The sequence below is a fragment of the Mytilus edulis genome, chromosome 8 (genome assembly GCF_963676685.1).
Source record: "Mytilus edulis chromosome 8, xbMytEdul2.2, whole genome shotgun sequence".
In the NCBI taxonomy this organism is placed as follows: Eukaryota; Metazoa; Mollusca; class Bivalvia; order Mytilida; family Mytilidae; genus Mytilus; species Mytilus edulis.
This window is the reverse complement of record NC_092351.1, coordinates 86,891,995-86,960,431: the sequence shown is the minus strand read 5'-3', so window position 1 is coordinate 86,960,431 and position 68,437 is coordinate 86,891,995. Positions and strand designations below refer to the sequence as shown.

The window sequence follows — 68,437 nt, the reverse complement described above, 5'->3', positions numbered from 1 at the left end:
TTACCTATTAGAGCTTTCTTACAAAATGACGAAAGGTACGAACGAACGTAAAGGGAGCACGTATTTCATTTCCACGATAACAATTTAGAGTCTTTATTTTATCCGGTAAAACAGCGTTTTTTCCTGGATCAAATCTATCTTTCAAAAATAAGCATATCGCAAATAATACACGCTTTTAATATTAGAAAACAAAGAAAAATAGTGTCAAATACACTTACGTCCGATACGTTACTTACGTAAACCACGAGTACACAAATTTCCGCGGGAATATTTTAAGCACGAGTCCATGATTAAAATTTTAATGGCATTATTGAGGTACGTTAGTTTAAATTCAACGACAAGATTCACATTTGTTTTTATTTTTTATATTACACTTTCATCAAATTGTTAACGTGAAATATCGAGATTTGCAAAACAATAATGCTGCATTGTTTTGAAAAAGTAATGTGAAATGAATTGTGATCAATTTTTTTTTTCTATCTGAATCTATAACTTTAAGTTATGATTGCAAATTCAGTTAAATATGAACGTTACAAAGTCCACACTGTGAAACAAGTATAAAATGGGGGAAAAACAAGTTACGGGAGCAACCAACTTCAAAAGAGAAGGGGTAATGTTTTTTTTCTTTTCTTGGTTTTTCGACGCTATAAAGCAATTGATTTTTTTTCAAAATTTTAACACTATAGGGTAAAGGGAAAATCTGGATTCAGAATTTTTGTTTGTCTGCATAACCACAATATGTGTTTGTGATTAAATTATTTAAATTATTTGTTTTACAAATTTTAATTGAAGTTTGAATTTACATCCTCGATTCACAGGATCTTGATCATACTTGTGACAAATTTTAATCGGGAACGGTCCTGTCAAGGACGGCAGTAAAAATCGTGAATGTGTGACCCCAGCTTAAGGGTTTTTTTTGTTTTTTTTTTGGTTTTAGGGGCATTTTTTTCTTCTGAATTCCCTAAATTTAGGATATTTTATAGAGTTATCTCCTCCCACCTGGTGGTATTATATGTTAACCTATCGTACGTCCCGAAATCCTATATGTCCTATATATCGGAAAAAAAATGTCGATGCATGTAGGGTAATGGTCTGTCTGAGGTTCCATGACTATTATTTAGATATGTCAAAATAAAGGATCCCTAAAACGAGTCTTACGTATGATTCGTCATGCGTACGTACCTTTCGTCAATTTGTAAGAAAGCTCTACTATTACCTTATCTGGACGTTCCGCATCTGACAGGCGCACCACAAAACGGTGTATTTAAAGGATTTTTCTATATACACGGGTCATAATCACAGGATTGACACTACTAAATTTAAGCATTGTCAAATTGTTCCCTATTGTAGTATTTTAATCAGTAAGACTTTCTAAGATAACAATACGAATACTAAACATCACGGGTGTGTTCTAGTAGTATTTAGATTTGACTGGGGCATATAAATACAACCAACATATACAGATTTGTCTTTGGTTAATATACCCTGCTTAATATTTAACCATACAATAGAGTCTAAAATACAAGTTTTAATATCGATAACAGTAGGAAAACATGTTTTAATAAAAATAACACTACCTCCTCCCTGAATAGATTTAGACTTCAATCGAGGGAATAAATGACAATTATAATCAGGTAATTGAAATGAAAAATCTTTTTTCAAACCAACATTCCGTAAGAAAAACAAGATAATTATGTACATAAAAATTTTACAAATGCTTTATCATCAAGTTTTGTTTGTAAACCACCATTTATATTCCACGAGATTAATCCAGTACAAATGTTAGATAAAATACTAGTCCTATAATATAAGACGCTGCAGGTTCATATCATTTGCATTCAACATTTTTTATCAAGTTGAACATGGATAGTAAAATAAAATCCAATAAAAAACGTTGAATGTAAATGATATGAAACACGAATTATTTTTTTTACTATCATTGTTGATTCAATATTGATAATAAAAACAATCCGATAAAAAACGTTGAATGTAAATGATATGAACCACGAATTTTTTTTTTACTATCAATGTTGATTCAATATTGATAGTAAAAAAAAAATTCGTGGTTCACTATCAATGTTGATTCAACATTGGAAGTAAAAAAATAAATCCGATAAAAAATGTTGTATGTAAATGATATGAACCTGCAGCGTCTTATATTATAGGACTAGATAAAACACCAGTTGGAAGTCCTTCAACGCTATCCTAGTCTTCTTTTGCAGTCATACTGCTGTTGGGGTCCGGGTAATAAGATCTTTATAGTAGATCTTTAAAAGTATCTGTTGAATTGAATATTTTACAATCTGTACTTTCTGGAGCTTGAAATTGACAAATTGTACAAACAACTGCCATTTATTGAAGACAGTATCACTGGTGCCAACGTGATGATCGTCACTGCAATTACGATCATCCCAGTATGGTGCATTTGCTTTTCCTTAATTTTGGTGTCGTTTGGCTGCTGTATCATAGACATAAACATGTCTAACGCTAACTATGTCAGTTTGTGTTCAACTTGTGTGTATGAGTATGACCATAAATATGTTTTATAGTGATACACCTCTCAATTGTATGACAGTTGCAATCAGCACAGCAAACCAAAATCATAAGCACATCAGAGGCAATTGTAGATGTAAACAAAAATGTAAAATACCATGAATACATTTAAAAATATGATTCACACAAATACTAAAATATCATTTTAAGACTTTATCTTCCATTAATTCAATTAAGACCTGTGCAATATTTAGTACACTAGCTGTAAATGTATATCTAACGGGCTTGATCTGACAGTTGTGTTCGGATTTGTTTCTGCCATTTGTCATGAGAATTATAAAATACTTTAGATGAATAAATGGACCACCAAGACGAGATCTAAAAGAACGTCGAATATCCGAAATTGTCAGTCGACTACTAACAGGAATTTTTACTCTTAATAAAAAAAAAATGTTCTTTTTTTTTCTTTCCATTTTTGCCAAAAATATAGTTGATAGAGAGAAACTGTAAACAGTGAGAAGCAAATCACAATCGACAACTATGAAAGTCAACTAGCTAAGATGCACAGTAATACAGGTGAGTGACACATATCTAATTTAGAAAAGTTAATAATTCATGCATGCCTTTAATCTTTTGATAATATTTTTCAATGCATGTTTTCAATTTAAATTACATTTTACCTTATATCATATCAATGTTCACTTCAAAATTTGTGAAGTTTTATTTGTAACTTTAAATACCAAAAAACCTATTCTTCAGAGAACAATTGAAGGTCTTTCCACCTCAATAATAAGAATGACATTTCAAAAACAATGTTAGAAAATGTCACTCCTTGTTGATGTAAATTGATACTCATTACTGTACAACATCATTGGCCAAACATCCATGCAATATGTTGTAAAACAAAAAAGCATATCAGACGGCAGGAAAAAAAAAGAAAAGAAAAATTGTCAGAAGAAAAACTAACTTTTTTAGTCAAAGGTCTTTCCACAAAAAGTGGAAAGACCTAATTAAAATTCAATTCTTCTTGAATAATTAAGAGTTTTTTCCTTCCATATTGTTTAAATATACTGTCATAAATAAACTGTCATACATACTGATTGATTGGTTGGTTGGTTGGTTGGTTGGTTGGTTGGTTTATAACTTAAACACTTAGGATAGGGTCTCTTAAAACAAGTGGAAAAAAACCCGAAATGAGACCTTGGACTTCGTATCAAACACACGAGACGGAAACATGCATGTAATGATTGATAAGTTGGTTGATTGATTGAATGATTGGTTGGTTTGTTTATTGGTTGATTAAATGGTTGGTTGGTTGGTTGATCAATTAAACACGTGGGATAGGGTCTCTTCAAACAGGCGAAAAAGAAACAAATGCGATCTTGGACCCCGTATTAAACACACGAGACGGAAACATGCAATGATTGATTGATTGATTGGTTAATTGGTTGATTGGTTGATTGGTTGGTTAGTTGGTTGGCAAATTGATTGAGTAAACACGTTGGATATGGTCAATTGAAACAAGCAAAAAAGAAACAGATATTGGACCCTTTATTAAACACATGAGACGGAAACATGAATGAACTGATTGGTTGATTGATTGATCTATTGATTGATTGGTAGGTTGTTGGTTGGTCGGTTAAACACGTTAGATAGGGTCTTTTGAAACAGGCGAAAAAGAAACAGTGAAGATCTTGGGCCCCATATTAAACACATGAGACGGAAACTTGAATGGACTGGTGGATTAATAGTTTGATTGATTGGTTGGTTGGTTTGTTGGCATTCAAACACACATTAAACTCCTTAAATACCGGTATAGTGCTAAAATCACATAATTTGCCTCTTTGTACATGACCTTGACCTTTGACCTTGACCTTTGACCTTGACCTCAATTTCCTTCAAATGGACCAAGGACTTCATTTGAAAAGACTGTAGACCTCTACGACTTATAACATATGAATTGATCTAACATATCGCCTATCTTAAATTTTCAAAGGGAAATAACTCCCATAAGATGTCTTCATATCACTCCAGTCAAAATTAAACAATTCATACAAACAATTTGGTGAAAACAGTTTGTTAAAATCTTTAACGGTTTTAAAATAATCAGAAGAAAAACAAAAGGTCTTTCCACGAAAAGTGGAAAGACCTAATTACATGTACCAAAGAACATGAAGAAAAGCAAAATCTATTTATATATATCAATAGCTAGTTATATATATACATGTGACCATAGTGAGAGGATATTCATCAGCATATATATACACATGTTTTTAACAATTTACTTCCTATTTGAAGTTAGCTATCGTCTCTCACTTTGTCATATTTTGTAAGTCTAATTTAGTTTGCATCCAGGTCTAATTACATTTGAAATCATAGACTCCCCCTCATAGATAAAAGATGAAAAATGAACAAACTTAAATTTGAGTCATTTCATGTCGTGTTTCTTTAACATGCATGTCACATGGTCTTGTTTCGTGCTGTCGTTAGAATTTACAGATTTAATTTTGATTTTGTCCTTCGAGAGGCACACTATTTTAAAATAGATTTAAAGCAATTTTTCAAATATTCAACATTTACAAGCTTAAGAGTATGCTGAAATTGGTTTAAAGAAACTCTCTTTTGATGTAGAAAATATACTGGTTTGTCATCCCGCCAATAAAATAATGTGTATGTATGTGTATGCTTATTTTTCAGTGAGATCTCTTCTTTTTTGTTCAATTTCAGAAAATCATGGAAGCAACATTTGATTGGCAAATAGGAAAATCACTCTCAAGTCGAATGAAGTATATATGCTGAACAACCAACTGATGTGTGACGTCACTTTCAACGTCGGAACAGACAAGACCCCAATCAAGGCTCATGAATATATGCTGTCTAGTTTTAGTCCTGTATGCTACAGCATGTTTGAAGGACCACTGGCAGAGAAAGGAACTGTTGAAATAGTTGATATGGAACCGGAATATTTTAATATGATCTTGCAGTAAGTTACAATTATAGCGCTTTGTACAAGTCATTCCCTCTAAAGAGTCGTTCAAAAATTAAGCGTCAAATTGTTCACCTAGATAAAATGTGTATGTAATATATGATAAAATCTAAGATCCTACTATGATGCAATACAGATTACTGGAACCTAGTATGCATACTGTTATTCAGTAAGGGATAATGACATTCTCTATTTTATATTTTATATGATATTGAATAACAGAGATTTACGTACAGGAACTAGAATACATTCTTTTCTATTAAATAAAACGATAAAAGACAGAAGCGAAAGATAACAAAGACACAATAAAACTCATAGGTCGAACATAAACTGACCATGCAATGACATACAATAAGTATACAAAACACAATAGAAAAGGAAAGACTAATCGGCAACAACAAAAACGAGTATAACATTAATAACCGTTCAATTTCAGTCCTTACCAGTGAAAAGAGTCAACTAACTGTTTTTGATATGTTTATTCTGTGAACAAATTCCAAAGAGGTATATAATACATTAAAGACGTAGAACTAAATGTGGATATCATATTCAACATACAGATATCAAGATGAAGATACTTTATACGGATAATAACACAATTGATTACTGTATTCCTAGATAGATATGAAAAAGTAAAATCACAAAAATACTAAACTTAGAGGAAAATCAATTCGGAAAGTCCATAATCACATGGCAAAATCAAATAACAAAACGCATCAAAAACGAATGGACAAGAACTGTCATATTCCTGACTTGGTACAGGCATCTTCAAATGTAGAAAATGGTGGATTAAGCCTGGTTCTGTAAAATTATGTAAACATGGTAAAAGTATAACCACTGTCCCCTTTATTCTTTTCCCGCAGATTTATATATACAGAAAAGATAACTGTCGATTCTAATAATGTAAGGAACCTTTTATATGGATCAGAAAAGTATATGCTTCAGCTGTTATCAGAAGATTGTAATGCATTTTTATCTTCACATTTGAATGTGGATCATGCATGTCTTGTTCTACAAGCAGCACACGACTTCAAAATGGAAGACTTTAAAAAAACGAAAGTTTTGAATTTCATTTTCATCAAAGGAAGTGAAGTTCTTGATTCAAAATATTTTATTAATTTGTCAGCGGAATGTCTTAAACTATTACTTAGATCGGATAAGTTCCGTTGCGAAGAAGAACAAATTTGCCAAAAAATGCTACAGTGGGGGCAAATAAATGCCATAATAAAAGTTTACCAGCAACGGATGAGAATGTCAGAGAATGGCTTGGCGGTTTGTTATATCTCATACGTTTTCCAGTCATGGCACCTCAGTATTTTACAGAAGAAATTTCTTGCAAAAGTTTACTAACCGCGACCGAGATAGTAAAAGTTTATCAGCATTTTAATTATAAAACAACCGATATTTTCCCTTCAAACAAACGATTATCTAAATTCAAGGTTGGCATAGGCGTAGCTAAAAGGCTGAAATGTAAAACGGAACGGAAATTGACAACGGAACAGAAACAGAAAGCGGAACAGATACCGAATAAGGAAACGGAAACAAGTAGATTTGTTGTCTTGTTCTTACTGTTATTTTTGCTCATATGCATGTTGTATATAGACAATCTGAAGTTTACATATGAATAAATTTAAGAACAAAACTTTGGAAAAGTAAAATATTAAAATAAATTATGAAAGATGAAAAACCAAGTTATCTTATAATGGCATGCATATTGAGCATATTTTAATTGCGTAAACCACTAGCAATTGTGTCTTTAGTTCATATTCCCTTTTTGCATTTTTGACAGTGAACGTCGTACATGCGAGCGATTCACTAGTCCATTTGATTTTTCTGATATCCCCGACTAGTTAGGTGTGGAGTAAACAAATGTTTGGGGAGATGCTTTTTGTCATTTTTCTTTGAATCTTTTTTAATTGCTTTTTCAAAGTATTATATAAATATATATGTTTGGTGTCCTTTATACATGTTAGAATGTTACATTCACGAATGACTCATTATGTAGGAGCATTTTGTGTGGTCGAGCATCTTGCAGAGAAGTTAATATAAAAAGGAAAATATGATATGATTGATTGCAAATGAGACAACTCTCCACAAGTGACCAAATAACACAGACATTAATATTTATTGCACGGCCTTCAACGATGAGCAAAACTCATAAGTATACTTTATAGCAGTAGTTTACCGGTTTCGAATGACATATATCAGTGCGCTGCTGTTTATGCATCATGTATTGAGGTGGTGGAATTGTTGAAACGGGTGACTGATGATAGGTGCTAATTCATTTGATAATTGCTTAAGTACTTTAGTTGGGTTTTTTTCCGTCTCATCCACAAGCTTTTGGTGTATTTAATATTTTTTTCTCATCGTTACTCAAATAATTTTTATGTCTTTTAACTTGTATAAAATGTTTTTTTCAAGTGGTAAATCCTCCGTTCATGACGTCTATGAATAATTCTGCTCTGTCACAGCTGGTCAACTAGTTTTTGGAGCTTTTGCTCCTCAGTAAATTTGATCAGTTTTTGGTATTTTAAGCATTTATTGTGAAAAACACCTTTTCGATGCGCTTGAGATTAACATCCTCCCATTTTTAGTTAGGTTTTCTTGTTTTCTATATTGTGTTTTGTGGACTTTTCGGGTTTTTTTATCATGACAATACCGTTGTTAGTTTGTCTTCGACTTATACGGATGACTTCAAAAAAAAAGATATGTCGTTTAACTGTATTTGCAGTTGCATATATTTCGGTTAATCCAGATGTCCATCCGGAACCACTTCCAATAAAACAAAACTGACAAACACAAATAAAAGTAAAGTTCTTAGCTTTACATGTGTAAACCAATACGAGATTAGTATTTGTCTTTTTATTGTTAAGTAAAACAAAATCCTACTTAAGATAAAAACTCCAGTAAAGAAAGTTGAGTAAAATAAAGACTAGAGGAAAGAGTACCCGAGACACTCTGTCAATTTGGCTGACACTGTTTCTATGCTTTCGTCTTTTGAATTGTCTTCGGTTCTTTATACGTAAGCTGGATAACCATACACGGAGACGACTTTCACCTCGACAAAGGAACACTCGATTACTAGGAATATTTGTGTCTGGATGGAAAGATTGGTTGTGAGGTTTCCCATTCCTTGTGTGCTGAAATGGATAAAAAAAAAAACAAATACCAAATTAGTGAAGCGTTAGTAAATACAATAACATTTTCTGCCACTTCGTTTGGAATAATATATGGTAAATGACATACTTTTCATTTTCTTGTCCAATAACATTTTAGTTTTTGGTGAGGTTCGTGTTGTTCAGTCTTTAGTTTTCTATGTTGTGTATTGTGTACTATTGTTTGTTTATTGGTCTTTTATAAAGCCATGTCGTTGTCTGTTTATTTTTTAACATATAAGTTTGAATGTCCCTATCCTATCTTTCGCTCCTCTTAGTTTTCATTATATCACCCTTTGACCAAGGCGATGAGGAAGGAAGCAGATTGTGTCGAGGAGACATCATACTTGCTATTATTTTCAGTGTGAGTCGTGCAGTGTTTTTTATATCTACAATCTGTTCTGTTTTGTTAGCGTGTTTTGTTGATTGTTCTATTAATGTTGTTGTTTAGTATTAAATTGAAACGCAAACGATTACGGGAACACATCTTTGTTATCGGACATGACATTATGTATCGGTAGGAAGGATGACATTAAAAAAAATTCTAATTCCAGATTTCACTCTGTCAGATTCCACTATATGATATGTAAATGATATTATTCTTACTGCAGTTTCATCTTCAGATTCCTCGTCGTCTTCATCGTTATCAGTTGGTGATGGTTCCACATCTCCATGGCCATGTTTTGTGAAACGATGAACTATTGCAAACTGCACAATTGCACTCAGAATAAAAACAAAGCATAAGGCGATATACAAATCTAATGCTGTAGCATATTTTACACGAGGTAGATCACTCCGGCTGTCCAGCGCTAAGAAAGCCATGGTCAATACTGTCGTCGTACCTTAAAATGAAAAGAATAATTTTCTGGTTCTTTATTACCTTGATATTATATGGTTATCGCATTAATATTGGGGAATATTGTCCCGAGTAGAATTTTCTACGAGGGATATTATTCCCCAATATTCATGCAAGAAGCCTTTTATTGTAGCATAGCAATAAAATATTTTAAAGTAAAAATTGAATTTAACTAAGATTTTGTCGTTGATGACGTCATGAATTTTGAAGATTTATTGCACTAGTTCAATATTAGAATTTATTGCACACTAACGTTTGGTTACTTTCTGTAGGAAATATTATATTGCTATGCAATAATTTCATTTTAAGTAATATCATACATATGTTCACACTTTCGTCATTGTCTTCATAGTGTAGATTGCAAGGATTTGTATTTGTCCGTGTTTGAAATACTCTCCATTCAGTCTTATTTAACGATGCAATAAACATAATGTTCTTGTTCAACTTGTGGAAGCCAGAATCCGGTTCCGCTATCCTCGGACATTTCTTTATAATGAAGAAACACATTTGTGAAACTGGAACTGCGTTACTTCCATATGACGTTGGTTTCACCTCTGGTTTTTGTATTAAAGTGGATTCAAATGCTTGTTCAATAGTTTGCAGTGTTGTATGTAGTGGTAACATCATTTAAAAATGTCTGTTTTGGACTAGAATGTCATGTCTATCCTTTGTCATCAAACACATGTTTTTTTTTATTGTAAAATATTCATTTTCGTTTTTCATTCTGTGTTGTGAATTTTTCTCTCATGTTTTTTAAGTATTCAGAGGTCGGGGGGAAGAAACGTACAAATCGAAAAAAAGATAATATACGTATAATCAAAGTTGTAAAATCAAGTAAATATTCAATTGAAATCGGTCTGTACCAATAGTTTGTGATGTCATAGATATCCAGGTACGGATAAAAGCGCTTTATCATAAAATTGATATAAAACTAAATGTATATGATATTGGGATGCATTTTTAGTGTATATAATCAGATTTAATAACGTTTCTTGAGATGAACTCGTTGGATTATATTAGTGTCATGTATAATACTAGAGATACGGATGTGATGTTGAAAAGCAATATCAAGATTCTCCACCCTTTATTTGATATTACAAGTACATAGGACTGTTTAACGCGTTGCTAAGCCAAGTTTTATATGTATTATTCTGTGTTCTGTTCTATGTCATTTCTTCGTTTTTTTGTTTTGTTTTTTTCTATGAGGGGGAGGACAGGGGTAAGGGAGACAGGGAGAAAGGGGGTAGGAGAAAGGAGAAAGGGGTGGGAGAAAGGAGAAAGGGGGTAGGAGAAAGGAGAGGAAGGCTTGGAGAAAGGAGAAAAAGTTGGAGAAAGGAGAAAAAATAAAATATCTCTCCTTTTAAATTTTTTTCTAATATTTCAAGAAAAAATATCTCAAAAGGAGATGTTTTATTCTAATGGGAGAAAGGAGAACAGGGGTAGGAGAAAGGAGAAGAGGGGTGGGAAAAGGGAGAAGGGTACCCCCCTGTCCTCCCATTTTTCTATGGCATTGTCAGTTTGCTTTCGACATATGAGTTTTAATATCCGTTTGGATCTTTCTTTTACTACACTTACCTAAGGCTATTCTATCTGAGGTAGCTTCTCTATTTATCCAAAATGATACCCATGATAAAATAACAAGTAACATACAGGGTACAAATATATTTATCACAAAGTAACCCGTATGTCGTCTAAGGTTGAAATAAACTGTCAGCATGGATTGTCGGACTGAAATTAGATTCAATATAATAATCAAAATACTGATTAAAAAGTTTGAAATCACTGCATTCGATAAAAACGCGGATAATACGTACGTGTATATTTCCATAATTGCGAAAGTGTGTGATACGTGTCATAATTAAAATGTGCACATGATCACGATAAAAGTAAAACTCTGGTATCAAAAATTGCATTCAATCAGATAGTCTATTGGACATCTTTCGAGTTAGTTGCATTTCCTTCACAAGCTTTGGTTTTAGTGAACATCATTCGTACGTTTAGGGGCATCACCACCTCTGTTCCATGTTGAGCGATTGGTTGAAAAAACATTATGCTATATATACCACGAATTTTTCGACAAATTGAATTATTATAATTGCTCGTCAAGACTGCTGTTATTAGCGAATTGTGATTAAGTACCTATATAACAAACATTATTTCTAAAGTTTATACTTCTTAATGATGATCACCAGGACGTTTGGTGAAATGTAGTAGTGTAGGGATACAGGCGATTCCCTCTATCTGGAAAAGGATGTCATAAAGACGAATTTATCCGGTGAATGACGTAAATTGGAAAGGGTCTATTGGCCTAAATGATAACAATATCATTTTTTTTAAAGATTAGAAATGGTAACAATACAAATTGATAACAGTTTGATTTGCTTATAACAGTACAAATAATCGTTTGAAAGTGACGTAGCATGACTGCCAATTACGCAATATAACGTAACACATATGACAAAGATGTGAACATATAAAAGTAACAATACGGCCTTCAAAAATAAGAAAAACATACATTATAATAAGCAATGAAAAGGCTTTCTATCAAAAATGTTAAAGGTTTGCTCTGACGTAAACTTGCATTAAATGAATATAAACGACTTAATTGCCGATTATTATTGTATGCAAAAATCTTTGTGTTGATATAAATGTGTTTTTCATGTTGTATGAATATCTTATTTTATATATTTTACATTGTTTAAATACATATTCCTTAACTGCAACAAGTGTGTTACGATATTTCTCCACTCGAGACAGTTTTAAAAAATTTAATATTTAAAGCGCGAGGCTTGCCGAGCTTTTTCAATAATTTAAATTTAACTGTCGAGAGTGGAGAAATATCGTAATACACGGGTTATTGCGGTGGAATCTGTTTCTCTAATGATTTTAATCCATCTGTTTCAAAGATTTGAAGAAAGTTGTGTACTTTTTATGTGACGTCATCAGGCAAAGTTGCCTTTTTTCAGGACGTCACAATAGGAAAATTCAGAAGAAACAACGAAAAATTAACGTCACAATTAGAATTCGACAAATCATTTGCCGAGAGCAGATTTTTCACTAGTGAGGAGAAATATTTCTCTCACACCATCAAGAAATGTGAAAATAGCGCAAAACTTAGAGAAATGGTTTTATCTTTTATTGTTTAAATTGTTTTGTATGCAATAGAGTGTTTCTCTTTTGAATAAGTATAAAACTTTTGGAAAATTAATGCATTGCAAGTCGCCACTTCGTCTTATCTCTCAAAGATGAACGTTTGTAGAATTACACATTGCAGAATATTAAAATTGACAGACTGCGTATATGTAGACTAATAAAGTAATATTCATAGTGTATAAATCATGAAAGTATGATGAACTGAAAACACAATGTCCGACCCTGTTCATTTAATACCGAACCAACATTTTGAGTTTATATTTTTACAGAACATTGCCTTTGATTGACAGCTACCAATTTCATTACTAAAATATACAACGTTGTAACATATTGACTGCAATTCAAATTAAACGGATCGGTGTTAAAGAAATGCTTCGACTTTGCATCAAATTTTCTCGACACTATTTATTGATGGTAGTAATTTTATGGTTAACACTAGTAGATATATCACCAGCATGCTCGTCCATTCATCATCGAACTGACTAATCACTTAACTATCGGTTAGGCAGAGAGATTTCCTAATGGACACCAGATGACAGGCGCCTGTTATTGAATATATCAATACGCCAACAGTTCACAATTATTCAGAAATGATTTTTATGCATTGAATTATAAGACGATGATAAAAGTGTCTGACATTTTGTGAAATTAATAACAAGGCACTTTGTTTCTGTATTAGAGATAATATATCAATTTGACATCTTCTAGACATAATGAATAAATGATATAGTTTCTGTAATTAATACATCAATGGCATTTCAAATAACGTCTGTTTAGTACAGACTTTCTTTTTCTCATTGATAGAAATACAATCTTCCCAATGAATTAAACATTAGCAATGATCGTTTCGTCGTTCACAATTACCCAATTCTATAACATGTATAGAGCATTATTGTGTTGGTTAAAGTCGTTACGTTAAATAACAATTTCGTCAAGTTTTGTTTATTTTGGACTTGAAATTCATAGATGATTATAGAAGCTAAGCATCTAAGAATATCAGTTTTGCCAATTACAGCTACGGTAATCTATTCCTGAGGTAGAAAAACCTTAGTATATTATAATTCAAAAGTTTTGTAAACAGGTAATTTATAAATATACATGTAACCATAGCAATGATGATTCATGTCAGCACATAAGTACTGACTACTGGGCTGGTGATACCCTCGGGGAATAAAATTCCACCAGCAGTGGCACCTAGCTACAATAAAAACCAAACCGAAATTGGGAGAAACATAAATGTGATTCATTTCCTATTTCCGGATATGATCGGTTCCTGAAAAAGATTTAAAAACACGCAACCAACCGGAAAAGAAAATTGTGCGATTGAAATGCTCACCGTCTTTTCTGTATGTAAATGAAGTTTCTGCAGAGAAGTTAATGAGGTCAAACTGAGACATTGTCATGTCAGGCGCTCGAGCTACAGACGCATCTTTCCCAGAATTCCAAGTGTATTTCACATCGTCCTCGGAATAAGCAACTGCAAGTTAATAGAAACAACACGAATCACAAATATTTTCCAATATGAAAAAAAAGTGGTATACATCTATTAATAATAATAAAAAAAAAGCTACAACAAATTGCTAACAGATAACCTTGACCTATAATGGTTCACGTTTTATAAATTATTACTTGGATGGAGAGTTGTCTCAGTGGCACTGATATGAAATGTTCCTATTTCTAAGACAATAACGACTACGTGTTTCAAAGCGTGACAGGAACTTGAACGGTTATTACTTCATCTACTTCCTGTTTTGTTTGATAAGCTTTTCATTTTAATGTTAGCTTCAAATTCACAAATATTAATTATTCGGCCATCACTGAAGAGACATTGGTTGTTAGAATGAGCATCTGGTGTACAAAACAAATAGTAGTTGTTTATGTTATTACTTCTTTCAAAGCGTGGAGAAAATGACTAAGATGGTGAATAAGACACTTGTAAAATGACAGTCATGGCATAACGGGAATCTTTGTAATTAAGTTAAATGATTTATAAGACACTTACGACATTCAAAATTTAACGGGAATCTAGGTAACTGTAACGTTATGGTTGATAAGACACTTACGACATTCAAAATATAACGGGAATCTCGGTAACTGCAATCAGAACACGTTGGCGTGGTAGTAAGAGTAGATGTAGAGGCAGAGGGAGCTCTTATAGTAAAGAATCGGGATCCAGTAGAAATGTCGGACCGACCAAACTAACCTGAATCACAACCTATTGCTGGTCCATCAAGCTAAAATGATGGTGCTTTAGTGAACGATAGCATGGATGACACAGATGTCTCAAGCATGGCTGAGCCGTTGGAGAAAAAGGACAAGAAGTCGAAATTACATACAGACAAACAAAACATGGAGAGCTTTTATATACCGGTATTTCATGTGAAAATGACAATGAGCATGGTGGTCGTAGTATGAACGTAGCTAGGTCATAAGGATAGCGTGATGAGGATGGAATGGACGTGCTAGAATCGTACTATGGTCTTGAACAGCATGGGGTAAACGTGGTAGAGTCAAAGTGGAAGCGTAGATGGGTTGCGGTGAGAACGTTGTGGTCGTAGTGAGATCGTAGTAACGTCGCTGTGAGACCGTAGCGCAGTCTCTCTGAATAGAATCACGATTTCGCTACGCGCTCGCTACGATGGCACAGCGCCCTTTGCGATCTCACCACGACCTTACTACTCTTACTACGCTTCTACTACGACCTGATTTCGCCACGACCGCACCACGATTGTTTTGAACATGTTAAAAGTTAACAAACATTTGGGTAAACTTTCCACAAATGCAAAGATTCCCATCGCCAACATACATTCTTAAACCTCAAGACTTGACACCGTTTTTAGAGTCGTAATGACTAATTGCCTTTTTTACTAGAAATATATATATATATAATTAATAAACGGTTTGTCGGGATTTTTTAGCTAAGTTGTATTTTAGCAAGGGTCCCTTCTCAAAAGTCTCCCTATTTAAAAGTCTTGTTTTTGCTAGGTGTTCTTTTAAATTTTTACTGCGTTTATACGCAATGATAGGCATCTGTTTAAATATTGTTTTAGAATATTCATCTCTTTGCAAAATTTGTCAATGTTTCTTAATAGCTCTGTTAAGATTTATAACTGTAGGGTTATATTTAGTTACTAGTGTACGTGGAATTTCCCTTTGTCTAAAACTATCTGACAGAGTACTGCATCGTTTAATCTTGTATTTTACATCTTTTATGTTTTTTGTAGTTTCTAACTTATCATAGGCTCTATCTATAAGTTTATTCCCCAAAGTCAGAAGATGTTTGTTAAGATCAGTTTCGTTGCTATTGTTTCTTATATGACGAATTGTTTCACCTGTTATAATACTTCTAAAAGTATGTTTAGGATGTACACGTGTAAATGGGAGGTACTGATACGTTTCAGTTTGTTTGACATGTAACCTGATGTCAAGGACTCCACTCGATATAAAACGCTCCCCTCTGTACACCTCAGTATATAAGTACGTCACTTCTGTATTGGAAAAATTATATGTAAACTTAAGTAGAGGGTCAATGTTGTTTGCAATTGCAAAGAACTCATCTATTTGTGATTTGTTGCACTCTGTAATCATGAAACCATCGTCACGATATTGACAAATCATACTAATGCTATTTTTAAATTGAAATCTGTCTAAGATTTTTGTAAGTATTGTTGACAGATGCAGATCGGTGGCAATGGGTAATAATATTCCACCTTGTGGCGCCCATATAACTTGTTTATATAAAGTCCCATTAAATTGGAACTCATTGTTTTCCAATATATTTTTTGCAAAAGATATCAGATCTGATTTGTTTGTTACTTTAAACTTATACTTTGTTCGATCAATTTGATCTAAGAAATTCTTGGTTGTATCTAGTAAATTGTCAATGTTCATGTTTGTATACATTGAAGTTACATCATAGGCAATTAGTGTACAGCTACGTACACAGGTCTTTGATTCTATCCTATTGATAAAATCTTTTGTGTCTGGAATGTAAAACCCACCACGACGTATTACGACCTTACTGTATCTACACGATCGCACTACGATCGTAAAAATTTGCCTTATTGACAGATCTAGGTGTGATCGTGGCCTAGTGGGACTACGGGATTAGAGTTGCAAAACGTAACAGTTAGATAGTAAAAAATAATCTTTCGGTACTAGTTTTCAAATCAGTGCAAAGCATTGCTGGTATGAACCCATGATTTAACTTTCATAAAATTTTGGTATGATTTGTTTATATGAGAGCTCTTAAAAAGCATTCTCAATATACTTATATTTCTAAGGGACACAGCTCTGGGAAAATAGGCACTATTTTTTTTAATTCGTCCGTAACATTGCTAATATAAACTTATGATGTCAGTTTCATACAATTCTGACAAGAATTGTACATTTGAAAGTGCTAGCAGTGCAATTTAAATATAACTAATGCTTCCAAGGGGCATAACTCTTTAAAAAATAAATGATCGGCACCGACTTCCGAACAAGCCCAAATTATCACTATAAAACTATGATATAAGTTTCATAAATAATCCGACTAGAATTGTAAACGTGAGACCGGACGGACGAACGCAAAGATTGACGGACGGACGAAAGGACGGACACCCGATATTTCCATTGACCCCGTAATGCGTCACGCTGGACACAAACATATATAAATGTACGATTTGCCGTTTACGTCCACTTAATTTGATCAAAAGGCTTTTTCCCCTCTTTAGTCAACTAGTTAATCGTGTTACTTTAATTTTTCACAATCGCCTTCAAACAATCAATATTAAAGTGCCACACATATATATTTATTTGGATCTAAACCATGACAAATGTAATCAAAACCATGACGAAGTTCTAGAGTCTTAACTGAACCATGTCAATCGCTTAACCAAACCATACCAATTTGGATATTTTGGTTATCCTGCAATAATTTCTTAAAAATATAATTTCAATTTAGAAAGTTTGACTTACAATAAAGATTCAAACATTTAATTTGCTTTTTATCTGCCCATTTGTAAAGAACTGGGAAGTAACATAACTTATCCATTACCAACTTAACCAAACTATGACAAAATCACTGTACTAAACGCTCTTCGATATGACGACCTTACTACCCGTGATGGAATAAACACAATTACTGTCTTTTGTTTTGGTTGGTCTCAGTGAATATAAGTTTTTAAAAAGTAAATAAAACTACATATTTAACTCATCAAAAGACATTGTATAATACACTTTATTATTTGGTCAATATTTCCCTGTATGTTCTTTGCTTGTTATTCTCTTTTCTGTTAATCCCCATACACTCTATTACAACTGTAATATTTGACTAATTTTTTTTATTAATATAAAGACACTTACAACTTCCAAAGTATAACGGACATGTCTGGAAGTCTAGTGGATAATGGTGCAGTTCCATTTTGCATATTGCACGGACTGTCAATCTGCAAAATATCAAAAATAACCATGGACAAAAAACAAAATCGGGGTAACAAACTAAAACTGAAGGAAACGCATTAAATATAAGAGGAGAACAACGACACAACACAACAATGTAACACACACAGAAACGGACTAAGCATCAGACAAAATCCCACGAGAATAACAATTCTAATATGACGTTCTTCTTTAGCTTTGGGTACAAAGCCATGTTCTAATTCGAATAGAACATGGGCTGCACGTGATTGACGTCACAATTGAAATTGCAACGTCAGATGAATTTTGAACAACGCCAGAGATCTAAATAAACATTTTTGTTGATGCTGCTCGCTAGGAAATTAAATAAAAACATTATAAAAGTAAGTTAAAATGTTTCTGTTCTTTTTTTATCGATAAACTGTTGATTTTTCTAAAACGTTTTTGTTCATCAAATCAATATGGCGACATTTCGACCATCTACTGTAGGTCCGCTTCGAAGTACAAACGTTCAAAATATTCCTATTAGAATCGAATTAATTCTATCATGCCATGCTCTATGCTCATTTTAACATGGATAGGCATTATATTTGTAAACATTTAATACCTCGCTAACGCTCGGTATTAAGATATTAACAAATGTAATGCCTACCCATGTTAAAATGAGCATAGAGCATGGCATGAAAGAATTATTTCTTAAATATAACATCAAAACCAAATGCATGAATTTGGGATAGACAAGTACCGTGACAACTCTTATCACAATGTGAATTTACACTAAAAAATAAGAGAAAACAAACGACGCAACGTTAAAATGTAACACACACAGAAACGAACTATAATATAACATATTCCTGACTTGGTACAGGACATTTTTAAAGGAAAAAACCGTTATGTTATAGACATTTAATAATTTATAGATATTGAGGTTGCCGTATGGCATAAATTACGATAGACTGAAAAACTATCCAGAAATATTTATCTCAACGTATTGCAACTTTCACTGTTATAATTTTCGGTTTTTGTAAGTTTTACTTAAGACTGCTTCAAAAAATAACAACGGTATAGGTTAATATTTGTTCTCTATTTTGTTTTACTTTTGCGTGCCAATTGATCGTTTTTTCTCTAATTATAAGAACAACAGAAAGTGCGGATGATTTGAATTGTCTTTTCACAGTATAAGCGAACATCTCAAATTCAATTTAGAGAATAAAACTCGAGTACTAAATCTCGTAAATAACGTAAATGAAAATGTGTCCATGTTCAACCTCATTTATAGACAAAACTAACCGTTCTTCTATACATCAAACTCTTCTGGAATGCTAATTTACGAAAACTGTAAAAATTTAATTACATTAATAAATGATCGTTTTACTTTCACGTCTGACTGAAGTCTTATAGGTTCCCAGTTCGTGTTAGGACAAAAATTCAATATAAACAAATATCAGCAAGACAAAACTTGTCATACATAGAGAATAATACATGGCAAAATCCATATCATATGTCGTATCATCCCGAGACACCAATATCAGCCCAAGGGCCTTTAGGCCCGAGGAATGATATTGGTCGAGGGTGATACGGCATTTGATACGGATTTTGTCATGTTTTATACGCTTTATCATATATTTCAACAGGAGAGTATTATATTATATGAACTGTTTTCTGCTCCATAGCATTGGGTCACCTTCAGTTCTACTTTTCTCTTGTTTTAAAAGCCTTTGAAGAACTGCTCAATTACTTATCCGAACCACCTGGGTTATCTTACAATTTGCGTGCTGTTGTTTTAAAAATATTTTTTTTATTATTGTGTTTTTCTGTGTGTGTTTTTTTTATAGTTGCATATAGTGTGCCAAACAAAATGAAAACTTGTGACGTCACATACCACACAATGACGTCATTCAATTAATTGCGTCACGCCCGAATGACCGTTCTATATTGGACCTATTTTGAGGAAAAATATTTCTTAAGCTTACATAAATAAAAACTGACTTTATGTAAAAAAAAAAAAAAGTAAGTGTGTGATAAAGGGTGTAATAAAGGGTAGGGGTGTGATAAAGGGTATGCGATAAAGGGTGCGCATCAAAGTTGCGCGATATGGATTAGACAGCAGGATATTTATCAAATATGCAAAACTACTGTATTTACTACTAAACATATGATAAATACTAGTTTTCCCGTTTTAATGGATTACACTAGTCCATTTTAGGGCCATTTCTTGTTGCTGCTGGGTGAGAGCCAAGGCTCCGTATTGAAGACCGTCATTTGACCTTTAATGGTTTTTCTTTTACAAATTGTGACTTGGATAGAGAGTTGTCTCATTGGCTACATCTTCTTATATCTATAAACAGATAAAAGAAGAACAAAATTAAGGATGGAAAGGGTAGTTAGGTTGATGTCAATAAGGATGAGTCGGAGAAGGAAAGAAGAGTCAGTCCAAGAACACTGAAGTCGTTGCTAGGCAATTGAAAATGGTGGTGGTGTCATCGATTGCAGTGAAAGAGGAAACTGACTGTTGAATACTCGAATCTTACCGCTGTCAGAGTCCAACAAGAAAAGAAAAGTCTACAACGATTCGATACTTATACAATGTTATTCGGTATTTCAATATTTTCTCAAGAATAACTTCCGTAATTGAGATTTCGTGTTTTGGAATAATTGACCAAGTTTTGTAGAATTATTAACGCCCCACAAACTTTCGTATGATATCTCCTTGTTACATTAATTCCAGTTTTTTGTTAGAGGAGAGAAAGACATATAACGATATATATCTCTTTTCTTACTTAGTATATACTGAATAGAAGATTGGCAACCTACGATTTAACAAATGTATTTCGTCTGGTAAAAGTCATTTTTATATAAATAATTGCAAATGTCTGTTCTCATCAATGTTTGAAATGACAAGTGTGTAGCTCGCGATGAAATTACGGGCAGGCTAAGTGGATATCAAAAAGTAAAATAACAAAAATACCGAACTCCGAGGAAAATTCGAAGTGGAAAGTAACTAAGCAAATAATGAAATCAAAAGCTCAAACACATCATATTTTGATAAATGTTACCGTTGTGAGAAGTAAATAGATCCATTCCGACCAATGCGCACGAATCTGTTTGGTGTAGGAACCATATGTAAATATGATTTGCGTCCGTTGTAAAAAACAGTGTCCGGAAACCATATTTTTTCAAGAATTTTTATGCTGACAGAAATATTTTCTTTTTCTGTTGAAGAATTAGTTGCTAAGCGTTCGTCCATCCATCGTTGTCTGAAGTATATATCAATCGAATACACCTTAGAAAAAATAAATGGGAAATGATACGATACTATCAACTTGACAGAGATATTATTAATTGTTCAATATATATTGTATTGTTTTTTTTTGTTTACCTGGAGTGTGTTGCAATGCGTTTAAAAATACCATTTAAAAAAAGGGAGATGAAACGTTCTGAAAAAAACCGAATTCATGGGTATGGTTAAAGTTTATTTACAATTCTTGCATAATATGTGTGTGTTTGAGTTAATTATTTGTGTAATTGATTAAGTCGTTACAGGGAGTTGAATGTAAAGTAACTATACCAAAAGAAAACAAAACCAACACTATAAGTAAGAAGATGTAAAGCTGGAAATTTTCGCGATGAAATTTTCTTCGTTAATTGGATATAAAAACAAAAATCACTTCCGTAATATATTAATTCAAACTACTGGCTTCATAGCGGAAGTTTTAAAGAAATTAAATGAAGAGGTTCTTCGCACAAACAGTTTGAATGTGAAAATGATGAGCTCAATTGTTTGCGTATTTTCAACTAAACAGACAAGAAAATAAATGAAAATTGTATTTAATTTAAATGTTGTTGAGCATAGTTAAAAGTGTATTGTTATATCCGAAAGACGCAATGCTGTAAATGGTGTCAATAGACAACTATAAATTAGATTTTACCATATGATTGAAACTTACGACATCGTCTTCTTAAAAAATTATGAAAAATAAAAAAAAAGAGTGAAAAATCGCATGTGTTGTCTTGATGTTGTGAAGAACAAGGTATACTTTTTTTACGTTTTGCATGATGTCTACAGGAATTCACATTTACTTTCCTAAGGGTTAATAAACTAATATAAGCTTATCATAAAACGCTACTTATTTTGATTATATGTATTTTAAATTTGTTAGTAGAAAAGAAATACAACAGTACAAAAGAAAATATACTATATGTACCATATCTTTTTCTGAAATTGGGCCCATTGACCTCAGATATATGTCTGTCAACACCTCAACTGGATTTCCTATAAAAATATAAAACACATTTTAATGTTCAAGAGTGTCAGGTACAATTATATAGCCATTGATAACCATATGAAGGCTCACACTTATAGCATATTTATTCTTTCTTTGGTATAATTGGTTTGAATTATTTTCTCGTCGTCTCTTTCAGATGAAGAACAACAGTACAATATCGGTTCCTATGTATTGTATTTTGTCAACCATGTAGAAACTTTGTGACATGAATTTTCCACCATAATAACAAGTTTTAATTAGAATTCATTAAACAAATGGTTTCAAATTGTAAGACTTATATTCCGTATCATCAATTCATTGATATATATATATATTAAACAATATGTACATTTAGCACGTCTTTATAGAGAAAAACTGTAGGTGGATAATAATGCCGAGAATGGAATCAGAATGAATCAACAATATTGCAGAGAAAAAGATAAAGGGAGTCATATCATTGTCGTTAATGATAGTCTTGACAAGGCATAACATCTGAATGTCTCTGCCATATTTTTTAAGAATTATTAAACTTCAATTAATGTAGATCATAAGTATAGACTTTTTGAGACAGAATTTTCTTATAATTTGCCAAAATGAAGATTTTACTAATAATATGCTTTTTTCAAAAATATAATAAAAAGTATGGGTCACCGTGCTATTTTTCATGCTATGAGTCGTTGAAAATTGCATACATTTGGTAGGATTGTTCATGAAAAAACACATTTGTGTGCATAAAAAAAATCTATGAGATAGAATTTTGAATTAAATAGTGAGGAGATAGGTTATATTATATGTTTTAAGAAAATAAAAAGAAAAAATGGTGTCATTGAACTTGCTTTCTTGCTAAAAGTACAAATTAAAAAAAATACATATTAGTGGCTCATGAGTCTAAAAACAAAAATCAACTATTAAGTTGCAAATCCATCTTCAAATTTGCAGATTTGGGCAAATAACTAGATCGATTTTGTACTGCGATTTTGCAATCCAAGATGGCGGTATACCATGAATCTACTTAATATAGAGTTAATATAGAGTTGTAATAATATAGAGAAAAAAGTAAGGAAATACGGCAAATACGTATTTTGTTATAGCAAGGCCACGAACCGCTAAACAAGTTGTGAAGTTGTGGGAAATTTTTACAAACGATGATTTCACGTTTACCAATAATCATGAGACCAGACAAAATGTGATTGGCTTCATAATACAAGTTTTATACGCCAATCTTATATAAAAATTAGTAGATCTAAGATCTATATTTTTACTATTTGAATGATTGATAATGAATCAACTGATTACGAGACATTGAATTGTTTTAAAATACTTATTTTAGGATATTCTAGCAAAGCAATTGATTACCGTAGCTGTTTTTGGCAAAACCTTTTGGATTTTTTCGTTCTGATTATCAATGCTCTCCCACTTCCTAATTAATTGTCTCTATCTTATTTACATGATACGAGCCTAATTAATGATCGATTTTTTTTTGTAATCGAATCACTCGTCTGGCATACACAGTTTTAATCCTGGTACATGTATCTAAAATGAAATTATTTATTTGTGTTTTTCTCTGTGCTGAGTGTTTTTGTGTTTGTTTGTGCTGTATTTCAGTCACGTTGTGTTGTCGTTTTAGCAATATTTTTTAAATATTGCCTTATGAGCGGGAGGTTGGCTAGTCATACAACCAGATTCAACCCATCATGTTGTTCTTTAAATGTCCTGTACTAAGTCACAAATATTGTAATTGTTTTCAAATAGTTCGTTTCCAATTATGTATGTTGCATTTGCGTTTGTTTTTGTTGCACTTCAGTGTTTTTTTAGTGTTCTGTTTTTTTCCTCTTATAGATTAAATATTTCCGTCGGTTTTGCATGGCGTGTGACCCGGATTTGTTCTCTGTCAATCCATTTTTGACGTTTGAGCAGCAGTATACTACTAATGCCTTTATTTTAAAGTATGATACGCTGTATAAATTACCTCCAAAACCAGGTCTAAGATCTTTATCATACGTCGACAGTATTTCATCTAGAACTATGGAAACATTACTTTTATAGCTGTCTGTTCCCATACACACCACCAAGAGATAACTAAAAGTAAATATAAAAAGTACATGGTAGTGTTTTTTTTTCTTCATTAAATGTTTATCATTGTATATAAAGGACTGTATATACGAAAATGAAAACACTAAGTTTTACAGTGTTGTTTCATTGTGTTTTCCTGTTCATTTGTATTTTACTTAATTTAAACGTAAGGGGAAAGTGTATTATATATATATATATATATATATATATTGTATGTAGCATTATCACTTACAACAATTTCAGTGCTGGCGTCCTAATTATTTGTATGGTTTTAGTCAGTGATGTTGTATGCATATAAAACTGACCGATAAGTCAATATTAGATATCTATGGTTTAGAATAAAATAAATGATAACAGTATGCAACTATTATGACATTAATACCATGCTGTTCAGCCATGGGGAATATTTTGAATAAAACGTATAAGATTTGATTATTGGTGCCCATAAAAATATGTGATCCGCGCCTCATACAAAATGTACTCCGGGCAAACGCTTTAACTTGGTAATAAATTTACAAAAAGAAGCATTCAATTCATTAGGGCATATATCAAAAAGTAAAATCACAAAACTGCTTTTGACTATTTGCGTATTTTCCGCCCATATTCTTAGTTTCCCGAACTATAATATAAGATAATATGGTTTTATATTAGCTGGATGCTCTTGAACTACTTGTACTGTCTGGTTTCCGGTATCGATTACATAATAGGAAACTAGTATTTCGAATTACGCGTAGTTGTATCAGTTCAGTATCTTTTTTCAAGTCATTCTAAATTAACAATTTGTTCATATTGGGAAACAAATATAAATTTGTGCGATTGTTCTACCCAAAGGAAAATAATATCTCTGCCGGATATTAAGCACATGCATAACATGTACAATTAGATAATAGTTTATATCAGTGACAGATTCATGCGTATTGCGATTACCGGATTTTTACGAGATGGTCACGCTAAGGTTACTTCAATACAGAAAATATGTCAGAGAATTGCTTCCTTGAAGCAAGCAATTAAAAATTAAACTTCTTCTAATGTTGACAAATTAAAGACTTTTCTTTAGAATAACGTATATGCACATAAGTTTAATAATGAAAACTATCCATTTTGTTATAAAAACAGTTTAATAATGAAAACTATCCATTTTGTTATAAAAATATATGCACAATTTGTTTTATTTTGAGGTTTCATATGACTTTAATGTATAGTTAGTTATCAAATGTACCAGAATTATCATTTAATACGCCGGACGCGCGTTTCGTCTACATAAGACTCATCAGTGACGCTCAGATCAAAACTGTTCTAAAGCCAATTTCATTTGATGTTTATTTCGTGCTGAAGATTTATAATTACAAGATTAACAAGGTTATACTGAGAATAGTGGTAGACCAACAATTTCGAAAATGATAATAATACTCTTAATTGTAAATGGTTATCAAAAGTACAAGGATTTTAATTTAGTACGCCAGACGAGCGTTTCGTCTACATAAGACTCGTCAGTGACTCGTCAGTGACGCAAAATAGTTATCAAGCCAAACAAATACAAAGTTGAAGAGCATTGAGGATCCAAAATTCATAAAAGTTATAATCATGTACAAGTCATTCAATTGTAAATGGTGTCAGTAAAATTCTACAACGTTACCAAGGAACTATATCAAGCTCATAGGCTATTCAAAGCTCTGAATTGTTTTAAATATATACACATAATCTGGTTCTTTCGGGACAAAACTGTTGAAGAAATTTGAAATTCCGAGGCAAGGTATAGAGAGTGTTGAAAAATGCATTTAAAACAATTTAGAAATCAATTAAAATAAGATTCAATGAATTTGACTATCTATTAATTGTCAGTTATCAAAGACTGCAATTAGAAAGTATGTTAAGAGAAAAACAAACTTACATTAAAATGAGAAGAAATTCCATCAGAAGCTCTCGAATGTAATCACCTACTCTATAATATGATTTTAAGAATACGAAATCATATAATAACGACGAACGATTGTTCATAATGAAGCACTAGATATCCCTTTTATAAACTTCATTTTATATTCTAATTGAAGCTTATGGTATTCGACATTTACAAAACAAATTAAGTGGTTTTCCCAGTACCAAATAGTTTATTCCTCTACAATTTGCTTCAATAAATCCCAACAAATTAATCTTGAAAGAGATTATCTTAGAACTTGGGAACAAACTAAAACAATGTCAGCAAGCCATTTGTTTATGTCAACGTTAAACAAATCAACGTCCCCTTAGTACGTTAAAACAAGTTTTCAAGCAGAAAGCTCTTCAGAAATTACGCATAATTGGAACACTAAAACGCAATCGTGTAGAAAGATTGAACATATTTGATATAGTTAGTAAAATGGCATGGGAATTGTAAAAGAACTGAGTGATGACTCTTTTTCGCAGTAGAGGACCATTTTGATAGTTTTATAGGAAATAACAACACACCAAAATTCTCCAAGAAGTCATAAAGAATCCTCTACGATAGTTTAGATCACAATTTGAATGACAGGGAAACAACTTGTAATTATTATTATAATTTGAACTAATATCATTTTACAAATGTACTGAAAAAGAATACTATTCATTACAGATCTAAATGTGCTTAGCAATGCATTTACAATTTCATTTTGCGTGAGGCAATATAAGTCGGTAGGTTATTGTAACCAAAATCAAATACATAAATACGTACATCAATACAATATATGAAGAAAACAAGTGACAAGTCACAAATTCCTCCCTAATTCAGCCGGTCAGCATTGTAACGTCGTGATAGGATTTTTCGATTGATTCTACTAATGCACACGACGGATGGTTCATCACAATACGTTAAAAAGTCTATAATAGCAATAAAAGTCAATAATAGCAATAAAAGACCAGGAGGTTAAATACTAAATTTGGAGAGATCAAACGTCAATTATAGTCAATTTTAATGTCCTGGTTCAATCACATACTCCTTTAGCTAACCCTTAAATAAATGATAAAAAACGTATAAAGAAAATGTGAAGTTTTTTCTATGAACAGAATATTTTAATATTTTAAAATAAATCATTTTGTAGACAATATAAACGTGACGAAGACACACGTGACAAAGTTGATAGATTTCGAATCCATTTTCTTGTAGCAGACTAGTCAAAATGTAGGAAACTTATGGATTCAATGTAAAGTGCATACAGGTATAAAATTACTTAAAAAGGAAGAACATGTATGTTAAATACATTTAAATGCGTAAAGTTGTGTAAAAAGAAGACAGTTTGATGTAAATTATATGGCACAGTATACAAATGTATGTAGCAGTGAAAAAAAGCACTAACTGCAATTAGACGGGATGATTTACAACACAATAAATAGATAATACTGTTCAGTTTTGGACTGTTTTTGATGCAAAATTGGTTGGTAAGAAGTGGTTAACAAGAAATGACACAAAACCATTGACAGAAACCATAAAAATGCAATACATTATTGTCCTATGATAATCCAGTTTTCAGACATATTTTGCTAATAGTTTGAAATCAAATGTAGATATCTCAACTTATATTATGATGATACCACAAAGGCAAAAATACGGCAAAAAAACCTCTAATTAATAAATTAAGATATGGAACAAATACAAAATATAATATTAAGGACATTATTTAGTAACATATATTATTATTAGTGTACGTCCATGCATGGATGGTCATAAGTCATATGGTCTTCAATCCACTCAAACTTCGTATTAAATAAAATTTCGATTAACAACTGATTTCTATCCATCGTAACTTTAATGTTTTTTAATGGCATAACAAATTTTTGAAAAACTACATTATTTTTTAGTATCCCCTTTTCTCAATTGTGACCTACCGAATTAGAATTATACCTAGTTGTGTACTAACATATCTAACACGACGGTTGTCACATGTTATAATTAAGTAGGATCGGTTTACCCTTCAGGAGCAACTGGGATCATTCCCAGGTTTTTATAGGGTTTGTGTTGCTAAGTCTTTAGTTTTCTATGTTGTTTTGTGTACTATCTAATTGTTTGTCTATTTGTTCTTTTAGTTTTTAGCCATGGCGTTGTCCGTTTATTTTTTACTTTTAAGTTCGGAGTTCCCTCAGGTATATGGTTCGCCTGTCTTTATATAAAGAAATTGAACGTAACATATAGACACAATTTTGTTCCAAAGTGTTTATGGTTTGTTTTTTGTCTCTTTTTGTATTTCATAAATGTCGAACAGAGTTATTCTCTGTGTTTCAATTATCATCTTGGTTTGTTTCCCTTATTAAGGCTATATAGAAAACACGGGCAATAATCATAATAATTATTTACCAAAATACGTTTATCTATGTTATAACCAAATCATCATAAATAAAAGAAAAGCATAAAATAAATCTAACGACATAGACAGATTGTGTTCGGTGAAACATTGTTAACAGACAACAGAATAGCTATCATCGGGATAACGTATTCTGCACAGAGAGATAAATATCATTGTTAATATCGCAGGACATTAACAACATTTAATTACTTTTTTTGGCATGAGTGGTAAGATGGTAAATTTATTTATTCCCAGCAATCTCTTTGAGTGTCACTTATATAGGTATAATGGATAAACATTGATAACAGAATGCAGAGCAGTCTAAATTCATCCAAAGTGAACGAATTTATAACTAAGATACCACTGTTATAATGTAGTGGATATATATAGCTTGACAATCATACTACATCTCCTTTTTTTATATTGTAATACTAGATTTTCTTGGAGAGTTTGAACTTAAAATTATAACATGAATAGACAAAAAAAATAAGCACAAAATGACACAGAAATTATAATGAAACGTCTTTTCTTGTAGTAACCTGATAATAACTTGAATTTTATTGAGAATTATTATAAAAAAATAGAGATTTTTTTTATTCTTACTGCTATGACAAGTGGTACCTATTTTTACAGATATTTTATTTTAATTTTGATTATTATGTAATCTCGTGTATGATATGTACCGGAATTTAAAAAAAAACATTTCTAGTTGTTAAAAAGGACGAAGTTTAGTATTTTACAAAACATTTCTAAAATGTAAAATGTATGTATGAAAGTGTATAGCATTATGACAACTTATTCGTCTCTTAAGACAATAGTTAGGAACTTAGCAGAATAACATCATTCATTTTTATCGATGACATCATAAACAGAAGACACTTAAATTGGTCCATTTGCTTTCCGCAAAGTACGACCTTCACACCTAACAGCTTTAAAAAGTATCAAAATGACTAGTGTAAAACCGTTCAAAGAAGAAAACCAACAGTCTCATCAATACAAAAAAACAACAGGTTCTTGACATAGGACATGTGCAAACAAATGCAGCGAATGTATATGTTTTAATTTGCGTAAACCCTCACACTAACGTGAAACATGCAGTAATTTAACATTACAACATCGATCGAAATGACTAAACTATATCAATTGAATTGGCTAAATTCTATTACCATGATTACATGCAGAGAAATATAAACAATACAAATAAACAAACACTGAACAAATAAATAGTATCTATGATACAATATAAAAACAATATGTAATACAATGTCAAAAACAAATATAACCTTGGACAAAATGGTGTTAAATACAATAAGACACACAGATAGCTATCGATAATATAATTGTGTTGTGTGAGTACTGAAATACTTTTAAAAAAAGGTTTTCACAGTACGAGAACAGAAGTAAAATAAATATCTGGAATACAAACAATTATAAACGGTGGTACATATAAAAACAATAAAGTGAGACGAAATATAAAACAAAAAACAACCGTTAATTAACAAAAATGAATTACAAATTGTTTCAACACAACAACAAAAAATAACCGTTAATTAACGAAAATGAATTACAAAGTGGGTCAACAGTTCAAATAAAAAATACTCGCAGTTACTGAAAGCTACTTAAAACAACTTATGATAAAAAAAAATCATGCATCAGTGTCCAATCAATCAAAACACATATTTAGTGTTAAACGCAATATTTTATTCGAGCGTCACTGATGAGTCTTTTGTAGACGAAACGACCGTCTGGAGCAGATACACAATTTCAATCTTGGTATCTATGATGAGTTTATTTACCGTAGCCGTATTTGGCACAACTTTTTGGATTTTGTATCCTCAAATGCTCTTCAACTTTTTACTTGTTTGAATTTATAACTATTTTGATCTGAGAATCACTGATGAGTCTTATGTAGACGAAACGCGCGTCTGGTGTATTAAACTATAAACCTTTGATAACTATTATTTGCACGGATCACATAGTGATTTGAGCGATTTTAGTACATTTTAACCGGATGTAAAATGCCGTTTTTATTGTCTAGTTTATTAGGTACACTTGTTTTACACTACATATTCTACGTACTGCCACTTTGAGATGTATCTTTTATTGAAGTACAATACTTTGTCAGAGAATTTCGATTCCAATGTCTGTTAATGTAGTAAGTATGGCTCAGGGGAAGAAGTTCAATTAAATCATTTGATTAAACTCATTTTAAGAAAAATGAACTAGACAGAAGAACTTGTCTGGTGCGACCCATGGGATGCGTCTTTCCTTTAAAACTAGGTCAAGATTTTCTTTTTTACACGATCTCTCAAATATATTGACATGATTGATGTAAATGATTTTTTTATAGTATCATATAATAGATAACATTTAATAAAATTGTCATTTATTTATTTTGAACAGTATGTAAAGTCGGTTGAGAAAACTTGCATTAGTATAGAATATCATGTTTAAAACATTAACTTTACAGCTCAGTTGCCAGAGGAATTGTTAGTGATACAGAAAATCACGATTTTGAATTTACATTTTATTACAATCATAGAAAAACTTGCATTGATTTAACAGATACGCTGATATTCTTTTTTTTACGTATTGACTTCGTGATTTTTAGGCAATAATGCTGTTTCGCTATATTTCTTATGAGAAAGGCGCACATTTCTCTTTAATAAAAATATTTCCTATAAAAGTCTTATAACAGATATTTTGAAACTTTTAATAAAATATATCTAAAATTTTCGCCATTGTTTCGTACAAATATGTAGACTACGATGATACTTTTAATGAAACAAATACATAATCCTTGTTTCTATGATGAGATAAAAGACACATTCTGAATGAATAGTAACCTAATTGACACTGGTTAAAATCACATATTCTGCCACATTTTTTGAAATGGTTGGCCATCTACTAGTATACTGATTCAATCATGTAGAGATTATATTAACTAAGATTTCAAGTAGAGAACAGAATAAAACTATATGTGTTGGTAGCTCGTGTGATTGTAAAATGGTCAGTTAGCTTTTAAGGAAAAGATAAGACTTCAAATCTATTTCGACGCTGTCAGGATAAATTTGATGTACTTATAATTTCATCATTTGATAAAGTACTTTTAGTTTCAAATTTTCCTTGGAGTTTGTCATTTTTGGTATTCTACTCTACACATTCCTTTATAAAGAAGAACTTTGAAACATAAATTAAAATAATGCAATGTACGTAGTTAAAAGAGACTTTTCTTAAATGATAAATCTTCAAAGTTATAAAACAAAAATTCTATTTTCTCATTTGAATTTTTTTCTTGTTGACAATCATTCCATAACGTGTGAGTAAAATATCATTGGTGTGTAATAACATTTTAAATTGTTGCTTATCAATTATGAGATGGCAAAGGTGTGGTGACCGTTATTGAATCACGACTGGCAATTTTTAACACTGGAAGCCATTTCAAAACAACGGTATCTCTGATAATGGTTCGTTTCGAAAGTGTTGTTAAAAAGCACAATACTTGAAATCATGAAAAGTGGAAGCTTAAGCATAAAAGTCTAAAAGTCGCATATACTTCCTAAGCATATGCCTAGCCTTTTTCATGGGCAAGCTACTTGTAAGCAAACGGAATGGTATCAACAAATGTCCACGATACTCATCAGTGACCTCCGAATGTAGAAATACAGTGGGTAACTTTTACAGCAATAGCAAGACTGAGGATCAAGTTGAACTCGATAGATACATAAGGGATATTAGTTTCCAGACACTTTATGCCTATGAAGCTATTTGTTTAGGTTGTAAACTGCATATCAAAATAGGTGATTTGTTTTTCATTTATATTCTTTCTTTGTGTTTTTTTTTTTCAATTATTCGGTACAACTATTAGATTGCAACATTTCCTAAACATTACAAGTTTTTGAATATCACAATATAAAGGGATTGTGAATCATCCTTTGCGATTAATGCATTCCGAAAACGATTTTTACGCCATAAATTCTAACAATAGCTATCGAATTTGATAGACAACAATAACTTAAACGGCAAAATGCGCTATTTAAAGTGACAGTAAATCTCACATGGGTGACAGCTGCAAAGCAGGTTTATGCACATTTCAAAAGTATCATTTACATTTCTTGTATATGTGGGTGTCCCAAGTCAGGAACAACGTCGATGGTTTTATTTTGATAAATCTTAATAGAATTGTCATATCGAAATCAAATTTAGAATCTTTTATTTCTGCTATATTAATTTACAATTTCCAGTATTTGAGAACGAGTTATCGCTGATAAATTGCACATATATATTGTTGACGAATTTATTAAATCTGTATTTGTTTTGTTTTGTTTCGCATGATAAAAAAAAATCGGAACTATTAAATTTGAACAGGAATACAAATGTTTGTTTTGCTGTTTTTAAGATTGAAAACAGACTGAGTTAATGTTAAAATCTGTAAATTAAGTACACAATATATCAATTAAATACCATTAATATTTTGTCAATAGGTCTATGTATATAATTTGTAAGATTTTTCATCCAAATGAAGACAATTATGTTTTGCGTCATGACATCTTCGCCTAATTTTTAGAAATGCAGAATATTGTTTTACTCAGATTTTTCTTAACTTTGCATATAAAGGTAGATTATTAAGATAAAGAAAGTGTTATAAAGAAATGTATTATGCATTTTCTGTTATTGTTTTTTAGCGCAAAAACTCCAAAAAAAAATTTTTCTAAAATATCTTGTTAAGAGCTATCTTCTCATATCATATCTTTAGATTCAATCATATTTTTTTTTCCAAATTCTCGCTTAATAGGTGTTTACATTTATTGTGGTTATTTTTTGTATTATTTGTCTTTCATTTTTTTTCATGTGCTTTGTCTATATATAGATATCAGAAGATATGGTATGAGTGCCATCCAGGTCAGAATTTTTTAAAAGTTAACCATTAAAGATCGAAGTACAGCCTTCAACACAATATGCCATTTTGATTTTATGTTATTAAGATTATAACACAATTTTGATTATTATACTGACATTTACTTTTTATGTCTGTTTGTTTGTTCACACATTGTCAATCTAAAGGAATTTGTACGTGACTGTCTCCCGAGTGAGGGTTTCGCTAGCTATAAAATCAGGTTCAACCCACCATTTTCCCAAAAAAATAGAAAGCCTGGTCCAAGTCAGGAATATGTCAAATGGAAAACAACTGTCACATTTCCTTGTGTTTGAAATGGGGAATTGGACTCGGTTTTATAGCAAACTTAACCTGTCACTTGTATGACAGTCTTACATAATTCAAATATTATAATAATTTGATGTATACTTTGACGGTATCGAATTTGTTTTTGCAATGGTTATTATTTATTTCATGATATTAATATGATCATAATTGTATGTAATATATCTTTATTAATATTAGACGGACTGAAGCATTTGAACCATCCATTTTAGTACAAGATGTATGTGGATTTTTATGAACTCTGAAAATGAATGAACAAATTATGTAATGTATCTGTTGGTATTGCTTCGATTGTATTTGTTTATTAAAAATCATAGCTTCAGACCTGTATATTAAAACAAAAGTAATGCATCATGGAACATTAATGATAAATATATTTATGAATTGTTTGGCCTTTTACAGACAGGGGAAACAGTATAATGAAGTGAACATATTTCGTAGTGAAAGCATTAAAATTAGGAAGTAATACATGTCTTTACTTATGAGATGAAACATACTTTGAACTGTCTATAAAATATCATAACAAATAGATAGTGAATTAATCAAGTATATTTTTATGAAGTTTGCATTGATAAGAAGAAAAAAAAACAATATATCAGTTTTTTTAAATTTGTGCTTAAATAAATTACTCATAGAAACTAGGATTGAAATTTTATAGTTGCGCCAGACGCGCGTTTGACTAATAATTTATTGTTGATATGTGAATGCACATTCTTATAAGTAGGCAAATGTAGAGTATGTTTGAAAGAACTTGTGAATATAATGTGCTTTTCACAAAACGCTTAGTTAAATACATACATAAATAGATAGATACATAAATAAATAAATAAACACAAACACTTACCTAATAGAACATCCATAAAGAAGCCACATTTTTATTAAAATTTAGACATAAATGTTATCAACAGTTATGTTTGCGTTTAATACGACAATTCCTTGGTGTAATGCTTCAAATGTAAATGTCAACTGCGCATCAATATATATTAATTGTAAAATCTCTATAACAACATTTCTGTAAAGGATATTTCGTATATGAGAGCTTCACAGCCCTAATCTCTATGCTTATATAATTCTGATCATTTATTGAAAATGTCTAATACATCAATTTAGTTTAGATCAAGATAGATAGTTAAAAGAGCTTTCCAATTCTGTAACGGACAGAACGTCAACGTTGTAGGTTGAGTTGTAAAACAGATGACTAGCTTACTGAAGTGGCATATCACTACATAATATTGATTCAATTTATATTACTGTGGACTTTGCACAAGGATGAACTCGGGTGCATTTTCAAACATTAAATTTGTCAAGAAATTAAATCGCCGTAAATTTTCCATGGATTCGACGTTGAAGACAAACATCACGGGAATTGTCATCAATCTTTGTTCAACGATATGTTTGTTTAAGGAAAGAATTTAATAGATATAGGAAGATGTGGTGTGAATGCCAACGGAAAGAATTTAAGCCTTGTTTGAATGCTTTATACCTGATTTGTTTAATTTTTCTGAAAGAGAAATGCCATGAGAGTAAAGATTATTTCAATTCACTTATATAAATTAAACAAAAGTCGCAAAAGAAACAATTCCTATCTTTTCCCAAATACTTTAATTGCCATGTCATATGTTATTCAAAATGTGAAGATAGCTGCGTTTGTGGACTGATCGGCTGACAACAGTATATTTTTTCAAACTCGACACAGAGACGATGAAATAATGATAGGTGCTATATTTGCAGTGTAAACAATCGAATGTGAATATGATTGCAACTCTACAATAATGCAACCCATTCGTCTCAACTCGGCCGATTCCGTACCCTCATCTAACGGATAGAAGGAGAGTAGCGGATTCTACCGAGGATTGCCGAATGTAATGCAACCTTAAGAAAATCATAACTTTAATATTATCCTGAATGGAATTTGTAAATCAAGATAGATATACTAAGTAAATCATGAGTCATAGACAAAAGGGTTACATATGACAAATGTAAAAAGAAACAGACCCACACACTCAATAAAGAAATTTCTACATTGAGAAAAACAAACCCTACATGTATATAATCCGGGAATGAATTCAAATAATCTTAGACTGTCGCATTATAACTTAGTCTAGCTCACCCGGAACCATGCCATGTTACGCCATTCTGGTAGAGTTCGTCGGTGTTTAAAACCCCAGAGTTTGCCATCATACAGTAAGGCTTTGATAAAATCCTCATCACAAAGTTATCACTAAAATGTTAAAACATTGGTCATGTTATTTTATAACACTAAAACGGCCAATTTTTACAATGAAAATAAAGTATATTCTAGATTATAGACGAGACTGTATTTGTATCGAATATTAATTGTCAAAAAAAGTCTGCAAAATTATATAACTTGTATCTGATTTTGACATGAAAAGTCGAAAATTATCACATAAAGCAAATCAATTTCAATTTTTGAATAATTTGCTATATTTTTTTGTTACATCTGGTTTACTTAGTATTTGTCAATACTTTTTTTTCTATAAGTGACAATAACCAATAGTTTTCTGTTAAATTGTTTCTGTTTAGCACAATCATGTCATTTATTTACTAAATGGATATTGTTAACTGCAGTGTAATTATTTGGTTTCGATTAAATGATCGTTATCCAGTATCTATGCTCTATTATTGGTGTCAGCTTAAACTCTTATTAAATTCGATTCTAAGAAAGTAAAATTGATTTTTCTACGACGTTGTTTTACTGTATGTTGTACTTATTTTAAGAATTTGTACATGTTGCATACATATATATATAATCTAAATAAGACCTTTAAATAAACTCATGAAAGTTACCAGGATTGGAATTTTGTATTTCACCAGACGCGCGTTTCGTCAAAAAAAAAAGAGAGGCATCAGTGACGTCGAATCAAAAGAAGTCAATAAATGGACAAAATAGCACGAACTTAACGTTTCTTTTTTTCTCGAATGCGACCATATTTAGACGTATCCCCAAATGTGTACGTACATAAACATTGCGATGTGTTCCACGGTTTATCCATCTGGAGCACCTGAAATAGCCCTAGGTTTTTGGTGTGCATCTTGTTGCTCAGTCTTACTTTTTTATGTTGTGTTTTGTATAGACTGCGGTTGGCTTTTGGTCGTTGTTGTCTTTTATACAAGACATTGTCAGTACGTTTTCGAATTCTTTGTTTGTAATTGACAATCGTTTTTGGTATCTTCAGCAATTTTTGTAGTTGTTAAAGGACACAGCACTTTCGTTCAAACATTATGTCAGTTGATTATGCCTAAACGCGATGAGTGTTTATATTTGTTGACTGGATTGGTTCTAACGGTAAGAAGAAATAATATCATATTCTTAGCTGTCACACCACTCCAGGACTACTATGAGGGAGAGTTTAGCAAGGCGTGTTCACCATTGAAATTTTACTATATGGTATAACCGTGTAACTGAGTTGAATCGATGGTAAAACGTACTTGCAGATAGAAATTTACACATTCACATACAATAATGAATATGCGCTCTGCAATATTCATGAACGGCTTCTTTATAATTATTCCGACACACAAAATATTTAATTATCAAATCATTATAGGTCAAAGTTCAGCCTTCAGCACGGAACATTGGCTCACACCGAAAAGCAAACTATTAAGGGACCAAAATGACTAGTGTAAAACTATTCAAACAAGAAAACCAACGGTATAACCTGCATAAAACTCCGTATTGAACATCCGATTCCTGACTTAGGACAGGTGCAAACTAATGCAGCGGGTAAATTCATTAAGTGGATCATCAACTGCTACATGTATGTTAACCGAATGTTTAACATAGAAAAAAATATTCGTTAGTTATATATAGTTATAAAAGCTATAGTTAAAAGACAAGAAACCCCCTCTAAAGAGACAACGTGACAAGACAAGACCCGAAGATAACTATAACAGATGAACATACATGTGAAAAAAACAATTCTGTTTTTTTTGGACAGTCTAGCAAAATAAACTGTCAGGGTGTTTTGAATAAATATACTTCATGAAAATGCAAAATAAAATCCCTTCGATCCTGGTTCCTCCATAAGCCTGGAAATATATAGTGAAACATACTATACACGTGTTACATGACCGATGCATTAATCGTACTATAACATAGTTTATATTTATTGTATTATCTTATTGTTCTTTTACAGACTGCATCCTACTACCTATTAAACTCAATCCTTACAATGTCTATATTACATTAAGAAAAGCGCTTAAACAATCTACGAGGTTTTGCTCTCAGAATTTCAGTTATTTGTCTGCATAACCTTTTTAAGTGAGATATAAACTTCGGCATACAATTATCATATGGAGACAGAGACATGTATTGACTAAGAGGTTTTAAGAAACGGTATTTTTGCTACGATTTAGTCATGTTAGTGGTATGCAATGTTTTTAGTTTTATTTACATCAATTAGACAGCAGCCAAGGAAAACGAGTAAACAATATAATATAGACAGGAAAAGGTATGTTCTGCCCCTTAAATTCCGTAGCTGTGGCTGGGGATCTGCTAGATATAGAGTTAATTAGTTGTTAGTAGCTTTGAACTAGCTGGCAGTAAATGCGAGTACTCTTACGCCTGTATACTTATTATCTTTTTTTGGGGGGGATGTACAAGTACCCGGTCACGTCCACTCTGTGTATTTGTTAGATGTATTTCTATTTGTATCCATATGATGAGTTAAGCCTTTTTCAACTGATTTTTATAGTTCGTTCTTATGTTGTACTGTTCCAACACTGTCCCAGGTTAGAAGAGGGTTGGGATCCCGTCTATATGTTTAACCCAGTCACATTCTGTATGTATGTGCCTGTCACTAGTCAGGACCCTGTAATTCAATGGTTGTCATTTTTTACTGTATTTGTCTTTCTTTCATTTTTTGTAAATGAATCAGGTTGTTATTTTTCTCGTTTGAATTGTTTTACATTTGTCATTCCTCGGGGCCTTTTGTACATGTAGCTAGTTGATTATACGGTATTGGCCTTGAGGCTATTTTCCAGAGTCGACGTATTTTGTTTCGTAAGGACAAATCACTAATGACCACGAGAGCCTCTATCTACGCATCAACAGAGACATATAATTGTATTATATGTCTCTGGCATCAATAAAGAAGTGGGGCCAGAATTTATCTTCTGAATTTACTTCACACGAAGCCTGTTTAAAAAAGTCTTTCAATCTTCTTTAAATCGTTGCAAACACTGTTATTCACAAGAACATTGAAGTCAACAAATTTAATATAAACCAAATTAAATTCTTGCAATCAAATCTGATATAAACAGAATCACGGCTTCTTGTTTGAGGCAACATCATGTATTTCTGAAAATGTGACAATGATTATAAATATAAGAGATGAGTAAAAATAAAAAATTAAAATCGTTTAGCAAAAATTGAGTATTAGAAATACATAAAAACTAATGAATACGAAAACACATTCAGTACTAAAAATCGAGAAATATTCAAATTACAGCTATGTAATGGTCTCTTGATTTGTCCTGAATATGCCTGAAATATTTGCTACTGGACATTGGTCGACATTAATCATATAATATGCTGCAAGTCTTGATAAGGCTGTCCTTCACGCCAGAAGTATATATATAGAATATGCCATATTCAGAATTCCATAAACATCAAAGTTGTATACCGCTGAATTGCATATCGGTGGCTCCTTGGCAATGTGGTAAGAAAAACACGTAAAATGTATACCTAAAACTAATTGAAATTCAATTCCTTCTTGGTTTTACTCAACTTATGAATGAACATTATTAAAAAAAATGTATGATGACGATGACGACTATGATGATGATGATTTGATGTTATAAACAGTAGCAATAATACCAATCGTATAAAATCTGCTTTAAAGTACAATACAAATTCTTAAAAAATAACAGCCTTAATTACAATTGTGTATGCCAGACAGTTATCTTCAAAAATACCTCAGCAAAGCTCGAATAATAAAATTATATGAACATAAGAACACACGTTGAATCAACCTAAAAACCAGCATGATATATAGTATGCATAATAGTATATATAAACCAAAATTAAGTTGGCCGTGTTTGCACTTTTTAAAAACGTCCCAGACTACCAATTTTGAACAGTGCAATGGACACACGTTTAAATCGTACGGTTTTAAGTTACCGTCATGGCCATTTGATATTAAAGTTAGGTTGACAATCGGTATTAAAACAATCAAAATATAACGTTAGTAACTTACAGAATAACACAATTCTACATGTATTATTCTGAAACCGGGAATTGCCTATAAAACACTTCTGAAGTGTCATTTCTTAGGAATTCCGTCCCACAGTGACATTATTGTCCTTTAGAATCCTGTCGGGAATTTATCAAAAAATGGTTGATTATGTTTGAGACGTGTGAATGGAGAGTCTAGGTTGTTCTGTTTGTTTTATGGTGAGTGAATTAAATTTGACAATATTATATACACCATCGCGGGCGGAAATAACTTAGATTTGAAAAAGAATAATCGTCATGCTTTATATCTGTCAATGTTTGTGTGGACCGTGACTAAAACTAAAAAATGATATCAACATGTCGAGGTATACATATATGTACTTATTAAGGATTTGTATGTTACTTTACAAATCCTTGTCCGATTATGAATACATGCCAAGAAATCCTCGCTAAGAATTCCGGTCGACTCCTACCGTGCACCCATTAGTAGTTAAAGATTTGATCTTATTCAACAAATTGATTTATGACCTTCATCATGTTCATGTACGTGTCGTTTAGAATACGGCAATTATGATATACCAAATGGTCAATATCAATCATCCATGTAATTTGCTCCATGGGTATTTGCAGAATTTCAACGGAGGCAATTTATTGGCATGGGAGAACGGGATAAAGACTATTCCCAATTTGTCTTACATTTGATTTTCTCTCTTTTAATTTGATAAAAAAAATCTTTCAAATGAGGAATTCATAAGATAAAATTATTCCCTTTGGACCACCGGTACCTCTACCCCCCCCCTTTTTTTTTTAGTTTTGTGCTGTCTATTTTCAACCCTAAAATTAAGGTTTCCGATATAATTAAAACCTTGCTGTCTAACCGATCTATTCATGTACGTGACAGGCAACTTTCTTTATTAAATAAGAACATCTACAATGCCTTTATACACATGCATGCATGCTGTTTGCTGGGGGTCCCCGCCCGTAAAGAAAGAATTAATAGCTTAACTTCAAGATACTATATTCCTGCATCACGTGATGTTTACCACGCGGAGCTTATAGATGAGAATAAATACCTAATATGGAAAGTGAAACTACACTTCATAACATAAAGTCCGAAAGCATGATATATATGACAAGAAAATGAAAGTTTTTTGTTTGGCAAAGGATGCCGGAGTAATCTTCTCTGTGTTGGAAATATACATGAAATATTTGCCAATGCCCCTTTTTCTCTTCTATGAATTCTAACCCTGAGTTTTCTATCTGTTACATGCCAAGAAATCCTCGCTTAAAATTCCGATCCTCACCTACGGCACCCATTATAGTAGTTAAAGATTTGATTTCATTCAACAAATTTATTTATGACCTTCATGTACGTGTCGTGTCATCCATGTAATTTACTCCATGGGTATTTTCAGAATTTCAATGGAGGCAATTTCTTGGCATGAATATAACACTGTATAAAGCCGTTATACTTGTCACAGTTTCCTTTTTTTTTTTTTTTTTTTTAATATTTCCGTTTCGATCAATCATGTTTTGATTTCTTTATTTAATTTCTTGTTTTATATTCTCAAATTATTAGGATAAAAGATTCTATTCGTATTTTATTCTATCAATTCATTTTAACATGTTACAATACAAACGCTGCAAATTAAGTTAAGTCCGTGTGTGTTGTTGTCGTTAGAGTACTTTGGTAATTAGATCGATTCTTGTTTGTCCAACGTTACCTCCCTTGGTAGCAACTTCCTTTTCCGTTTATTAACACATTGAAAGTGGGTTTTATTTTATTCAAGTTATAATCTGTAGTCATCTGAACAAAATGTTCACCATCCAAGTACTGTCTACAAATAAAACAAAGCATAGACACAATATTTTTCAAAATATACTTTCTTTGTTGCCTGTTCAAATGGTGTAAACATCGAAAACCTGACATTCAAAGGCAACCTTTCACTGTTTACTACTCGGTACTGACGGCAAATATACTAACTTTTTTTTAACTGAAGAGGATTCATTTTATATAACAACAATTGAATTGGCCTGTGAAGGAATAATGAATATCAGCCGATGTACAATTTATGCAATGATATTCATCGTAATTCGTGAAATTACACTTTAAACGATGAAAGTTTGACTTTCAAAAGTTAACTTCAATGAGTATTGCACCCCACCCGAAACATCCTACATTGTATGAAATCTATGTCGTATGATTTTGAAGTCAACAATGTTCCATTTTCAAATTCTTGGATGTCTATTTGTTCTGAACGGTCCCAAAGTTGATACATGTACGTCCCAAGTTGGTCTGTCCCCAAGTTTAAACGTCCGAAGTTGATCCGACCCCAGGACAGAAGAGTAAAATAAAGTTGAAGACTTTACATACTCAGAAGACTTGATGACATATTTGTATCTGTGTAAAATTGTAAAAAAAATAGCAATGAGAAAATTAGCTTGATACATATATGTACTGTTTGTAAGGTCAGAATTGTAAACGGAGAGAATGTCCCAGGATAAAAAGTCTTGAGAACAGAGTCAGAGAGTCGCAAATTTGAAAGGACTAAAAGTCTTTCTGCAGAGATTTTTTTCTTCAACTCCAAACTTCTCAGGTTATTTGTAAAGGCGTTTTCAACTTAACCCTTCCAAAGCTAAACACGGCATATGCCGCGATGGCATATACCGTTCCCCATTGCTATTTGCGGCATATACCGCTATGACAAAGGATTTTTCATAAGGACTTTTAAACCATTCAGTTTTCATTTGGGTTCTCTCTAATTTTTCCTTGTTTGAATCGAGGATATACAAGTTCTTATTTGCACTTGAATTCCCGGCAATTTTTATTGTAAAATCATGCAGTAGAAGGAAAATAAAAACTACATGTATTTTGACAAATGCAAATGGCGGAAATCGGAAATGAAGCTGTAGATATGGAAATATTTCAGCATTTCTATGGCTAAACTAACAACGAGGATTAGTTAAAAGGTTTCTTGTTATCTCAATGTGTTTATTACATTTAATTCGTGTGGGAAATATGATTTGATCGATCATTACGAGACGTAGAAAATGGGGACAAAACAGTTTTTGACTGAATTTTTTTATGACGGAGCCATTTATTTGTGCAACGATTACATAAAACATTGTGTATGGTGCAATACGCTACGGAATCGAGCAACTGGTGTCTTCTTTATTATATGGCAGATAAAACGACAAAATAAATGAAGACTAAAAGAAGTTTTTATTCAAAATTCAATACAAATGTAATTACATTACACCTTTTACCTGTTAATTACCTGAAAATGCAGGTAACCTGATAAAAAATTCATTAAAATAATTGCCTAACATTACAGTTCATGCTCTCCTGAGCATTTTTCATGCAATAACTTTCTCTGTATCTCATATAATAAAAAAGATACAGCAGTCTGAAAAAAAATATACTGTTCTAATGAATGAACACAAAAAAAATGCAGCAGCAGCAGCAATTTTTCTATTTTTTTTTTGTGTAGCATTGAAAGGGTTAATAATGTTTTACCCGGTACAACCCCCTGTTTCAATTTCAGCCTAAATGAGATCAACTCGTGATCATTTATTCTTTATTTACATTGAGTGGTTTTTATTGCAAGCACATGGTCGAGCCTCGTTTTCATTGGTAATTAAAAATGTAAATATATTGCAGTGAAGACTGGTTCCCTTTGAGTATAAAGGCAAAATCCATACATAATCAAACAGGATGAGAACAAGGTTGGCGACAAGTTGTACTTTTTTCGCATAAATCCAATGAAAAACTGGTTACAATTTAGCCACAATTTCAGATGTTCACTTGACGGATCGGGCAATCACTAGTCACAAGTCTGATGCGACTTTAAATAGACAGGGGCTTGGACTATCGCTTAATGTTGCAGACTGAAGGGGGCCAACTTTTTTACAGATCTACCCTTTATTTTATTATAAATTTCATTAAAATTTGAATTACAATTCATACATATCTTTGGTCCTATTCCTTATCAATATTATTTTTACAATGAGGCAGGATAGACCATCTGAAGTCTATCTATCCCTGGTCTATCCTGCCTCATTGTAAAAATAATATTGATATACTTGGGGGCTGATTGACTTGCATTTCTTTGAAGTTATTATGGAAAACCTTTATTGTCTGAATAGTTATACACACATATAATATCTCAACTGCTTGCTGCTGATTATAATTGTTTTCGGCAAGTAGGGTCGTGCTGATATTTGGAAATTTACCTGTCCCAAGTTGAGAGCTTGGAATTCAGTGGTTCTTGTTTTAACTACTAGTATTGTTTAGTAAATAAGGCTGTAAGTTCCTTTTTTGAATTTTTAAAAGACTTAGTTCAAGGCCTTTACATATCAATTACTATTGGATGTTGGCTTTGCTTGTATTATGACCTATAGTTGTAAACTTTCACATCATATGTATTTTTTGAGTGGAAAGTTGTCTCATTTGCAATCATACTACATTATTTTTGTATAAGCAGATAAATGAGTCCATTCATGTATCATTAATTAGTTGACTAATATATTTATATTTTGTAGAAATGGCTCCCAGAAAAGGTGCTGGCAAGGGTGAGAAAAAGAAGAAGGTGACAAACGAAGTCATCACAAAAGAATGCACCATTAACATACACAAGAGAATCCATGGAATGTAAGTTGTCAAGTTGTATAATTTGCTGTTTCAAAAATTAAAGGACTATGGGTAATAAATATCATGTCACTTTTTTGTGTGTACATCCAAAATGAAAACAAATTTGTTACTTAATATAGAAAAGAAGATGTGGTATGCTTGCAAATGAGACAACTCTCCACAGGAGGCCAAAATGGCAAATGACACAGAAATTAACAACTATAGCAGTGTTCTAGGATTTTTTGGCACCTTGACTTACCACGGGTAAGATCAATAAAAAAATTACTTACCCACATCTAAAAGTTAAATCCGCCAACCAATGCGGACGGCGCAAAGCTGTAAGTTTATTTTCCTCCGATGACAAGAAAAAAAATCGTTTATGTCCCGATTTAAGCACCAGTTATCAATCCGGATTTTCCGATTTTACCGACACCGTGACCGACTTTTAGAATGATAGGAGAAGAATGTGGTCTCTTTTGCGCTTGATTACACCTAGTAAACGAGTGCTTGAATAAAAGCGCCGATAGACATCGACAAAATCTTCGATCTTTTATCAAAGTTTTTTCTCGTGATTTAATAAAAATAAAAAGCAGATATGGGAAAATTGAAGAGGACCGGGAAATTTCAAGAGTTTTTCGGCTTCCCCGAACTTGAAAATTGACTTACCACCGGGTGACAAAGGCTAAAAAATGACTTACCCGTTGTCCTAATCCACTTACCCCGGGTTACGGGTAATGGGAATCCTAGAACACTGACTATAGGTCATACCGCATATATAGTAAAAGGCCCTGAAATGACAAATGTAAAACAATTCGAACGTGAAAACCAACGTTCTAATTTATGTCCATTTTTTTTTTAAACGAATATGTAACGTAATTAACACATCAACAAACCAGTCGACAATCACTTATTTGCGACAGGCACAAACATACAGAATGTGGCTGGTTACAACATGCTACATGTAGCTGGATCCCAATCCTCCCTCTGACATGGAACATTGGTATAACAGTACTTTGTTGCTGAGGATTTTGTTAGAAAATCGGACTGCTTCATTGTTATTTCCCATAAAGCATTAGATTCTGAAATGGTGTGTTAGGAAATGTGTTTGTCTTATATAAATGTAGAAATAGATAAGCAAGATATACAGTTTTCTTTTCACTTTCTTGACCGCTTAAACTTATAATTTACTCAAATGTTCAGTCAGTTTCATTACTTGTGAATTCTCTGAAAAGTTTTACTATTGTAGGTTATTGTACTCTAGTTATGTATTTTCAAACTGATATTCAAAGCATAAATTAACTTAATCATGATGAAAAAAGTAGTTGTGTTGTGGTATTGTTGCTCATGAGTCAACTACCCAACAAATTATTATTCACCATTAATATTCAGTCTTGAACAATAAGAAAAACTCTTTTTTTTGGGGGGTCAGTTATAAAAGCTTTGATATGACAAAATGGGAAACAACATCTCATGGGGTGCCAGGCATATCAGACTGTTAGCAGAATTAAAGTAGTATCTCAGGGATCTCCATGGATGAAAATTGAACCATGGAGGAACTTTCATCATTACAAACCGTGTCTACGCTGTACAGTGTAGCGCAATCGGAAGTATTTTATCCCTCCATACAAGGAATGGTGAACATGCTAATTCATTGCTTATTTAAATTATATTTATTTTAATTTTCATTATAGAATTAGAAGTATCAATATTTTCATTTATTGCCGTTTTTAACCATTCAAATGCCAAGTCTTCATGGTCCCCCTTTAGTCGAGAATGACCAAAAGCTGTCATGAAGGTCCCCATGTAGATTTCTTGTATTTTTGGTAATTGTTATGGGGGTTAAAAATCATATGATGTGGAGCTTATTTTTCATGGACACCGTCAAATTCAGAACCCATTACCGGTATGGCTGATTTGCAGCAACAACAAAACGATTCGTACGGGTTATGTTAAAGGTGAAAGAGATTTGTAAAGCAAACGTTGACAAATGAAAAGGTTTTTAATGACTTTATCTGGCAAATTGATGCTGTGCAACATGCATCTTTCGAGTCTGAATAGAAACCGGAAACGCGGATGTATCAATTTGATTGTAATATACGAAATGAATTCGGAATTACGATACGATATTTTTTTTACAGGAAATATTTAAGTTTTTACTTTTAAACTTTTAAAGTAATTCTAAATTATCGTTACAGCAGTACTCAAGTTATTTGCGATGACATAATATTTACTGTTTTGCGTCTTGTACTTCTTAAGAAAAGGGGGATGCTGATTGCGTAAGTCAAAATAAAGCACGTGTTCTAGTTAAACTGTTTTCTTTGTAACTGGATTATTAATTTATTTATTTAACCTAAATTATCATAATCATTTGCTGAAACTTAGTTGATTAATTCGACAAATGGATCGTCTATCCTCATATAGTATTCTCCTGTCTGGTTTGTTAATCTACCTGTATACAAGCTCAGGTACAAGTGATTAGTGATCTTAATCCGGATATCCCTCAGGCGTTAGAACTGTATTGATAATAACATAAAAAGCCCAAGGGTTATGCAATTACATGCATTTGATTATAATTGATAAAAAAAATGGCGTCGGCTACAAAAAACGATGAAGTTTTGAACGATGGCGGAAGACAATTTAACGATGGCGCAAGACAATTTAACGATGGCGCAAGTCATTTGACGATGGCGCAAGACATTTGAACGATGGCGGGGCGCCATCGTTAAACAGGCCATGGAGATCCCTGGTATCTGGAAGGCTGATAATATAAAATATAGAAATATATTTTTATATAAATATTTATATTAATTATTTATTTTCAGTGGATTTAAAAAGAGGGCCCCCAGAGCCATCAAAGCTGTCAGACAATTCGCAGAGAAGATGATGGGAACCCCTGATATCAGAATTGACACAAGACTGAACAAACACTTGTGGTCTAAGGGAGTAAGGTATGCATAGGCCAAAACAATCTTTTACATAGAACAGTCAGGGGTACTACTTAAACAAGTGATTTCAGAATCACTTCTTGAAGTGATTTTGGCTGTGAAATATTAAAAAAAAAATCTATAAATAGACACAGGCTTTTTGGGATACGATTGCTTTCAAGCAATCTGTAGACTTATACCAGTGGCTCAGGACAATTCCCTCACGTCAACCGTTTTATTCTAAACATTAAGGACCATCTCAGATTCTTATGATTGTCTTGGTTTAAAAGGTAAAAACAAACAAAGGGATTGAACTTAAACAACTTTCCTATAATGTTCTTTTCATAATCATCATGTTGATATTTCCCTTGACTTATATGCGTGTTTTTAACAACACGGAAAATCAGAATCAATCAGTATTTATTTTTAGTGTTTTCATAAATTTAGAAACACGTCAGAGGGAATTCCCCAGTTGTGATAAAAATGCGAGAGTTCTCTGAATTCCGATAAATCTATTTCTGTCATATAAGAACTGAAGTGGAGTTTTACTTATATGTGACCGTTATTAAACTGATATTTGATATTGTACTTCCATAAAAATAGAGAACCATTTAGGTTTAATATACTTCTTACTACAGGGTTTGTTTAGGTACAAATGTAATTATGCGTATAGTTTTCTTGACTTCAAGGGGTACTAGGTTAAATGGTTGCTCTGGATTCCCCACTCAATTGATTAATTTATAACTCATAGGATCCTTTCTATGTATGTCTGCTATTGAGGGTCATTGTTGTTGCATAATTTTAAATCATATGCATTATTTAAATTAAAAGAAATGTAGTCCGTTACTTTCAACACCCCTTCAGGGGAAATGGAGTCTTCCATATTCTCGTTTCGAGTTGTCTCCCTTCCGGAAGTCTCTTCCATGAATTCTGAATCAAAACATGTACAACACGTTAAGAAAAATTAACTCGTTCTATCGATAAACGTCGTATTATATTAAAAACGATCGCAATTTAAACCGAGGAATGTGTACGAAAAGGAGTCATGATCACTGACCCAAAGGAAATTAAATATTTAAAGAGTTAGGAATGGGGTTCCTCCTAGAATTAACGTAGGAAAATAGGTGATAAGATACGAAGTGAAATACTTCTTTCACTCTGAGTCTCACAGTGACTGCTGTGGAAAGTAAACTTGGAATTGATAGTACAAAAATAAAACACAATAGGCCTAAGTACATTGTTCATACACTTTTAACTGGGATTGGCTTTTTTGTAACTATTCAGATTACGTAAATTACATTTTACATCAGTTGAATTAGTTTTAAAAATAATATTATCCAGCTACATGTATACATGTGTCAATGAAAACAATGGCAATCGTATCCCTCAGAGCAATCTGCTCTTTGATTAAAATCACCGAAACAAGTAATTTGAGAAGATCACCTCAATAAGTGTTTATAACTTTTCTTGATATTTTTCTTACAAGCTTGATTTTTTTATTGGTAAAAAGACAATAATTCCATTGAAAAAAACAACTATGTACATCTAGAAACTGTCTTTTGCTTAATAAGCCTGTCAGTTTTTACAATTTATTTAAAATATGCATTTTCTGGAATAATTTGTAGATCAGGACATAACCTTGAAGTATATCATTCTAACTCTAAAGAAAACCAATCAGGTTACCTAATATTGTTGACCTTTGTCTGATAGTTAGAGTAGTTAATGTATATTTGATAACAGAACAATGCCCAAGGGTACTTTTAAAAGCTTTAGCGCGCTAACTTCCTGCCCAAGCGCACTGGTGAAATTAATATCCATAGAAAAAGGGATAATTGATCTAGGTAGGAAAATTATAGAAAAGTTTGTGTAAATATTGAAAATCAAAGGAAAGACCAAAATCACTTAAATAGGTGATAACTGAATTTATCAAATCACTGAAATAGGTGATAATGAAATCACTTGTGTAAGTAGCATGTAGAACACTTTTAATTGGAAAAGTAAAAATATTGATTTTTATGCCCCAACTTGGAACAGTGTGTTTTAAATAGTTGCACGTCTTTTCAACTGAGTGTCAATCTTTTGGTTTCCCAAAGATATTCAAAGTACCACTTCACATATCTAATAGGATTTTAACACAATTTCATGATCCTTAAATACAGGTTAATTTTGATGGTTGATGCCTTTTGCAAAAATCCTCCCTTCAAGTGTGATCTTTAAAATTGAGATTTGATATTTAGATGATTAATGAAGTATCCTTGACTTTAATTTTAATCTTTATATATTAAGCAAAATGTCACGAATTTGTGAAAACAGATCAAGTAGTTCTAACATGTCATTAACAACAATATGTTATACGTTACATTTTTTGGCCAAATTCATTTTTACAACCTCAAAAGATCATACAGAAATTATTCAGACATTGAAAAATAAACCCATTTAAATCTGACTATGTTTTCTTGTACATTACAAGTGAATATTACATTACATTGTGTATCTACATCTTCTAGTTATATTAAAAATACCTAGTGTAAAATGTGTAACCCTGACAGATACATGTATGTGATCATGGGCAACAATCTTAAGACAAATAATTTCAGTTGATTTTTGTTTTTCAGGAGCGTCCCCTTCAGAGTAAGAGTACGTCTGGCTAGAAAGAGAAACGACGATGAAGATTCTGTTCACAGACTGTACACACTCGTCACATTTGTACCTTGTGCATCATTTAAAGGTATGAATTGTATGGTTTCCATAATGTGTACTGTACACCCATGTTGGTCAATTTAAAAGTCACTTTTTACTCTTGAGAAACTATGATACAAGGTAATTGCAGATTATTGTAAGTGATAACCTTAGATTGTTGCATACATCTACGAGATTCCTGTATTGTGGTCTGATATCACAATGAGTACTGCTTGGTATATCTTCTTACTGCAGACAATAAATATGTGTTTTTGTTTAATTTTTATTAAAAGAAATATGTCTGGAGTCACTAAAAAAAGTAATATCAACAACAATCAATTTATTTTACGACGGAAGATATTGTATGGAATTTTTAACTTGTTTATTAAAATTAAAGTCAAAAGAAACGAGTGACGGGTGAAAATAATGTTCTTCCAATTCTTGAACCAATGCATACAAACATCATAAACTTAGTCTTCTGTTCAAGAATTTTTCATTTTTTTCGCATAAATTTCGTATAATCGTCAATTTTTTTTCAATCAGTCAGTGTTGTTTTGAAAATATGACAGGTAATTAAAGGGAGGGAATTGCTTCCTAAAAGGAAGCAATTAAAATAAAGTAAACTTCTTCTAAATATGAATAAATTAAAGAACTTTCTTCAGAAAAAAGTATATGTACATAAGTTTTATAATGAAAACTATCCATTGAGTTAAAAAATAAGGTTTCTTGTGACTTTAATATTGGATTTTATTGTACAAGAGTGAATGTGAAAAAAACTACATTAACAAACAAATTTGACAGTACATAAATATTTTAGCATTGATTTCCAAAAATATTTAAGTACTACTATTACAATAAAAGTGAACAAAATTTAAACATACACATGGAGAGTTATCTCATTGGCACTTATACCAACAATCATCATAATGATACAAAACAGTTACCTTGAGGTATTACAATTGTAATAGTAAATGTATGTTTCAATGTGTGGAGAAATTTGTTTGTTTTACTTATGTCTTTTCTTTCTTTGTAGGAACACATACATTGAATGTGGACAGTGAATAGACTGCAATAAAGAAAAAATGAAAAAAAAATGTAGTTTAATTTATGTTTTTGTACTAGCAATTTTCTTTCCAAAACAACAAAAAGCCTAAAGGGAGACAACACAATACTCTATGACCGTTATTTGTCATTTGATATTTTTAGACCATCTAAGGTTGATTCGTTTATTTTCATGTGTTCTAATCCTGGATGATTCAGTCCCTCCCCGTTCATATTTCATTCCTGACTTTTAAATGGTTCAATGGTTTGATTTAATTGATTATCCACAGTTCTCTCAGCATTTTCAAATGACTTGAATATTGTATTGTTTCGATCTACAGTAATCACCCATCACTTTGATTTGCAGACAGACATGTTATTTAAAATATTTCTCTATTTTGTAAAAGAAAATTTAAACAGTTACTGTAAGTAGTTTTGTTTTCTACTTTCTATTCAGATTTTTTTCTCCATTTTAAGGATTGATAGATCATTGGTGTTAAATTTCAAAAAGGCGGAGATATAATATGATTTCTAAAGGGGAAATCTCCACCAGAGACCTAAAAACATAAGTTACACCTATCAGTCAATTGTAGCACTATTTGGTATATATTTGTTAAGTTGTAACGTTTGAGGAAGCAGAAGTTCCAATAAAGAATCACTTCTTAGATATCAAGGCATCACATAAGACATGTAAGAGACATTGTTGCATTTTACCCGATTATTTCTTAGTTCAATTGATAGGTGAGGACTAGTTGACCTAACATGTATATTTGAGGGAAATCTTAAAATGCTATGTGCAGTTTTTAAAATGACAAATAAATGAGTCGAGTTTTGACATAGAGATTGCTTTTTGCTAAAGAGAGGTAGTGAAAAGACCAATTTCATTAAAAAAGCATACTAAAAAAAAGACTACAAGACAAAACCCTGATCAGGTGCTCAGAAAATAATGTGCACCTACTGCACATAGAAGTCATAATATAGGATAACTGGAATTTAATTTAAAATTTTTATACGACAGCAAAAATTGAAAAAAAAATTTTGGTCGTATATTATTGGTATCACGTCGTAGTCTGAAGACATTTGGTTTTCGCACTATAACTTTAGTATAAGTAAATACCGGGTAGAAATCTATGAAATTTTGACACAAGCTTTATGACCACAAAAAGAAGGTTGGGATTGATTTTGGGAGTTTTGGTTCCAACGGTTAATGAATTAGGGGCCAAAAAGGGCCCAAATAAGCATTATTCTTGGTTTTTGCACAATAACTTTAGTTTAAGTTAATAGAAATCAATGAAATTTAAACACAAGGTTTATGACCACAAAAGGAAGGTTGGGATTGATTTTAGGCGTTGAGGTCCCAACAGTTTATGAATTTGGGGCCAAAAAGGGCACAAATAAGCATTTGCATCGGAACTAAACACATTTATTTCTAAAAAAACAGTTGTTGGCATGACACGGGTTATGTTCTTCTCATATATTTTATGATAGTATGATACTAAACCCCTAACGGGAGGGATAGTACCTGATATTCATATGATGAAGACATAATCTTTCAATCAGTTTAATTGAGGTCTGGAGCTGGCATGTCAGTTAACTGCTAGTAGTCTGTTGTTATTTATGTATTATTGTCATTTTATTTATTTTCTTTTGTTACATCTTTTGACATCAGACTCGGACTTCTCTTGAACTGAATTTTAATGTGCGTATTGTTATTGTTTTACTTTTCTACATTGACTAGAGGTATAGGGGGAGGGTTGAGATCTCATAAACATGTTTAACCCCGCCGCAATTTTGCGCCTGTCCCAAGTCAGGAGCCTCTGGCCTTTGTTAGTCTTGTATGATTTTAAATTTTAGTTTCTTGTGTATAATTCGGAGTTTAGTATGACGTCCATTATCACTGTACTATTATGCATATTTTAGGGGCCAGCTGAAGGACACCTACGGGTGCGGGAATTCTCGCTACATTGAAGACCCATTGGTTGCCTTCGGCTGTTGTTAGCTCTATGGTCGGGTGGTTGTCGCTTTGACATATTCACCATTTCCTTTCTCAATTTTATTATTCTTGGTTTTCGCACAATAACTTTAGTATAAGTAAATAGAAATCAATGAAATTTAAACACAAGGTTTATGACCACAAAAGGAAGGTTGGGAGTTGAGGTCCCAACAGTTTAGGATATAGGGGCCAAAAAGCAGCCCAAATAAGCATTTTTCTTGGGTTTTCGCACCATAACTTTAGTATAAGTAAATAGAAATCTATGAAATTTAAACACAAGGTTTATGACCATAAAAGGAAAGTTGGGATTGATTTTTGGAGTTTTGGTCTCAACAGTTTAGGAATAAGGGGCCCAAAGGGTCCAAAATTAAACTTTGTTTGATTTCATAAAAAATTAAATAATTGGGGTTCTTTGATATGCCGAATTTAACTGTGTATGTAAATTCTTAATTTTTGGTCCTGTTTTCAAATTGGTCTGCATTAAGGTCCAAAGGGTCAAAAATGAAACTTTGTTTGATTTCAACAAAAATTGAATATATTGGGTTTTTCAATATGCTGAATCTAACCATGTATTTAGATTTTTAATATTTGGTTTTATTTGTTACTATCTTCCAGAAGCTGTGAGTACTATCAGATCTGTCCTCGTATTTTGTTGGATGTTTTTTAGTCCCCTTGGCCTACCAATGAAGTCGAAGTCACATTTCCACTTTTTTCATGCTTGAAGATATTGATTTTAAATTTGGTATATGAGTTGCAGATCAAGTTCGAATTTAGTTCTGTCTGATAATTTTGTGCAGAGTTATGGTCCTTTGACTTAAAAAATTCACTTATCTTAAACAAAGACATATAATACAGTACTACAGGCGCAGATCCAGCCATTTAAAAAAAAGGGGGGGTTCCAATCCCCAGAACTCCCCCTCCCCTGGATCGGCCACTGTACTATATGTTTCTGTCTTAAATAATCAGTTTCCAGCATTTGTGTTGTCATAGATATATTTTAAAATTTAATTAAGAAATAATTCATCGAGGCTTGAATATATCGTGATTTTACCACATGCAGGTTGGCCCTTTATGACAAATATTTTACCCTTCGGCAATGGCGATATTTCTAATTCTAATGTCGATTCTAATAGGACAAATACGTCAATTCTTTTGGATCGATGCGCTCTAGATTGAGGGAAATGTTTGCCGCTCCCATAAATGAACTATTAACTCGGTACCACGATTCTTCTAGTGGCAAAAATTGCTCGCATATTAAAGCAATAATGTCAGCAAATTCTATCGCAAAGCTAAGGCACTTGCGACGAAAACACAGACCACAGTAAACACATGCAGCGGAGCCAAACATTAATGATTAAAGAAAATTAAGAAATTAGTTGTGTCAACAACGGCAGTCTATTTAATTCTTCGTATTTGGCTTAGTTTAGCAATTTATATAGGTAGTTCTTCGAGTTGCTGTTTAAAAATTGCGGTTGCATATGTTTCGTTTAATCTAATTTATTTGCTGTTTTACACATCAATTGATAGATCAGATACTGTACTTCGAAAAAAATGCCTTGCAGCAACGCCATAAACAGTACAAGAGGACATATTTGAAGGTCTAGATTGGTATCCTACAATTCTGTTCTCTTTCATATTATAAGCATTTTCAATATTCCTTTATAGATTTTGCCCATGTCCTCTCCTATATTTATATATTCTTTCTTTAAGCTTAATTTAGCCATTCATTCTGCAAGTTTTGCCTATTATTCCGTTCTATAAAGTTGTCATATCCGTGTGTTTTGCAAAGCAATGCAATTACTAAAATACACAACCCTGCATGTCGTAATAGTCCTACTGTGAAAGAATTTTATGAAACACTGGTAGAATTTTTTTTAGGTTAAGATATTCATATATATAAATACGAAGTTGTTTTGGCAGACGAATTCATATTTGTTTTTCCGAACTTTTTACCTAATCCAACATTTGAATTTCATGTAACATTGTAACACTTTCAATGACTTAATTGTTTTAATACTTCCTTAATAAATATGTTTAAACTTAACTAGTTTTGTCCATCTGATGAGTAAAGCCTTTTTCAACTGAATTTTGGAAAGATTAGAACTTGTTCTAAATTTTTACTTAGGCACCGGCCTCCCTAACAACAGGACAGGTTAGCTACTGTTACTAAATGTATTCACACTGAAATATAGTTCCCTATGGTTCTGATGTATGTGCACATAATACACATATTAACTGAACAAAACTGGGTATATTATTGGAGCAGTTCATTCAAAAATGTATGTCATTAAGGTGTGTTGATGTGCAGGCTTTTTAAAAAACATTTTGATTAGGTAACTGGGTATTGATTCAATTGGTATGATTGACAACTGTCATTATCACTAAACAATCAGAGACAAGGTGGACCTTTAATTACAATGCCCCACCTCCTAAACTGCCAATCAAATTGACCACATTACCTATCAACCTCAGTCTTACATAATTATACAGACCACTCAATATAATTCTTAATACACAAGTATTTGACCTCATAATTGATTACATAAATGTGTATATTAGATGTTTGATATTTATAAGGATGATAGATTTATTTATTGCCAACTACTTTTGATCTCATTACATAAAGTGATTCTGTAAATTATATCTAAAAGATAAATGATTAATGGATTAACAAGACCTTAAAAAAAATGAAATATGAATATAAATATGAATAAATAAAAGGTATTTAAGTAAGGCCTATAATTTACTTGATAAATTTCCAATATCTGTAATTAATCAACAATTAAAATAGTACACTTTTTTTTATTATCAGGAATTGGCTTGAAACAGTTTAAAAAATTTAAAACTTTTATTTATAACAAACCATTGTTTATTAGTTTATTTCCCATCAATCATTAAGTCTATTTTAGTCATTTGAATTTTTTTAGAAGTGAATATATATATTTTTGCAATCAAGAAAGAATCCACATTTCAATAAGATAAGTTTTTTAATTGGTTTACGTTGAAAAAGTACATTTGCAATGCCCTGTGTTGAAAAATACTTAAAAAATTTATCAAAAGGCACTCTAAAACTTTTAATCTTCAATGCCATTTATAACCTCTGTTTCAACTTTCAAAATGCCCCAAAACAACATTTTTCAATTTTTTGTTGTTGTGTTAACACTTTATAGTTTTAAGCTGTTGGTCCAGATTTATGTCTTATAAGGATAGTTGGTAACGTTTACTAGAAGAATTTTTGCATTTTTTTTTTTTTTTTTTTGAAACATGTTCAGAACTGGCAACATAATTTCGATAAGATATAAACTGCAGTTTAAATAAAATTGTGCAAATTAAGAGACCCATATTATTTAATTTGAGCTCATTTTATCCTCATACTGAAAAAGCAAGTTTCCTTCTAAAGACCTGCTGTAAATGCAATTTTCAGCAATAGTGCTTTATAAATGTTCATTTTTCCCCACCATACCTTAATATGAAATAATTCAAACTACTCTTCTAATCTTTCCATGAGTGATTTCCATCACTTTGATTATAGTTCGTTCTTATGTTGTGCTGTTATACCACTGTCCCAGGTTAGGAGGAGGGTTGGGATCCCGCTAACATGTTTAACCCCGCCACATTATTTATGTATGTGCCTGTCCCAAGTCAGGAGCCTGTAATTCAGTGGTTGTCGTTTGTTTATGTGTTACACATTTGTTTTTCGTTCATTTTTGTTTACGTAAATAAGGCCATTAGTTTTCTCGTTTGAATTGTTTTACATTATCTTATCGGGGCCTTTTATAGCTGACTATTCGATATGGGCTGTGCTCATTGTTGAAAACCGTACGGTGACCTATAGTTGTTAATGTCTGTGTCATTTTGGTCTCTTGTGGATCATTAGTTGTCTCATTGGCAATCATACCACATCTTCTTTTATATATAGACTCTATATATATATATATATATATATACAACTCGTCTAAACATCAACCCAACAATGTTAGATCTGTAAATTTGCTTTCGCAAATTTTTGGTTCTTCCCTCGCCGGGATTCGAACCCATGCTACTGTAATATCGTGACACCAAATCGCCTGCACTGCAGCCGTCCCACTAGACCACACGACCACCTGGGCTCTCAAAAAAAGAGCTTTCGGTGGGCATGTGTTACCTTTCCACGTCAGTTTTAATCTAGCGGCGTACTACAGTACATGATATATAAGGCATGAAGATGTTATTGTTACAGATCAGCTAAATTATCTATAGTAAAGGATTCTACAAATTAATGTAAGATACAGTCACAGAAAATAATTATATTCATAAGTACGTCTGAGTCAGTGACAACCCTACAACAGATGTATCCATCGGATCGCCATCAATGATGGTGATACATGGCTGTGTACATAATGTATATACAACTCGTCTAAACATCAACCCAACAATGTTAGATCTGTAAATTTGCTTTCGCAAATTTTTGGTTCTTCCCTCGCCGGGATTCGAACCCATGCTACTGTAATATCGTGACACCAAATCGCCTGCACTGCAGCCGTCCCGCTAGACCACACGACCACCTGGGCTCTCAAAAAAAGAGCTTTCGGTGGGCATGTGTTACCTTTCCACGTCAGTTTTAATCTAGCGGCGTACTACAGTACATGATATATAAGGCATGAAGATGTTATTGTTACAGATCAGCTAAATTATCTATAGTAAAGGATCCTACAAATTAATGTAAGATACAGTCACAGAAAATAATTATATTCATAAGTACGTCTGAGTCAGTGACAACCCTACAACAGATGTATCCATCGGATCGCCATCAATGATGGTGATACATGGCTGTGTACATAATGTATATACAACTCGTCTAAACATCAACCCAACAATGTTAGATCTGTAAATTTGCTTTCGCAAATTTTTGGTTCTTCCCTCGCCGGGATTCGAACCCATGCTACTGTAATATCGTGACACCAAATCACCTGCACTGCAGCCGTCCCGCTAGACCACACGACCACCTGGGCTCTCAAAAAAAGAGCTTTCGGTGGGCATGTGTTACCTTTCCACGTCAGTTTTAATCTAGCGGCGTACTACAGTACATGATATATAAGGCATGAAGATGTTATTGTTACAGATCAGCTAAATTATCTATAGTAAAGGATCCTACAAATTAATGTAAGATACAGTCACAGAAAATAATTATATTCATAAGTACGTCTGAGTCGGTGACAACCCTACAACAGATGTATCCATCGGATCGCCATCAATGATGGTGATACATGGCTGTGTACATAATGTATATACAACTCGTCTAAACATCAACCCAACAATGTTAGATCTGTAAATATATATATATATCTTTATTACAATGTATAAAGGTATCACTATGATGGCAGATGAGACAACTATCCGCCAAAAACCAAATGATAAAGAAGTTAGATTAACAACTATAAAGGTCACCGTGATTGGAGCAAAACACATACTCCGTAGTCACTGCTATACTGAAAAGGCCCCAAAATGACAAATGTATAAAACTTCATACGACGGAAAATTAGCGACCTGATGGGTGTGCAAAAAAAAAAAAAAAACAGAATGAAAAAGAAATATGATATGTATACAGCAAGAGACTAGTCTACAACTACTGTACAGGCTCAATCTCCCATACAGGATTTGAGGAGGAAAGGACGATAACTCGGTCTGTATGGGGGATTGGTACAGGCTCTTGACTTTTGACCGACACATATATATAACTTTATTTCCTCTATTATAGAGATTTGGTGTACATGAAATATATAAATCAGAAAATTACAAAAAACAAAGAATTAAAGTCACCGTTTAAAGTTAATATGAGAAAAAAAATTTAGCACTGTCTATAATATCGGTAACGGACACATCTTCTATCGATTGTAGAAATCTCTGCAGATTGTTTCAACGTGACGAACACAAGTCTTAGAGAAAAAAGTTAATTCATCATTTTCTAATTCATATGACGTACTGCAAGAGAGAATTGTTGTTGTGAATTCAAGTGCCGAAAGACTGTCCATAAAAACACTGAACTGAATGGGATTAATGTTAATAATGTCTTGCCATAGATCATCTCTTTTGTCTTGTATAAAATCACAGGATACCAGTAAGTATTTAACGATATTCAAGAAGAACTTTCCACATTTGTCGCAAAGTAAATGTTCATCTTCGTAGCGTACTATAGAACATAAGTCAATCACATACTTGGCGGAGACACGAAGTTCGGGAAACTGTTTCGCAATTGTCCATGCTTTATGCGGTTTGATTGCAGAATGAATACGTCTAAACATATAAAAGTCATTATCGCATGAAATTCGGTAAGACCACCATGTTTCTTCACTTGCATTTATATTCTGATTTACAATAATTGACCAAAGTTTTTTTGATGGAAAAGAACCAGTATTTGCAAAATTAACAATATAATCTGTAATGTTATATTTTTCGGCTGCTTTATAGATGTCAGGTATAAAACCAAGTTGTTCTGGAACACATTTATGTTTGAATTCCATAAGTCTGCTTATCATTATTCGTTTTGGTAACGCAGAAGACTTTAAGACTATATACAAATCCTTGTTAAATCCCGACATCCCGAAATTCGAAAAAAAGAATTCCCGGATCCCGAAAAGAACAATCCCGAAATCCCGAGCTTAAAAACACCAGATCCCGAAGTTCCGAAAAAAGTTTTTGTCAGTCTTGATTTAATATAGGACTTCAGTATAGTTTTTGGTGACATGTTTTTATGCCCCACCTACGATAGTAGAGGGGCATTATGTTTTCTGGTCTGTGCGTCCGTTCGTCCGTCCGTCCGTCCGTCCGTCCGTCCGTCTGTTCGTCCGTCTGTCCCGCTCCAGCTTAAAGTTTTTGGTTAAGGTAGTTTTTGATGAAGTTGAAGTCCAATCGACTTCAAACTTAGTACACATGTTCCCTATGATATGATCTTTCTAATTTTAATTCCAAATTAGAGTTTTTACCCCAATTTCACGGTCCACTGAACATGGAAAATGATAGTGCGAGTGGGGCATTCGTGTAATGAGGACACATTCTTGTTTATTTTGTGCTTTTGGAACCTTATGTCTTCTAACTTATTTTAACCAATACTCATACTTTTTATAATTAGTAGTACTGTACAAAACTTATAGTTATATTTTGTTTTGTCTTGCTATTTTAGTATTTAGAGTTGAAGTATTGTGATAATATCTTTAAGACCATATATAAAAACTGTACACGTGTGTAACGCTGCTACATTGTTTTTTTTTTCATTATGTAAAAAATAAACAAATTACAAAAACAGATAATAGATCATAATACTTTAAACAGCTGACAACTCTTGTAAATTTGTCAATTGATAATAACTGTTTCCCCGATAAACTTAAAGAAGCCCAAGTGAACCCCCTTCATAAAAAGAGTGACCCATTACTAAAAACAAATTATAGACCAGTTAGTGTCTTACCCATATTTTCTAAAATCTTTGAAAAAATATATGAAATTCAATTAAGTGATTATTTTGATAAAATATTTAATCCATTTTTGTGTGCATTTAGACGTGGACATGGATGTCAGACCACACTTCTCAGAGTGTTAGAAGACTGGCGTGAATTCGAAGCTCTTGATAAAACCAGTACATTGCAGCAGTATTAATGGATCTTTCTAAGGCTTTTAACTGCCTGCCTCACAATATTATGCTAGATAAATTATCAGCTTATGGTTTAACCGCCAATGCAGTTGCTCTTTTAAAGTCCTATTTATCGAATCGAAAACAGCAAATTAAAGTCAACAATGTTCTGAGTGGTTGGGCTGATATCCATAAAGGCGTACCTCAGTGTTCAATACTAGGCCATTGTTGTTTAACATATTTATAAATGATATTTTTCTTTTTGTTAAAAATGGTAGTTTATATAACTATGCAGATGACAATACTTTGTCTGTTTGTACTCCAGATTTCGATTTATTAATTTCAACTTTGGAATCTGATACAAAAATACTTATTGAGTGGTTCAGGGTGAATAAAATGCAAGCAAATCCTGACATTTCAAGTTTTGGCTGTTGGCAAAAAGTCCTTTGAAAAGAACCCATCTATACAAATTCAAAATTCGAACCTCACATGTGAAAAAACAGTAAAATTATTAGGCATTGAAATAGACTACCAGCTGAATTTTGATGTTCATATCAGCTCAATCTGTATAGGAAGGCATCACAGCAATTAAATGTTTTAAAACGTTTAGGCTCAGTTTTGGATAGACTTAGTAAACTTACTGTATTTCATACTTTTATTCTTAGTAATTTTAATTTTTGCCCTTTGGCATGGCATTTTTGCACTGAGAAAAAATCCAAAAAACTAGAAAAGGTGCAGGAAAGAGCACTCCGTTTTGTGTATGAGGATTTTACCGGCCAGCTCCTACGAGGACCTCTTACTCAAAGCTAAGGTGTCCTCCTTGCAGATCAGACGGATAAGAACAATGGCTCTAGAAACTTTTAATATTATAAACAACATATATATAGCTCCTGTGTGCTTACAAAATTTGGTGAATGTCAAAAAATCTAAATATTCTTTCAGGTATGTAAATATTCTTGAAATTCCACAGGTAAAGTCAACCCGTTACGGTAAAAAATCGTTCAAATTTGCTGCTGCTACTTTATGGAACAGCCTTCCAAACCATTTCAGGACTGAAAACAGTTTTTCACATTTTAAAAGTCTTGTTCAGTCCTGGAACGGTTTGGAATGTCGCTGTTCTGCTTGCAGATAATTCTTGAGCTGTTATTATTTATGCTGCTTTGGGTTGCTCTGGCCAAGCATGGTTTTACTTCATTTTAAAATTTGCTTATTTTTATTGCATGCTATGTATGTGAGATTTTAACTTTGTATTACAGGTTGTTTTTAATGTCAAAATGCACTGTTTTTATGTTATTTATTTGTTTTTATATTCGGTCAAAAGCTCCTTAGGGCTTGTGTTGCCTTTTTGAAATTATGCCGAATCAAAATAAAGTTTTTCTTATCTTATCTTATCTTATTTTATCTTATCTTATAAATAAAGTTACATTATGTTATTTATGACTAAAAGGTAAAACTGCGACAAAATTGAGTCGTTTCCGGGAAAAAAAATCATAGTTTTTCGGTTATTTATTTGTGTTGTTAAATGAATGTTTCATTTCCGGTTATTTACAAATGCAGACAATTTTCAGTTCTGTTATGAATCAGTTCCCATTACTATGATTTCATAGCAGGTAATGAAAAATCACATAGGAAGATGAAATCAATGCATAATGTTCCTATAAAAGTACTCATATTTTGAAATATCATAAATATTGACGAGAAAACAAGCCATTTGCCGAGACAAAGTACATTTTCAGGGTTCCTGTTTACTCATATACATCATTAATCAGCTCACTAATAAAACATCACGCTGATGCTATCCAATCAAATGCTGATGTATTCCAAGCCAAGTTTGAAAAAAATCTACATCAATACCAATGATAGTCCAAATAATCATGACGTCTGGCAAGGGTAGTTTAATTTTTTTCTGGGACGCCTTGCCAGACGTCATAATTATTTGGACTATACCAATGATGACTGTCACTGATGTAGCCTATTGTAGGCACTGGCTACGATCGATAATATATGTTATCAAGTGCGTTTGCCCTGATTACATTTTTGCCCTGAGTTCAGTGATCGGGAAGGACGTGCGCCTATAGCGCATATTGACAAGAAATGGCGCATACAGTGACAAATGTAAGCACCCACATGGCGCACGCTACTTTTCTCCTCATTTCGGTACGTTTCGATATCGTCAAATGGTGTTCCGTGCCACCATGTGTGTTTACACAACTATGTAATGTTCCTCCAATAATAGGAGCACATATATATTTTTGGGACGTGTCAGGTATTTTCCTATGATAATAGAACCATGGGGTTTAACGTCAGGTGTTTACCTATGGTAATAATAGAACCATGCGGTCTAACTGATAACATTTAAAAAAAATAATGGGCCATGTTGACAAATGAGTGGGCCATTTGAATTGACTTCTGTAAACAAATAAAAAGTATCAGTATATTTTGGCAAAGAGATGTTGATACTTATTATACCTTTATGATTTCAAATAATATCATGGATTGGATATTGCTCCTGTGATTTTGTAATTTCAATTTCAATGAATATACAATAACTTCTTCCAAAACGGACAATATTAAAGATAACCTGTTTAAACTGGTACTGTTGCCTTGGCTTGTTCATGTTCATGTTTGTTTTTTTAACATTAAATTTGGGTCTTCGTCGATACTATACTTATTCCAGACATTCCGTATTAGAGGACATTTCAGGCACTTCCTCTGCATCTTGTATTATTATTATAACTTCATTACGATGATAAGATTAACAGTGGAGAATACTATTAATTGATAGAACAAAACAATAATTCGCTGAAGTCATGTTTACAAAATGTCAAAACGAGCCAAAAACCAAAAAATGACATGGACAGTAAAAGCGTCTTTTATGGAGACATATATATTCATAAAAAGGCTTCAGCCCTGGGTTTTCAATCGAAATAATGGCAAGCTAAACTAAATTAAAAGATTATTATTAGAGTTAAATCTCGTCTGTAATAGCCAAATTTCACAAATTTAAAGTTGTTTATAAAAAAATATGTCATGAATGATGGTAAATTACGTTTTGGTTATCAGTTAGACAGCATGGTTCTATTATTACAATAGGAAAACACTCGAGACGTTAAACCTCATGGTTCTATTACCATAAGAAAACACCTGAGACATCCCAAAAATATATCTGTGCTTCTATGATTGGAGGAACATTATACAGTGTACACACACATGGCGGCACAGAACACGATCGGAAATCCATTGACGATATCTAAACATTTCTAAACGATGTGAAAAGTATCGTGCGCCACGTGGGCCCTTACATTTGTCACTCTATGCACCATTTCTGGTCAATATGCGCTATAGGCGCACGTCCTTCCCGATCACTGTTATACAGTACATGTATATACATTAAGCGTAACAGTAATGTATATGTGTCTACACAGTGGCGGATGCAGCCATTTTAAAAAGGCGGAGTTCCCAACCCAGGACAAAGGGGGGGGGGGGGTTCCAACTATATGTCTCCATTCAAATGCATTGATCGGCAAAAAAAAAGGGGGGGTTCCAACCCCGGACCCCCCCCATGGATCCGCCAATGCTACAGTTTTGTTGTGTTTCTAAGTTGCATATATATATCTTTACAAGCTGAATGTCAATATCCCCAGTGTTTGTAGTGCAGTTTTTGGTTATTGTCTTGAATATTATTATTATAACATGAACATGATGAATAATACATAAAGATAATCTGTAAACAACAATAACGCTCAGTAAATTAAGATCTACAATAAGTCAACGTGACCAAAATTGTCAATTGACCCCTTTAAAAAAAGTTGTTACCAACTTAAATTTTTTTTTGTAAATTTTTGTAATCTTTTTACAAAAATCTTCTCCTCAAAAACTACTGACACAAATTTAACCAAACTTGACCACAAGATATCTAGTTTAAAAAATGTGTCCTGAGCTATTACCCTGCCTGACAACAAACATGGCAGACGGCGACATGGCTAAAAATAGAACATGTAGAAAAATGAAAACTTTGGCTTATTTCTCTTAAACTAAAGCATTTAGAGCAAAAATTAGTGTTCAAATGTTTATCAGATTAACATTTATCACACCAGTCTTCAAAGTTGGAAAATGTTGGAGAGTGTCTTTTTTATTTAATATGCACATAGACCAAGGTGATTGACACAGACTCTTCAGAGCCTCTAGTTACATTACCCTTGACTTGTTAAAATAGCTTTTTTGTAAACTATTTAATTTGAATAAGATATATACATGATATATGTGAAACACTGGAAGGTTTGCTAATATTAACATGATTAATATTGTGCTTCTATTAGATATTTTTCTTTTGCTGGATTTGCATTGAAGTGTACAGCTATACAAGGATTTTGATATAAACAACTGAAGACCATTGTCCAAATAATCTGTACCTACATGTATTTACCGTTATTAATTCCTTTTTACAATTTTGAAAAAATCATTAACAGATTCAACAAGATCCAGCTCGAAACTTACTCATTCACATCACACAATAGATTTAGTCATTTCCTGACAAACAAAAAGGTATATGTGTTTACTGTCACATGCTGAAAAAAGCAGGGTAGGTAAGAAGGGAGTTTTTTTTACTTTGAGTCTATGGAGCAACATTGTGACTATAACAGTGATTAATCAAAAATGGCACAAAAACGTAAGGGTAGGGATAAAAATTAGGGTAGGTAGCTAGGGGTACAGTAAACATGCATACTTTCTTTTGCCATATAAATGTAGAAAATGATGGATTTAATTTATATTTTTTTATTTCAGAAATAATTTCACAGATCTTAATGGTGAAATAATATCATATCATCAATTAACATAGGGTAAGTAAAATACACTTCAAGTAAGTTGTTTTCAGATGTCAGTACAATGTACAATTAAAAAGGTAAGGGAAGAAATATAGTTGCAATACTACAGTAAACAGTAATTGAAGAATCTGAGTATGATAATATTTTTATATGACCGCAAAAATTTAAATTTTTTGGTCGTATATTGCTATCACATTGGCGTCGTCGTCTGCGTCGTCGTCGTCGTCGTCGTCGTCGTCCGAATACTTTTAGTTTTGGCACTCTAACTTTAGTAAAAGTGAATAGAAATCAATGAAATTTTAACACAGGGTTTATGACCACAAAAGAAAGGTTGGAATTGATTTTGGGAGTTTTGGTCCCAACATTTTAGGAATTAGGGGCCAAAAAGGGCCCAAATAAGCATTTTCTTGGTTTTCGCACTATAACTTTAGTTTAAGTGAAGAGAAATCTATGAAATTTTGACACAAGGTTTATGACCACAAAAGGACAGTTGGGATTGATTTTGGGAGGTTTGGTTCCAACAGTTTAGGAATTAAGGGCCAAAAAAGGGCCCAAATAAGCATTATTCTTGGTTTTCGCACAATAACTTTAGTATAAGTAAATAGAAATCAATGAAATTTAAACACAAGGTTTATGACCACAATAGGAAGGTTGGGTTTGATTTTGGGAGTTTTGGTCCCAACAGTTTAGGAATAAGGGGCCCAAAGGGTCCAAAATTGAACTTTGTGTGATTTCATCAAAAATTGAATAATTGGGGTTCTTTGATATGCCGAATCTAACTATGTATGTAGATTCTTAATTTTTGGTCCCGTTTTCAAATTGGTCTACCTTAAGGTCCAAAGGGTCCAAAATTAAACTTAGTTTGATTTTAACAAAAATTGAATCCTTGGGGTTCTTTGATATGCTGAATTTAAAAATGTACTTAGATTTTTAATTATTGGCCTAGTTTTCAAGTTAGTCCAAATGGGGGTCCAAAATTAAACTTTGTTTGATTTCATCAAAAATTGAATAAATGGGTTCTTTGATATGCCAAATCTAACTGTGTATGTAGATTCTTAATTTTTGGTCCAGTTTTCAAATTGGTCTACATTAAGGTCCAAAGGGTCCAAAATTAAACTAAGTTTGATTTGTCATTTTCTATTTTTATTTGCCAATAACTTTATGTAAATAACTTCATTGGAAATTTGCCAATATAAAATGTTTCTGATGAAGTTTTTTTTATTGTTTTATACAATAAACAATTTATATTCACTTTTACTACCAACCAATCTTTACCATTCAGTGATAACAAGCACTTTATTTTACATTTTAATATTTTATGATGTATTTCAAAGAGTAGTTATTGTTACAAACTCCATTAGAAATTTGAATTGATATCAGTTTTGGAAAAAGGGAAACGGGGATGTGAACAAAAAAATGGGGGTGGGGGTTAAATTTTTCTCATTTCAGATTTCATAAATAAAAAGAAAATTTCTTCAAACATTTTTTTGAGAGGATTAATATTCAACAGCATAGTGAATTGCTCAAAGGCAAAAAAAAAATTTTAAGTTCATTAGACCACATTCATTCTGTATCAGAAACCTATGCTGTGTCAACTATTTAATTTTAGGTTTAAATAGGTTTGAAGAAGAAATCTTTAATTGATTTGTAAAATCTTGACATTTGTTTTGTGTAAAAAAAAACATGTAATGTCAAAAATTTGATCACAATCCAAATTCAGAGCTGTATCACGCTTGAATGTTTTGTCCATACTTGCCCCAACTGTTCAGGGTTCGACCTCTGCGGTCGTATAAAGCTGCGCCCTGCGGAGCACCTGGTTAAGTATTTAAATACTGTAACATGTGTAAGTTTAAGAAATTTAAGTGAACATGATTTTAATTTTTGGAATATTAAGAAAAATCCTGTTTATATCATATACATTTTTAAAATGCAAGTTTAAATTATTGCGATTGTTTGCTTAAAATAAAAACATTGTAGTAATTTGTGCATTGACAAAACATATAATACACAAGAATATTGCATTGAAGCTTGCAAGTGACAATTAATATTTGATTGCACATACATTTCATAAATGTGTGTTTATTTCATTTGATGGAAAATGGTTTATTTTGTTGTCTGGTCTGTGTTTATATAATTTACTCAAATTTAATCAGTGTGTACATTTAATATGTAATGTAGTCAGGTAGTTGTTAACTCTTTCCTCCATGGATTTTTATTTTAACATACATGACATACAGCAATACATAGGAACATGCTTAATAGTATTTACCTGTTAAATCTTTTCTGTCTTATTAAGTAACATAAAAGTCATCCTTTTTATATTTAAAAACATTTTGAATAAAAGAAAAACATTTCCTATGAAAAGGAATTCAGAACAAGATAAATATCTTTGAAATGAAAATTGCTCATAATTACCTCCCTTTGATTGATAAATTAAGCCAAATTGTTCTACTTTTGTGACACATTAATAATTACAATCAGGTACATATACATTGCAAGTACCTTGCATGGTAGACAATGGAATTGAAACGATATACTGTTAAATACTTCACTCTTCTGGAAAAAATCTACCCGTGAAATACAATGAACAATGTTGGGGAAAAATATCACAAGAGAAAGGAATAAACTGTTACATAAGCAATGTACTA

At 32.3% G+C, this 68,437-nt stretch overlaps 3 protein-coding genes across 4 annotated transcripts in view; 2 read left to right on the top strand and 1 right to left on the bottom strand.

The window, feature by feature from the left end:
- Nucleotides 1-8,326: 8,326 nt before the first annotated feature.
- LOC139486529 (gamma-aminobutyric acid receptor alpha-like) lies at nucleotides 8,327-24,388 on the bottom strand. Its single transcript, XM_071271438.1, has 8 exons — nucleotides 24,278-24,388; nucleotides 22,249-22,316; nucleotides 21,100-21,326; nucleotides 17,990-18,072; nucleotides 13,980-14,120; nucleotides 11,066-11,218; nucleotides 9,241-9,476; nucleotides 8,327-8,619 (listed from the first exon to the last, which is right to left on the bottom strand). Exons 1-8 carry the CDS (start codon nucleotides 24,366-24,368, stop codon nucleotides 8,365-8,367), a joined length of 1,254 nt encoding a protein of 417 aa, XP_071127539.1. The 5' UTR covers nucleotides 24,369-24,388; the 3' UTR covers nucleotides 8,327-8,364.
- Nucleotides 24,389-41,763: 17,375 nt separating this feature from the next.
- LOC139486528 (large ribosomal subunit protein eL31-like) lies at nucleotides 41,764-51,420 on the top strand. 2 transcript variants are annotated; one of them, XM_071271436.1, is made up of 5 exons: nucleotides 41,764-41,862; nucleotides 44,636-44,744; nucleotides 47,546-47,671; nucleotides 50,263-50,375; nucleotides 51,360-51,420. In XM_071271436.1, exons 2-5 carry the CDS (start codon nucleotides 44,638-44,640, stop codon nucleotides 51,389-51,391), a joined length of 378 nt encoding a protein of 125 aa, XP_071127537.1. In that variant the 5' UTR covers nucleotides 41,764-41,862; nucleotides 44,636-44,637; the 3' UTR covers nucleotides 51,392-51,420. The 2 variants fall into 2 exon arrangements, with proteins under 2 accessions (XP_071127537.1, XP_071127538.1); XM_071271437.1 differs by lacking the exon at nucleotides 41,764-41,862 and adding an exon at nucleotides 42,032-42,054.
- Nucleotides 51,421-62,477: 11,057 nt separating this feature from the next.
- The window catches only part of LOC139486526 (uncharacterized), an 8,444-nt gene continuing 2,484 nt past the window's right edge, over nucleotides 62,478-68,437 (top strand). Inside the window, exons 1-2 of the mRNA XM_071271435.1 lie at nucleotides 62,478-62,573; nucleotides 65,749-65,804. The gene's annotated coding sequence lies outside the window, so the exon portion shown is untranslated. The remainder of the gene's footprint in view (nucleotides 62,574-65,748; nucleotides 65,805-68,437) is intronic.

Coding starts and splice junctions, on each gene's coding strand:
- LOC139486529 (XM_071271438.1), bottom strand. CDS start 24,368: ATGGGAACAGACAGCTATAAAAGTAATGTTTCCATAGTTCTAGATGAA. Junction 22,317..24,277: donor TCTTAGACCTGGTTTTGGAG/GTAATTTATACA, acceptor ATATTTTTATAG/GAAATCCAGTTGAGGTGTTG. Junction 21,327..22,248: donor CAATTTCAGAAAAAGATATG/GTACATATAGTA, acceptor ATTTTTTCTAAG/GTGTATTCGATTGATATATA.
- LOC139486528 (XM_071271436.1), top strand. CDS start 44,638: ATGGCTCCCAGAAAAGGTGCTGGCAAGGGTGAGAAAAAGAAGAAGGTG. Junction 44,745..47,545: donor CACAAGAGAATCCATGGAAT/GTAAGTTGTCAA, acceptor ATTTATTTTCAG/TGGATTTAAAAAGAGGGCCC. Junction 47,672..50,262: donor TTGTGGTCTAAGGGAGTAAG/GTATGCATAGGC, acceptor TTTGTTTTTCAG/GAGCGTCCCCTTCAGAGTAA.